The sequence below is a fragment of the Rattus norvegicus genome, chromosome 5 (assembly GCF_021556685.1).
Source record: "Rattus norvegicus strain SHRSP/BbbUtx chromosome 5, alternate assembly SHRSP_T2T, whole genome shotgun sequence".
Classification (NCBI taxonomy): Eukaryota; Metazoa; Chordata; class Mammalia; order Rodentia; family Muridae; genus Rattus; species Rattus norvegicus.
The window spans coordinates 102,108,391-102,180,479 of record NC_141538.1 but is presented as its reverse complement, the minus strand read 5'-3'; the positions used below and the strand labels follow the sequence as shown (position 1 = coordinate 102,180,479).

Genomic DNA, 72,089 nt, shown 5'->3' with positions numbered 1-72,089 from the left:
GCCTGCCTTTTCACATAGCACTACCCCTTGAGTTCAGCTATGTTTCCACAAAAGGCTTTCCTTCTTTTGAAGAGAATGCTATTGGATATGCCGTACCATTTTCCTTCATCCACCCTCGGAAGGCACTTCGATTGCTTCAGAATCTTTGCTACTGTGGATAACCCTGCAGTGTACACGGAGTGCAGCTATCTCTTCTACATACAGACTTAGGTTTTCTTGGATGTACGTCTCCAAGGTAGGATAGCTGGATCATATGGTAGTTCTAATTTCAGTTTATTGATGATTCCCCGTTGCATGTTCTACCCTGATACCCTTACATTCCCATCAACATCAGTTTTCCTTTCTTCCACATGTTCACCAACATTTGCTCTCTTCCATGGTTTTGATAAGAGCCATTCAAACTCGTGTGTGTGATGACTCACCAGACTGTGATTGTAATGTGCAAATTCTGGATTCCTGATGCTGAATAGTTTTTCTTGTATCTTTTGGGCAGCTTGACTCGAGTAATCTCAGTTCAAGTCTTCCCTTTGTTTTCCCCATTGGGCTGTTTTTCTCCTAAGATTGAGCCAAGTTCTGTCAATATTCTGACGTTATTAGTTCTTTATCAAATGTATGGCTTGCAAACCCTTTCTCCCATCTTGGTCTGCCTCTTTGCCATGCTCTGAGCTTACTTGGTGCACAAACTTTATAGTTTGCAACAGTCCCATTAATCTTTTTTTCTTCTTCACATTTTCTGCCAGTAGTTACAGTCTTACCTTCACAAAATCCTGCACATACAGTGTTGTGATTCCCTGTATTTCCAGTGTTGTCACGGTTCCAGCCTTATGTTTATGTCTTTATACATGTTTGTTGAGTTTTACATGTAATGAGAAACAAGAATCCAATTTTATTTACTTTTTTGTGCATACCTTATTGTATCAACACTGCTCATTAAAGAGGCTGTCAAAAATCAGTCAGCTATGAATCTGCAGGTTTATTTCTGAGCTCTGTATCCTGTTGCATTTGTTATTTTGTCTGCTTCAGGATAGTCCTATGTTGTTTTGACTACTGTGGTTTTATAATATATTTTAAAGGCAGACAGCAGTTTTATATGGGTTTTTGGACTCCTTTTAGGCTCTAAATTGAATTTAGGATTGTTTTTTATTGTTTCTGGGGGAAATATCACCGGAATTTCAGTGGCATTGCACTGAATCGGCATATAACTTTGGGTCACACAGATATTTTAACTGTATTAATTTAAGTTCGAAGTGGGATGTTCTTACCCACTTTTGCCTTCTTCAACTCCTTTCAATAATCTTATGATTTTTAGTGTACAAATCTATCAGTTCCTCCATTAACTTTATTCCTAAGTATTTTATAATTTCACTTCACGTGATTGAATTTTATTTCGTTTGTATGTGTAATAGATGTATGTATTTTGAGTGTATGCACTCTGGTACACATGTTGAGGCTGCACACTAATGTCAGTGTCTTCATAGATTGTTCCCATTAAATCTTCTCGAGGAGGAGTTTTACACGTGATCTTGGAGCTCATCAATTTAGCTAGATTAATCGGCCAGCGGCTATCTTGGTCTCTTTCTCTCCAGTGCTGAGATGAACGATGTGTGCTAATGTGTGGCAGCACCCAGCTTCACTTGGGGTCTGAGAATTTAGATTTAAGTCTCACACTTGTATGTCATCCAGTTTGCCCACTGACTCATATCTTCATCTCCTCCGCCCCCATTTAATCATTTTTTTATGCTATTTCAAATGGTGGGACTGCTCCTAATTTGTACATTTATTTTAGGTGCCATGACCTTATGGAATTAATTTGTCAGTTCTAACAGTGTTTAGAAATCTCCAGAGTAATGTTTCTGACCATGTCATCAGCAAGTGCTATTATTGCTCCCTTTTCCATTTAGATGCTCCTTGTTTTTCTTAACTAAATACTCTGACTAAGGCTCATAGACATTTTTGTTTAGCATAAGAGTTCATAAGCTTCAAGCAATGACATTTAATTCTCCTTTTTGTATACCCACATTTTACATGCAACAAAAACTATCTATCTATCTATCTATCTATCTATCTATCTATCCATCCATCCATCCATCCATCCATCTATCTATCTATCCATCCATCCATCTATCTTCATCTTTGGAGCTAGGAAAACCAGTTGAGTATAGTAAAAACAATACGGCAAACAGAATTACTTCAGGTGACCTGAGAAGCTGGTTGCCTCCTGTCCCACCATGATACCCTCTGTGATAGGAAGCAGGCACAATGGCACATCAATGCTTGGTTCTCTACATATATTGCTAAGCTACTCAAAGAGGTCATGATGCTGCTGTCAAAGTTGAAGCCGCAAAGCTAAGCAAACTTCAGCTTATCAGAAAGCAGCAACAGAGGAGCTCTTTATTTCTTACTACCTCTGGGGTAGCAAGTTCTCCTCTAGGATACAAGGTCCTGAGGGGTCACGGTAACCACCTAACCAAATGTAGCTATGAAAAGGGGGTCCATGACCGAAGAACTAACTTTCAAAGTTTATTTTATCTTAATTATTTTAAATTGATTCAGATTTTGGGAAATATTGAAGTACTTTTGGCAGGACTTATGTATGTGAATCTACTTTTTCTTTCAAGTGCAAGTTTTGACAAATCTAAATATAAAGTGAGTACTTCTTGTGAAAGTGCACTGTCCCAGTGTGTAAAATCCACGTTGGCTTTTAGAGACTTAGTAGGAAGTAAAATAAATGTAAAATATTCCATTAACATAGATTCGGTGAGGGGCTGGGGATTTAGCTCAGTGGTAGAGCGCTTACCTAGGAAGCGCAAGGCCCTGGGTTCGGTCCCCAGCTCCGAAAAAAAAGAACCAAAAAAAAAAAAATTAGATTCGGTGACTAGGTCTTGAAATGATAATATTTTGGTATACATCAGATTAAATAAAATGTGCTGTTATTATAATTAATTTCCTTCTCTGCCTTTCAGAAGTGTGACTACTTGCACGTTTAAAATTACAGACATGGCTCGCATGTTATTTCTGTTGGACAGTGTGGATTGGGAGGCTTTTTGAAAACCTTGGCCATGTCACTGAATCATTAGAATACTCCAAGACAACAGCCCCTTTCCCCAGCCCCCTTCATAGGAAGGATAATGGGATGAATTAAAAAAAAGTTTTAGCCTTTGAGGAATTATGGGGCTAGCGAGGTGAAGCCAGGAGTATAGGCCAGGTTGGGAAGGCTCTTATCCTTCCCTTCTCCTCTCTGCCATGCAACACCATACAGCTTTCGCTCAAAGAGGTGGAGAGCTGTCATGCTTTGTCTCTCCAGTCTTCATAACACTGTTTCTGTAACTCAATTTATAATCAAAGGCAGAGTGCACAAAAATACCTTCTCGTCAAATGCCAGCTAGAGGAGTACTTCAGTTTGTAAAAAAAATGAACAAGAAACCCACTTACACGAACAAACGGAGTTGTAACAATGAATGCTAAAACATAAATATGAGAGAGGAATTAGTTCTCCCAAAGTTCTCTGAGTATGGTTAGCAGAAGCAAGGGTTATTTAACAGGACTAACTAACCTTAGGACATCTCAGAATTGCATTCACCCCATTAACAGCATTCCCCATCCCCCCAGCATATTGTTGATGTTATTAATTTTGAATCAGCCAGTTCCCTCTCTTCTCCTTCTTTTCCCGTCTTCTCCACGTGGCGGGGCACAGGGTCACCAAGCCTTTCTTCATCCCTGGATAATCGATAGCAAAGCATGCTCAGAGTAGATGCAGGTGAACCATTCTCACAGGCATGCTGTCCTGTGAGGGAAAGACGCACAGAGAGTGAGACAAACATTTAGCAGATCATTGCTTCCACAAGATAGGTGCCAGCTGCGTGTCTTGAAAAGCACAGCCATCTGCTCGTTCCCGGGTCAACCTTTTCCTCTTATAGGTTCAAGCACGTGGGATTGGCGGAGCTCAGAGCTTCACTAGTGCCTAGGACAAAAACAAAGAGAAGAAGAAAAATGTGTGTGGAGCACAGCATGCCCACTTTTCCCAGGGGAATCCTGAAACCACCTCCTTGGATGTATTTCCTGTGTCATCACACAGGAGACAGGGGAGAAGGTGTCCCTGCCAAAACCACATGATGGGTATTCTGTGGCCCAGCTTTCCGGCTCTCCCCAAGTTCTGCCTTCCCCGTTCTGACCTTCCAGTCTGCAGAGAACAGACCTGCCAGAGAGCCTTGCTATTTTTACTTCTCTGCGAGGGGATCTCAGGTTACAAATTATATACGGATGAGGTAAGTTCCAGGTACGCGGACTCATGTTTCCAATTTAGCTTGGCACTGATTTCGAACATTAAACAGTCCCGCCCCAGCTCTTCCTGTTTCCACTCTCCTCCCTTCTTTGGCATCTCACTTCATCCTGCTTCTTAGGGTCACTTTCTTTTACCGGCTGCATCCCTCAGCTTTCAGGCTGCTTGAGGGCAGGTGGGGGGTACCAGAGGGAGTTCAGTTCTGGACAGATACAATTGATTCCTACTTCCCATTACTGAACTGTAGCAACAGTACACGCACCTTCTTCTGGTATGGCGGATGTTTGTGGTAAAGTTTAGAAGTCTCCCATTGCTTTCATCCGTGCAGTCACGGTTAAGCCCCGAGACAACTTGAAGAGGTTGGGATTGGTGTAATTATCTACGAGTTGCAGATTTAAAAAAAAACAAAAAACCAGACTCAGAGAAGTTGTGTTTTGACTAGAGTACATAGACGAGATGAAGTGCAGAAATCAAGAGGATGAATAAAACACTTCTGGCCGGTTGTCCTCCTTCAAAACACTGGTTCTCTAGAAAAAGAATACCTCTCCTTTCCTCCTCTCTAAATTTCCCCTTCCTTCCATTATTCGTCAGTCTCAGCTCGGTTGGACTTTAGCTGAAATGTCTCCTCAAAGTTACTGCAAGGGCAAACACATTGGGTCTTCTCTGCATTCCTTCTTATGAATGTGAAATGTTCATGTGAATTTAATTAGAATGGAAGTTTGAGGAGTGGGAGCCACTAAATTTAGGCTAAAATAAACAGGGGTTATTGAAAGTCTGAACTCAAATGCCTGCTAATTTTGTTTCTAAAAGCTAAAGGTATCCATTAAACGGTATACCCATCCTTAGGGAGTTTATAGTATAAGATGTACAGAAAAATTTTAAAAATGAAACATTATTCCCAACCAGAATCGTGCAATCAAGGAGAAAACTTGAATTTCTCCTAGGAAAAGAAATAGTTTTAACTTAAACACACAGCTTTGATTTTTTTTGTCACATTGTGCATATTTGTTACAGACGTAGACATTTGCATATATCCATGAACCCAGAGTAGTGTTGAACTATTCCCTCAGCTTCTCAGGGTGCCTGTTAAGACCCCTTGACTGTATTATTGGAGCCCTCTTAAAGGTGGTTATAGTTTCTTGTTCATGACTTCTTCCTTCTCTTACATGCGCAGTATACACAGTACATGATATAATAAAGCGGGCATGGGATGATGCATGTCCTGGGCATGTTTTTTTTAGTGTGTGTTTGTGTCCCTGTTTCAACATTTGTAATTTGGACATGACAAGTAAGGCTACATTAAAAGTCTGGGGTCAGCATGACAAGAGATAATCTCGAAAAACTGCACAGAATGACTTTAGTAGATAATGTTTAGTAATGCAGCCTAGGAAAGCTGCAAAACCTGTGACTTGGAACAGAGACCTGCCTCCAACATATACTGATGTGATGGTGACCCTAATGGCATGAGAGCAGCCAGTAATTTCTTAATTGTGTGAGAGCAGAGGGAGAGGGGAAATGGAGAGCATGAGCAGGTATGGGGGAGAGAAACAATAGAGAAGCCCTGGAGGCCAGCAGAATGAGTAGAAATATACAACCTTCGTAGAGTCCACCTCCAGTAGAAAGGCAGGACATCAAGTGGGGTTATCGTTCCAGAGTCAAAAATTCTGACCCAGAATTATTCCTGTCTAAAAGAACTGCAGGGACAAAAATGGAGAAGAGACTGAGGGAAAGACGATCCAATGACAGGACCAAATTGGGATCCATCTGAAGGGGAGGCTCCAAGGCCAGACACTGTTACTGATGCTATGGTGTGCTTGCAGACAGGAGCCTAGCGTGTCAGTTCTCTGAGAGGCCCAAGAAGCATCTGACTGAAACAAACATAGATACTTACACCTAATCATTGGACTGAAGTCAAAGACCCCTATGATTGAGTTAGGGAAAGGCTGGAAGAAGCTGAGGAGGAGGACGGCCCCATAGGAAGACCGGCAGTCTCAACTAACCTGACCCCTGAGATCTCTCAGACACTGAGCCACCAACCAGGCAGCATACACCAGCTGTTCTGCCCAACACATACAGCAGAGGACTGCCTGGTCTGCCCTCAGAGAGAGAAGATGTACTAATGCTGCATAGACTTGAGGCCTAAGGGAGCCCTGGCTTTTGGGGGAGGGGCAGAGAGAGGGGAAGAGGAATGGGATGAGGAACTATGGAAGGGGGGCCTGGTAGAGGGGCAAAGGCTGGAATGTATAAAAATAAAGGTAATATTTTAAAAAGTCGGATCTAAGGCCCGTTCCCTGAGACAGAACCCATACCTGCCTGACACTGTTAAAGTCACCAAGAACCTGAGACTAGATAGGTCATGTGTCTAGATGAAACCTACTAGTACAATTCTGCTAAAGGGACATAGCAGTAAAATAACACCTAAAGACATGTTGTAATTCTTGCTGATCAATGCCTTGATTCATCCCCATCAGAGAAGCTTCTTTTTGCAGCAGATTGTAAGAATCAAAAAGAGATCCTCGACTGGATGGTGTGTGGATGGTGAGAGACTTTAGAATACTGATCCCCAAATGGGATGTCATTATCTAACGTCTTTCCTCAAAGTTGAGGGATCTATGCAGAAAAGGAAACAGAAAAACTGAAAGAACCTGAGGTGGTGGATAACTCCAAGGAAATAGCATCTTCAGGACACAAGAAGTCTGATATAGAAAAGCATTCAGGGATAGTGATAGCCTGTACAAGACCTGCACAGGCTCAAGTCAGCCAAAATTCCAGCCCTGAGAAGGGGAAGTGGACACAAAGTCCCAACCCTAATAAGCCATTGGCAACTGGTACCTGCAGGAGAAGGGCACTTTTCTCATGGAATCTCACTAGGCTTATCAACCACACTCTAGGTCAGGCCTATGCTTAGAAGTAGTTGGCCACAGAATGGACTCCAAGTTCAAGTGTGCCTTTTGTTTCATTTAGGTATTTTCTCTCTTGTTGCTTGCTTGCTTGCTTGCTTGCTTGCTTGCTTCCTTCCTTTCTTTCTTTCTTTCTTTCTTTCTTTCTTTCTTTCTTTCTTTCTTGTCATTGTTTGTTGTTGTTGTTGTTTGTTTCACTTGACATTATTTTAGAGAGAAAGAGAGAGAGAGAGAGAGAGAGAGAGAGAGAGAGAGAGAGAGAGAGAGAGAGAGAGAGAATGGAGAATGAAATTGGGAAGATCTGGGATAAGTTGGGAGAGAAAAATAATATAATCAAAAAATATATAATCGTAGAATTGAATCAACCCCCACCAAATAAAAGACACGCTGGGGAGATGTCTCAGCAAGTGAGCCCCTACAGTACAGAGCGAGGGCCTGATTGTAAGCCTTCACAATGCCGTTGAAAGCCAGATGCAGTAATTCACATCTGTAGTTTGAGTATTTCTGCAGTGAGATGGGAGGCAGAGACAGGGCAGTTCCCAGAAGCATGTGGGCAAGCGACTCTGGTGTATGCAACAGGGAACAATAAACAGATCCCCTCACATAAGGTGGTAGGAGAGGATCCACACACAAAACTGCTCTTGGATTTGCACATGAGGGCTGTGAAGGGTGACACCTGTACTCACATAAAGACAAAGATGCAAAGGCTAACGTATATGCTTAATTTTTATATAAGGGTATTTAAGTAGCATGTGCATGTGTGTGTGTGTGTGTGTGTGTGTGTGTGTGTGTGCGCGTGCGTGCGCGCGCGCACGCACATAAAACCAGCACATCAAATTATATATTGCATAACTAATTCTCAGCCATCTTGATTCTCTTCAATTTCCCTTAACAGTCACTGAGCGAATTGTTGTTTCGCATGGACAAAGCAGTGAGTTCACATAGACGAGAGCGCCCTAGTGGTATTTGTCATCTCTGGTCTGCTTTCTAGCACAGATCAGGCAGTATTTGGGAGAGGGGAGTAGGTTCTGTATTGGAGAACAGCAGAGAATGTGATGAGACGCCATGAGATTAGCAAGGTAAATAGAGCCAATTCAGAAGACAGGCTTCAGAAGCTACTGGATTCCACCAGTCTATGTCGTGTCTCTCCTTTCCTCTGAATCACTTGCAGTCCTGGGAGGGAATTTTAGGTGTGATAACCTCAGCTTGTCCTCTCATTGTGCTGGGTCTTGGCATATCATTGTGGATGATAGCCTCTTCCAGACTGACTCACTGATTCCTTGGAAAAAGAAGGAATGGGAGGGGTGCCTGCTAATCCTTTCTTTCATTATTGTTTTTCCGTATGATAGAAAATCAAAACATGTCTTCTAATCTGAGCATTGTAGTACTGAGATCATCCTATTATCTTTTATTTTTGTGCATTTTTCTTAATGCGTTGAGGTATAGTTTATATAGAATAAATAGTCCCATTTTAAACAACAGTTTGATGATTCTGGCAATTGTATATAGCTGTACAACCAATGTCACTGTCAAGTTCTCCTGTGTTACCCTGTTACCCGACCTCTCTACAGCTGGTCACCTGGGTAAGATACTATCTATCTTTAGTCATCCTGAGTTCCGCTGATGCCCTGTAGTGTGGTGATTTGGAGAATCGTCCCTGTTCATTGCTTTTTATAGCTGGATACATTGCAGAGCTGATGACCATACAGTTTCTTTACATAGCAGACTATATAAAGATGCCTGTGTGCTTTAAGGGCTGCTGTTACTAATGCTGCTGCCCCCACAAGCCTTCAAGCACGAGTCATTTTGAAATACATGTTTGTTTAATTTAAACCAGTATCTACAAAAAAGGGTAACGGGGTAAGCATCTATTCACTGTCATAAATGCCTGGTTGTTTTCTCAATTGCCACTGTCAGTGGAACCAGCAAGGTAGGCCAGTGCCACTTGCTCTGCAGTTCCCTCATTTTCCTAACATTTACCAATGTTCCATAGCTCCTCATCTGTTTACCGATGCTCGCCCATCTCCTTTGATGAATGTTGATTAAATGTTTTGCTCACCAATCCCTTCTTAGATTTGCATTCTGACCAAGTTAAGTATACTGTATTCTAGACACAAAGGTTCTACCTCACACAAACTTCACGTTTCCTGCCAGTCTGTGTCCATGTTGCTCTGCTCCATTAATGTGGATGCATTTATTAGTTTTTTTCCTTTTGCTTCTGCATTTGCACTCTTTCTGATTGGCTTAGGATAACAGTTATTTTACTTACAAAAATGCCCTTCCTAAGTTTGACGCTTGAGGTCTCATTTTCAACCCGTTATATTTTCTATGATGTGCTTTATTTTTGTTTCTGTTTTGTATATATTCAGTTTAATTTTTTCTTATGAGAAAGAAATGTAGTTACTGTAGCACTATGTTTTTAAAAATATTCCTTTTTGGTTGAATGATCTTGGGAGATCTTTTATTTAAAAAAAAGTAGTTGATGGTATGTTTGATCTTAGTCCAGAGTCTTACACATTGGTCTGTGAGTCTGTATATGTGTAGTGGAGCTTTTTAATATGCCCTAAGTAAGTAAGTATCCCAACTTGTCTCTCTTTTTCAAAAATATTTTTCCTGTACTATTTTATTTTAATTTCTGAATACAATTCAAGACCAACTTATCAACTCTGTTCATAAAATTTAGGGTAATTGGTGTGTTTAGTCTATTAAAATGTAATGTGACTATGAATGTGCCTCCATTTGAGTCTGCCTTTTTATTGTTCAGTTTTTATTAATCCATTTTATTATCTTCCCATAGTCCCTTTTTCCAGATCTTTGGAGATTATTTGAATTCTTTTTTGGCATTTAATTTATTGTTTTTGGCTGTTTTGAGTGTTTGGATGTTAGTGTTCTGGTTGTGATATCTTAGTTTAGCCATTCACGGTATTTCCATTGGGAAAATAATCATCACAAAACAAAACTTTTAAAGGCAGGATTAAAATATAAATGATAGAGCATAGATTACAGGAATATATTTATAAAATGTGTGTCTGGCAAGTAAATTATAAGATTATATTAAAAAATAAAGCATCGAAACTCCTACAATTGTAGGAAAAGACAAATGATCTAATATGGAGCTGGCAAATTCTTTGCACAGACAGTTCCCAAAGTGCATATGTGAATGGCCAAAAGACACATGGAAATATATTGAATATCACTGTATTAGTCAGGGTTTTTTAGAGGAACAGACTATAATAACACATCTTAAAAGAGGGTTTATTAGGTTGGCTTATGTGATACTGTCTGTGAAGTCCAACAATGACTGTCTCACACCAGAGAGAACAAGAACAAGCTCACTTCCTAAGCCAAATGCTTCGAGAGTCCCAATATGGAGCTAAGGGTATTGAAAATTCCTGTAGAGTTGATAATTTTCAATCCAGATTGGAAACCTAAAACTGAATACTATTATCCATGAAGGAATGCAGCCATGCCAGCAACAGATTAGATGACCTTGCCAACAAAAGTGAAAGCAAGCAGGCAAAAGCAAAGCTTCCTTCTTTCATCTTCTATCCAGACTGTCACTGGTAAGGTGCACATTAGGATGGATCTTCCCACATCAAATAATCTGGTTAAGAAAACCCCTCATAGGAGTACCCAGTAGCTTGTCTTTTTAGTTGGTTCCAGGTCCAGACAATTTGACCACCAATATTAATCATCAAGGAAAGAGAAAAGAAAAATCAACATCACAGTAAAATACCATTGTTTATCCAATAAAGCTATGCTAAAGAGATTGGGGAGGCTAAAGCATGGCAAGGGTATAGGGTAAGGGTATAACACACAATTGATGAGACTGTAAAGAGGTCCGACCACCTTAGAAAAAGCAATGACTACTTATTATAAACTAAAGAAACAACTAACTGCTATTCTACAATACCACAATCAAGTCTTCTCGAGATAAGTAAAAATATATGTCTATAGATATATAAACATTTTTGGAATAGCATTTTTCATAATGACCAGAAATGGGCATAGCTCAGTAGACCATGAAGAGAGTGGCTAAACAGACGGAGGTTATCAGCCTTCAGGATGCTGTTCATCAATGAAAAGGAATGAGTCATACACATCAGGGATGAATCTCAGAATCATGCCAAGCTAAAGCATCATTGTAAGATTCCACACATGATGTTCTAGAACAGCCAATACACACTTGTGCTAGGAAAAAAAACCAATTGCGGTTGCCAATGGAAGGGGATACAAGGTGAGAAGAGACTGGGGAACGGCGCAATGAACCTTCAATGAAGGTGATCTCTGTCCGGGTGGGGATTTCAACTCTGCAGGTATCTATTGGCACTTGAAGGTCTTATTGTGGTTTATGGTTCCAGAAGGATAGCATTCATAAATGTCAGGAAGACTTGGCATGGTGGCTGGTCCAGTCTGTGGCTTGCTTTCACATAAAGGATTTCCAAGGAATTTTTTGGGAAAAGAGATTATTATTTCATTTATGGATTGAAAGATAAGATGATGTTAAATTGGTATTAAGAAGCCGGCTGATCACATTTCCATTCATGCACAGGAAGCAGAGGAGGGAACAAGGACTAGAATGAGACTAAATTTTGTAAGCCCTCCGCAGTGACTTATTTTCCTCCAGCAAGCTACCTCTGAAGGCTCCATATCTCCCAAACAGCACCACACACTGGGAAATGAGATTCAACTATGGGAGCCCATGGAGGACACTTCTCATTCAAACTGCCACAAAAGTTATATGCAAATGCTTTCCTCTAAAATATAAAGTATTGTTAACATCGTTTAATTTAATTAGTATTTTATATTAAGAAATACTTGTTAATCTTTGGTTTCTGTTGATATCATCTTGGATAATTTTAATGCATTTGAAGCGACTACAGAACATTAGTGGCTGGGGCAATAGGCATGCATTTTGTGAGCTTAAAATGACTCTAAGCTTCAGACTGAAGATGCCTTTAAAAAAAAATCTTAGACACAAGCTTTTCTTAGGAAAAACCAGGGAGTGTAAGGAGAATCATGTAAATCATCCTTCAAGCATTGTTTGTATCATGTCTTTTAACATCCCTTTGAAGACAACAATTCACACAGAGGAATTCAGAATTAAGAGGGAAGAAATTACTTGATGGTAGTGTGTGGGTCACTAACTATTGGGGTGACATGAAGAACTATGTCCAGGGTGGGGCCATGGTTTCACATGAGAAAATTTCCAAGGAATTTTGTGGGATGGAAGAGATTATTATTCATGGATTAAAAGAATGATTTTAAATTTATACTAAAATAACATGAACGAAAGAGAAGTGAGTAGAGGTATAGAAAAAAATTCTGGCCTGGCCAGTAGTATATAAGGATTGAAGTGAGGCATGAATCAAAAAAGAATTGGTTACATGATCATTGTTCTCTTGAATTTGTTTGAAATTTTCTATAACAAAATGTTTCCAATAAGACAAAAATCATGCATTAAGTTTATCACTTTTATATATGGAAAAATGCAAGTTCTGAGATGGTGTGTTGTTGGTTCTGTGATGACATAGCTACTTATTGGCCAAATAGAGCCAGGATCCAGGCCAATGTTTTCTTGTTGATGTGGTTATCAGTTGCTTATTTGGTAATTCCTCAAACATTTATTTAATACTAGGTTCTGCAAAGTTATGGATAAAAGAGAGTTTCTATTGTCTCAAATCCCCTATTTTATTGTGTCAGTGAGAGATTGCAAGGATGAGAGCATGCTACATTATAATGGGGTTCTATGCGACCTTTATTAGAGAATAGGAAAAGAATCCCTTACCATGATTGAGGCTAGTGCATAGAGCATTCCAGGAAGGAGGTAGTGAGAATGGTGAGCAAAGGGCACTGATATGTAGGAAGATTTATGTTACCCCTAGGGCTGAGAGATAGCTCAGCACTGGCCGCATGAGGAATGGAGTTCAAATCCTCAGCACCCATGTAAAAGACATGTGTGGCCTTAAAAGCCCATAACTCTGGAGTTTGGGCGTAGAGACAGCTCCTGGAAGCTCACTTGCCACCTGACCCATCCAAAGCCATGGGCTAGATCTCAGGAGAGAGTATGGAGGCTCTACAAAACATTCGTTGGGATTTAACACTTTGAAGATTACCCAATTACAAAACCCATCTTGCATACTCAGTAAGGCACAAGTCATTAGGTCCTAGTTCTGACAGAATGAATCAGAGGTGACATATGTTTGAGAGACACCACATGGAAGCTACAGAAAAACTCTGAGCAGAAGAATGATTTACATGTCAGAAGGCTACCCCGCAGAGGGATAAGATCAATATACAAAGTTGAGCCAGGTAGATCCATCAACAAGGCTGCTTGTGGAGCTATAGGATGTATAGTGAGTTCCAAGACCATCCATCACAGCAACTACAGGACTGATGAAAAATGATGTGACTGGACTGAGATCCACATGCTCCTGTTAGTCTGACTGGAAAGGATAAGAAGGTGGTCCTTTCCCAGTGCCTGACTAGAGTGGGTGCGGTGATATCACTGTTCTCATGCAGGTAGGTTTACAGAGAGTCAGAATGAGAATGGTCATGAGGGCAAACATGAGCTCACTTAGGTTTTGTGTAGCATGGGTTCTTTCTGGAACTCTACGGAGATGTGTGCAGAAGGCAGGTCCGGAGCTCAAGAGCACGAAATTAGCTAGAGATAGAGAAAGTGGAAGCAACTCAGGATTGTAATCAATCTCTTAGGTAGACTGTATAATTTTAACATTAGAATTCCGAGTCCAGAGAAGTGGAAGCATTGAAGATACAGTTAGAAGGGGGACCAGGAGGGAGGGAACAAGAGAAGGGAATTTGGGAGAAGGTGAACATAATCACAGCTGAGGTAAAAAATGGCATTCTACTGACTGGAGAAAACACCAACTACGGTTGGCATTTGCTGGGATGGTGCCAGTGGGGCACTGGAGGAGAACCTTAGCTTTGGATTGAAAGTGGAATGGGATCAAGGGAGATGGGAGGAATGTAGGTAACACTGGAAGCTTTTTCTGGGAACAAAGCACTCATTTATTTTTAGGAAAGGATAAAACAGGTGCACATGCTCGCGCACACAGAGAGAGAGAGAGAGAGAGAGAGAGGGAGGGAGGGAGGGAGGGAGAGAGAGAGGGAGAGGGAGAGGGAGAGAGAGAGAGAGAGAGAGGCATCTACTACATAATTAAGCACCCTGGCCTGGGGAAAGCAATGCTTTGTGACAGGTATGAAGTTCCTCTCATCTGTATTTGCAATAACGAATGTGAATTTCACATTCCTTTTGTTGAAAATGCATGGACCAGTCTTTCCTTGTTAATTTATGGCATAGATTAAATAATTTAGAGTAAAGTCTATATAAGAGAATTTAGGTGCAACAGCCGTGTGCTTAAAGTAATAAATATTAATTTTATTCTCTGAGTACCCACGTAACCATGGTGAGGGTCCATGTTCACGACAGAGGCCTTCCTGTGGGCTTATGGGCATCAGGAGAAATAGCCTTGTGACTATGTACAAAATTTTAAGCTCACAAAATACGGTTAACTTATCAGACCTTTCTTCCAAAGCTTTCAAAATCAAAACTTTAAGAGGTTATTGACAGACTACTAAATGTGAATTTTAAGACAAGCTGTCAAGAAAACCATATGGTAATACTAATTTTTTTCCGTGATTAATTTTTTCTCCAACAACTCATGGGGTTTTGAGAACAGGTTTTAGAATGCTTATATGATTATTTTAAAGTCCTGTTTTATATTTTATCTGTTTATACCATAACTCAAGTACTCCTCTTTGAACTCTACACATGGTTCCATATTGCATTCTATTGCCGTCTGAGAGAGCATCTATTACACTTCTTCAAGCCCTTGTAACTTAGCTGACTTGAGGCAGGGTTTTTAAAAAGAGCTTGTTCTTAACTTCTATTCTGAAACTTGCTGACACCACCGCCCTACCCCCTTTCTCTCCCATTTTCATCTGTGAATTTGAGAACATTTTTAGGCTGACAAGAATCATGGGAAATAAATGAAATGCAGATGAGTTTTATAGCTGTGCCACAGCCAAAATTTATATTTTTCTGCGTAAAGAAAATGTTTTAGGTAAGGGCCGGAAGGAAATGCCTCCGGATGGAATGTAGGAACCTTCGGAGGGGGAATGAAGGACTGACCTGCCATGGTGGCTACAGCCCCTGCAATGTGTTCCCACCTCTGGAACTTAACTTCCCTACACCCATGACTCCTGTGTATGTTGAAGTCCTAACTACCAAGGTGATGACATGGTGGGGGCTTTGACACTGGCAGCTTGGCTTTGCCATCTTGAACAGGGTTAGTACACTCATGGAAGGAACCCCATTGAGTAATCTTGCAAGGGCCCAACAATAAGGTGCAGAGATGAACAAGGAAGTGGTCTTTCACCGGACACTCTATCTTTTCTCTCCTCACTATTGAATGTCCCAGACTTCAGGACTATGAGAAATACATTTCTAATGTCTGAAAGCTTGAGAATCTGCACTTTACTGTAGCAAACCAACTCCAGTGGACTGTGATGCTTAAACTTTGGCAAGAGAACTTGTTTGCCTTAGTCTGACACAGAATGCTAAATCCATGGCTTGCCTGTGGAAATCCTGGAAAGCAAAGGCTATGTTTCCATATGGTCACTTCTATTTCAGACCATATACTGAGATTCCAAGATCCCAGGATTTCAAAACAATGTCTTAATCATACTTCCTGGGCATGTGTGGATCTTATCTCTGAATGCACCTTTATGAGTGTGCACTCCAGGACTAGAGATAAATGAAGGGTTGGCAGAAGCATGGCTTTTTACCGGGGACTACTATGAGTGGCATGTCAATGTCTTGAACTAGGTTTGAGCACATAATCACATAAATCCCATTGCTAAGCCTGGCAGAGCTGAAGGGAGAAGGGTAGGACCAGAGCTATATGCCCCATGTTCCACTATGGAACTCTGAGGAATCTGAGGGTTCTTTATAGATACTGAAACTCAAGGGTCATCCTGAATGTGTTTCCTCAAGGAATATGAAATATATTTTATGAAACAGATCTTAGCTTTATTTTCAAAGCTTCATCATTTTGTAAAGGGCTTCAGTTTACATTTCTGTCCAGGGCTGTGTGTCAGATATGACACCATGCAGTGTCCTATTTATGTAGGCACAATTCTACATTTAATTTCAAGAGATGAAAGCCCATGTAACCCACCGCATTGGAGACTGGGATTCAAACTCCATTTCTTTGCTGCGCTAACCTGCTTTGAATTCTAGGCTAGCAACCTTGGAAATCTGATCAATTCTGATCGTCCCTTCCCTAATGGCCTAACTTCTACCTCTTTCCTGAGCTTTTGCTGACTGTTATTTAATTGTACCTGTAATATTTGTTATATATTATATAATTTTGTTGTATATGAATTTATAATATATGTTCAAGACGTCGTGAGACCTTCCTAACTAAGCAATAATGCTGCCTTGATTTTTTTTTAGTGCCATACATGGGTCAGTTATGTCTCCAAGTCTGCTGTGAATATTAATTATGGCACTTCATGATACTAGACTTTTACTATTCGTGCATAAGGAAACCGAGTCTCAGGGGAGTTCACTTATCTATGCGAGGAGTTAGGATTTGGAGCCCAGACGCGTGTGGATCAGATTCCTCCCTCCATCCCTTGGGCTCACTGGCTCACATGCTGCTTGAGGCAGTAGGCCGCTGTGCTGGGGACTGGTGGGCTATGCACTGTCCACCTTGGGCCATTCCCACTGGAAATGCAAGCCTTGTCCTTGGACTAATCATCCCACTCTAGTTATAGTTTAGGGTTGGTCTTACTCTCCTTTGGCTCAGAGATGAGCTCTGCATTGTTTTGTGACTTAGGTTAAGATAACATTTTCTGGTTGAAAACAGAAAGTTATCCATCTCAGCTGGAAATTTATCACCAAGTACAATCGTTTCCTACAGTTTTCGTTTTGTTTTGTTTTTTTTGATGGACAACTAGACACAGTAAATAAAGCACAACATATTCCTAAAACTGTAACTCTTATCCCAAGAACACCTGAATGAAGATTTTATAAAAAATATTTTTAAAATGCATTACGACTTTTTAACAATCTTTACAGAGTCCATCACTGTTGTGAAATTCAGCATCCCGTCTGAAAGCAATTGAGCTGAGTTTTTGACTGACTGATCTCTGATGAACTCTCAATTGAGCTGATTTTAGATTGAGTGATCTTTGATGACCTCTCAGAATTAGTCCTCTGCCTAACCTAGCCTTGATGACCAGGAAATTGTGCCCATTAAAGAAATGCCAGGGAATGTTAACTGCAATGGCAAGTTAATTTTCCCCCTGCTTTTCTTTTCTCTTTTATAGAACTGCAAAGCTTTATTCATCCTTAGGGCTGGAGTGAGGTTCACTGGTGCCTCCCTCTACCATGCTGTCATCACAGGCTTCTGTTAGTTTTCCCCCAATTGTGATAGCTCGCCCAGTCTCTTTTGTCCTCCATTGCTACCCTCCGTTTTTGCCTGGGTAGGCCATGCCAAGCATTAGAGCAGAGTACCACAGCACCTGGTGATTTTGACCAGCACCCAAAGCACCATTTTGTCTGTGACTTTTGCACCAGAAGTCACACGTTAACTTTTTTTTACCCAGGATCTTTATAGGAAGACAGAGCCAGTGGGCTGGGCTGGTTTTACTTTACTATTATGTACTGATCATGGCAAGTGAAAAGGTAAATAGGGAGCCTGGACCAGGACTGAAAACTCGAGCCTAGATGATGCAAATTGGAATTATATTCATTGCATCAATGGCTTGTCTTCTAATTTAATCAGTAAGCATGTAGACCGGCTCTTCTGACTGGCTGAGTCAGCTTTTGTACATGATATCACATAATTCTCATGACAACTTCAGTTACCTCTTTCAGGTTCAGTGACTGAAAGAAAAACCCAAGACTGTGTGTTCTTAAAAAAGTTGAAGCAGAATTCAAGGGCAAATTCTATCTTTGGGACTTTTTTCTTATACTGTGTGAGACTGTCTCTGTGATGACGGTTCTTGGTTGTCAACTTGATATCTGGAATGAGCTACAATCCAGAAATGGAGGGCACACCTGCAAGTGATTGCTTGCTTGGTTTTAAGTGAATTTACTTCTAGTCCAGATCTTTGAGGTAAGAACACACACACCTTTAATTCTGATATTGAGGTAGGAAGACACACCTTGACTCTAGACCACAGCTTCTACTGGAAGTCCATGTAAGGACATAAGAGAATGAACGTTTTGTTCATTACTTGCTTGCTCTCACTTGGTAGCACATCCACTCTTTCACTGGCATTGAAGCCTACTTCTTCAGGATTCCAAAATCTCCTGAAGACCAGGTGATACATCAAACCTTGTGGACTGAACAACAACTGGATAATTGGACTTTCTGTTCTAAGATAGCCATTGTTGGACTAGTTGGACTGCAGGCTGTATATCATTCCACTAAATCCACTTTATAGCTAGAGTTTCATTCTATAAGCTTTGTTACTCTAGAGAACTCTAACAATACACCATCTCAAAATGAAAAGTGGGACTAGGGGTATATAGCTCAGCTGTAGAGGATGTGCCCAGAATGCACAAGGTTTAATTTCTAGTATCAAAAAATCATTATAATTATGAAATGTCTTAAAAGACACTGGTAATTACAGTGATTTTTTGTATATTTACTTAAAACAAGATTTTTAGAAAAACCAATAATCAAAATCAAATATTTTGATTTGATTTTGAATATCAAAACTAAATAGTTGTCCAGAAAATAGTATTGAGTTGAGACTTCAAACATCCACTAACAAGTATTCTCAGCAGGAAAGATTATAACAACATCAATTAACATATTCCTGGTGCATTTATTTCAAGGAGTACATACTATTTTAACAATTATTATTGTAACAACCAACTTTTGTTATTAAAATGTTTTCATAGAACCACATCTGTATATCTAGTCAAACATCTTGGTCAATTTTCCTTAAAGTAGCATTAAGCCATTTTCAAATTTTATCCTTTATATTTAAAAAATATTTTTATTGAACCAAAGTCCTAGGAAATTTGGCAGTGAAAAAGAACTCAAGAAGCTAACCACCAAAAAACCAAACAACCCAGTCAAAAAATGAGGTATAGAACTAAACCAAGAATTCACAACAGAGGAATCTCAAATGGTTGAGAAGCACCTAAAGAAATGTTTAAAGTCCCTAGTGATCAGAGAAATGCAAATCAAAAGAACCCTAAGATTCTACCTTACACCAGTCAGAATGACTAAGATCAAAACCTCAGGTGACAACATATGTTGTCGAGAATGACTAAGATCAAAACCTCAGGTGACAACATATGTTGGCGAGGCTGTGGAGAAAGAGGAATACTCCTCCATTGCTGGTGGGATTGCAAACTGGTACAAACACTCTGGAAATCAATTTGGAGATTCCCTCAGAAAATTGGAAATAGACCTACCTAAAGACCCAGCAATACCACTCTTGGGAATATACCCCAAAGATATCCCACCATGCTACAGGGCACATGTTCCACTATGTTCATAGCAGTCTTGTTTATGAGAGCCAGAAGCTGGAAACAATCCAGATGTCCCAGGACAGAAGAATGGATACAGAAAATGTGGTTCATTTACACAATGGAATACTACTTAGCTATTAAGAACGAGGATATCTTGAGTTTTGCAGGCAAATGGATGAAACTAGAAAATATCATCCTGAGTGAGGTAATGCAGACCCCAAAAGGACATGCACAGTATGTTCTCACTAATAAGTGGATGTTAGCCAAAAAAAAAATGTACAGAATACCCAAGATACAGTCCAGAGAACTCAAAAAGGTCAACAAGCTGCAAGCTGAAGGGCCCAAGTGAGAATGCCTCAGTCCCACTTGGGAGGGAGAAGAAAGCAACCACAAGTGGGGAGGAAGGAGGGGAGGGAGGGACAGGGAAAGGAAAGGGGATAGGGATGGGCAGGGAGAGAAACATGATCGGGTATTGGGTGAGGGAAAAGGACTGAAGCCCTGAGTGACAGTGGAAACAGGCAACCTCAGGAGGAAGGAGGTTGGGCATATTCTCTAGGAATGTACCAGAGACCTGGAAAGTGAGAGACCCTCAGGACTTAAAGGGGAGACCCTAGATGAAATGCCCTACAGTGGGGAGAGGGAACTTATCGAACCCACCTCCAACAGAAAGACTGGGAATCAAGTTGGAGATGGGGTTGCTATTCCACAGTCAAAGCTCTGATCCATAATTCTTCCTGTCTGAAAGAAAAGCAGGGATGGAAATGGAGAAAAGCCTGAGGAAAGAAGGTCCAGAGACAGGCCCCAAGTTGAATCCAGTTCAAGGGGAGGCCACAAGACCTGACACCATTACTGAGGCCGTGGGGCTTTCACAAAAAGGGACCTACTATGACTGCCCTCCAAAAGACCCAAGAAATGGCTGAAAGAGTCAGAAGCAGATACATGCACCTAACCAATGAACAGAAGCTGCTGACCCCTGTGGTTGAATTAGGGAAAAGCTGGAGGAAGCTGAGGAATAGGATAACCCTGTAGGAGGACCAGCAGTCTCAATTAACCTGGACCCTCAAGATCTCTTAGACACTGAATCACCAACCAGGCAGCATACACCAGCTGAGATGAGGCCTCCAACACATATACAGCAGAGGACTCCTCAGTCTGGGTTCAGTCAGAGAAGTTGCACCTAACCCTCAAGAGAGAGGAGGCCCCAGGGAGTTTAGAGGTCTGGTGGGGTGGCTGGGGTGGTTGGGGTGATTGGGGTGGTTGGCTGGTTGGGGTGGCGACATCCTTGTGGAAACTGGGGGTGTATGGAGTGGAACAGGAGGGGAATAAAATCTGATATGTAAAAATAAATACATTAAAACACATGTTAAGTCATTGGGTGCTCTTTCTGTTATTATACATGGCATTTTATTTTTATTTTTTGCAGTTTTTATCTGTACCCAATTTAGCATTATAGGTCTAAATTTCATCAATAATTTTCTTCCTTATGAAAAAGTTTTAAAGTATAGAAATGTGTATGTATAGATAGATTCTTTATAAAAATCTAGACAATCTCATTTTAAAGGTTCTGAAAGAATGACAAAGAGAAAAAGGCTGAAAATTACAATAACCAGAGGTTACTATATGGAACAGGCATTAAATCTATTATAAAACTACCATAGCTACAATGCTATAGTCCTCGAATATGATATAGATAAATCAATAATGAAATAATAAAAGCTATAAAGGCAGATACATAAAATAATTTACTGTATAGTAAATGTGGCATTGGGCACTCTGGTCTAACTGATAAATGGTACTGAGACAACTAGGTAGCCAGGTCACATAAAGGAAATTTATATGGTCCTTAATCCTATGAAAAAAAGTCCAATTTTACACACAACAGAAGTGCATATTAAAACCCTAATAAAATATTATTTTTCACCCATCAACTTACAATAGAGACACGAATGAGGAGTTTTAAAAATAAGATATATATTTAGATATATCTTAGAAAGAGTGTGTGAGATCCTCTGGAGCTGGACTTACAGGCAGTTGTGAGTCACCCGGGTGGACGGGAACTGATCTCAGGTCCTCTGCAAGAGCAGCAAGTCTCCTCAAAGACTGAGCTGTCTCTCCAGCTCCTTGAACAAGGGTTTTAAGAACCAGTTTTTCCAAGTATTGATGGAAGTAATAATGTGAATGGGTACTACTTCTACACAGAATTTATTAAAAATTTTCCAATTCACCCACTTATCTGAGTGATTATATTTTCCCAGAAATTTCATACAACTGATGCAGAGGAGTGAGATTGCTATTTACTTCCTTATGCGCCCTTTTAAACCTTCTGAATTTTATATGTAGTCATAGGCCTAAAATTCAACTTAAAAAAATGGTAGTGCCCACAACTTGTTTTTCCCTATTCATTTAATTTTCGGTCAGAAACAAATTTATATGAACATAAAATTTCAGTTCTGCACTTTATTTCTTTTTTCTATAGTCTAATGATTTTAGATCAGGCTTTCAAATTTCCAAAAAATCTTTTTCAAGTGTCGTTTAGGTTGTTGCCATTTTCATGTACTCTGAGTTACGATTACATCTGCCTCTCGATTTACATTGGGAGCTAATCCATGAGGAAACTGCAAGACATTCCCATGTGGTAGATACAGACCTACATCACCGACAAAGCAAGATTGAAAATTACAGAATGGCCTCAGCGTCAGACTAGCCGTCACGTGACAATGCCCCTGCAAGATAGCATGGCTTACTAGGACATATAACAACATGCTCTTTCTTTCCAGAAGCCTTCCCATAACTCCTTTCCTTTATGATCTGTGAGCAAAGAGATGCTTTGGAGTAGATGAAGATGGCGATAAGATACCAGATACCAAATATGTACAACCTACAGGCTCCTGGCAGCATTGAACATGTTTAAGCAAACCAGATCCTGCAGAGAGGCCCAAGCAGGAGATTAATATTAAGCCTAATCTTTAACCTCTTAGGTGAGAGAGGATCTTGTTTTCAGTTGGAATAAAAAAAAGTGATTTGAGAGGTTGCCTTTATTTTTGTGTTGTTTTGATAGTATACTTTTCTTAGGATTTCTATTGCTGGAAGAGAGACCATGATCACAGTAACTTTTATAAAGAAAAGATTTAATTGGGGCTGGCTTACGGTTCAGAGGTTTAGTCCATTATTGTCATGGCAGGAAGCATGGCGGCATGCCGGCAGACATGGTACTGGAGCAGAAGCTGAGAGTTCTACAAATGGATCCTGAGGCAGCAGGAAGAGGACCCCAGCGACACACTTTCCTGAATAACTCCACACCTACTCCAACAAGGCCATAAGTCATAATATAGTTACTCCCTAGTGACCAGGCATTCAAACACATGAGTCTATGGGGGCCATTCCTATTTAAACCACCACCAGGCTCATCAAAAGCAGCTCAGGGGAGGGTTTATTTACCTTCCTTGAGGAGACCATGGAGGGAGGCTGCTCACTACCTTGTTTAGCTCCTTTTCTTATATAACTCAGGCTAACCTGATCAGGGATAGTGCTACTCTCCGTGCCCTGCGCTCTCCCGTATCAATCAGAGATCAAGAAAATGTCCCCAGGACATCCTCACAGGCCATTCTGATGGAAATAATTTCACAGCTGAGATTCTCTCTCTTAGGTTTGTCTAGGTCCATGTTGACTGTGACTAACTATGATTGCTGCTATAAATAGTAGAAACATTAACAGAGTTTGATAAAACAACATTTCTTTAAGGTCTTCTTTAACTTCGAATAACTCAAAGTAAGGGTGTTAGAATTATTTATGTCCCTGGAAAATTAAGAAAATAGAGCAGCTTAAAGAATTAACTGTTTCATTCAACAAGCGCTTACTGAATGTCTGCTTGTCACTAGGCTTCAGGCTATGTCAGCATTCACTCCAGGAGGACATGTCCCTGCATATCAAAGTGCACTGGCATCTGTTTAATCCTTGTGTTTTCTCACTGCATTGCCAGGTAGGTGGACTGAATGAATATGGGTGTTTATGAGGACTTTCACACAGAGCCCTGGGACATTCAAAGACTTCAGCTTTGGAGAAGAGCTTAAGGAAAGTTTTGTTTGGTTTGGTTTGTTTCTTGTTTTTAACCAGCAAATGGTGAAGTTTATTCTTACAGCTCCCTCTGTATCCTGTGCCATTAAGATGCCAATTGATTGCTAATTGCTCTGTATTATACATAAGCCTGCTACAAACGTGTTTAATGGCATGCTCTTTGTTGTAATTTAGGAGCAGCGACTGCTGTCTGTCTCTTTGTTCTTCAGAACTTTTTTTTTTCTTCCCTGAGCCTACAAAGTGTTTGGCTGGCATGCAAGGGCCTGAGGAAGCTTAAGCAGAAACCAGGTCCCATGAGGCATAATCCTGCCACACCCTAAAGTGGATAGAAGGCTGTGTTTTACCTATGTGGAAGGCATGTCAACCAGATTTGTGAGAAGTGCCACCATACTGCAAGCTAGATCTGCCAGAGGAGAACGCCACAAACCTGGAAACGGCCATGGAAATCATCTTTTCCCTGCATCCAGGCTGGTTGTGAGCACTTAGTATAGAGACTGAAGTGAAGCTGACAGGGCATCAAGGGCAGCCTTGCCTGCTGCTTAGTGGGGCTTCTGCATTTTGACCTTCAAGAATTTTTTCTATATCTGTATCTGATAATTGAGTCTAAAGCAAAAGTTTAAAGATGTTATTAAAAAGTAATAATTATGATGCCTAGCAGCTTGAATGCTGAGAGAGATAGAAAGGTAGAAAACGTTCAGCGTTAAAGGAAAGGAAGCTTCAGGGCTTGCTATGGCTCCTTGTAGAGAATGAAGGAGGTTGACTTAACTGAGCCACACGGAAGCAAAGGGTCAGCTCATTTCATGACTGGTGATCTTAGTTTCAATACATTAGTTACCTCTTCAGATCTTTTCTGTTTCTCGTCATTTGATTGTGGCAGTGTCTTGTGTAGCACAGGCCTTGACTATTCCCTTTAGCTGACAATGACCTCCAAGTCCTGATCCTATTGAAGCTAGCTAGCTGGGATTCTAGACACGCACCACCATGAGCTCCTCAGATCCTCACAGTTTTCTTTTATTTAATTTCTTCAAGATTTTGTTTTGAAGACATGCCCTATCTACATTGTGTTTTAGAGAACTGTGAGAACTGGTCAGTCCCCTATCATGTCTTGTCACCATAAAGCCCCTGGTAATGTCATCCTAAAGCCAAGTCCTTGCTTCGCTCCTGGTTAAAGTCTATTCCTTATTTCCTAGATTTAAGGGATGAAGCACCTTCTTTATCAAAAGTAGATCTATTCCTATCTGTTGTAGATGCTCCTGGTTCCCCATGGGACTGCCTTTCCCCGACTAGTGCATATATAGTCCATCTTCTTGGAGTATTCACTGTTAACTTGTAGCTTCCCCTTCCCTGGAGAATTACTATTGCTAAAGGAGAGCCTTTGTATCTTGTGAGATACATTACCAGCCTATAGGCAATGACTGAGGAAACATAAAAGTCAGCCTTTTGTCACAGAGCCAAATCTGAAGAGAAATTCATGGTCCATGGCTCCTTGTCAGTACAGGCTACAGTTAGATTTAACTGGGACCACATTGTGTTTCACTTTCTTCTGCCTTACCTTGGTGCCTTCATTCCTCTTCCCTTGGGAACATAAACACAAGAATGCCTGTGTCAGGCCCTGCACCAGGGGAACCTGACAATCACCCTCATTATGAATGTTTATGGCAGGTGGGTAAGACTCTGGGAGTGGTAATGTGATTGGAGAGGGCTTAGCACATAATTTACCCTAATAAGTGTTTGCTAAATGAATGGATTTTCCAGGCTTGCTGTTTGGATTAAAGGTACCACAGCTATTATCAGAAAATCTATTTCCCAAGAAGGCCCAGCTCACTGACTCACTCCTAGACTTAAAATGGAATGACTAGGAAAATTTCATAAGGCTTATTGCTGAACAGAAAGAAATTGATGATTGTTAATGATGTTAATTAATCAACAGGGATTATTCCATGCCAACTTTTCCCAGCATGTCACTGAGTCCTCTGTCTGTGGTAAGTCTGGTGAGAAATCAATGGCAACAGACAACAACAAAACCCAAAGAACCTTTTATCTTTTAAGTCAAATGTTTTCTCAACACAGTGAAAGGAGTTAGTGTAACAAAACCATTGGAGAAATTATAAGACACCATATAATCCCATGGGAAAACATATTTCATAGGTGACAGATTCTGAAGAGGCTCAGAGAAGTAAATGTGGGTGTTCACCAGTTCAGCAGGTCTGGGGATAGGGGCAGGAGAAAGAAGTCATTCCAAGCTGGTGAAGCAGTAGGAACAAAGGTGTGGAGATAATTTTGAGGCTGCCAATGCTTGCCAGCACATAGAAACCTAGAAATGTTCCCTTCATCTTTGTGTTGTCACGAGCATTTGCATTTCTGCTTAATTACTCATGCATTTGTTCAACCAGTTCCCTACTCTTTCTTGAACACCTGCTCTATCCAGGAGCTTCCATAGCTTGGGAATAAAGATCCCTATCCTGGCTTTCAAGGAACTGGCAGGTCAGCCATAGGCCATTGTAATATACAGTGGCCCTAGTTCTGTAGGAATAATAGGGTGCTGAGAGAACTCGGGAGAGGCAGGAGATCCATACCTGGAAGGAAAAGGCTTCTTTGGTAAGTTACATCTATTTTGTACCCTGATGGGTAGATAGAATTCAGCCAGCTATCAGGGTGCAAGGCAAAAAGCTCTGGAGTTGCATGGGACATTGACAGAATGGCAAGGTAAATGGTATGTTTGGAGGGCAGACTAAAATCTACATACTAAGCTCACATAGCAAGGGTCAGGTGAGGCATCAGCTTGAGGAGTTTGAAGAATAAGACATGGACCTAGATGCTAACAGATGCACCGCAGCTTCATCGTCTCAGTAATTGATGGGGAGAGAGAGGAAAGATGGGGTAATGGAGGTAGGTATTTTGTTAGGTTGCAGAAAGAAGAAGCATGACCAGTGGAAACATGGGGACCTCCAAACAGGAATCAAGAGTTTCCAGATTTCTATAGGTTCTCATAAAGGTAAGGAACTTAGGAGGAAAAATATAATTGTGGGGAAGACTAGGACTCCGTTTGCGACCTGATGAGTTGGAAAGTCTCAAGACTACTCAAAGGGAGCTCTTACATGGGTGGATCTGGAAGTTAGAAAGCGTTGACATGCTGATAATAGATTTGGAGTTTCTACTATGAAACACAGCTCCTTATGCTACCATGCTTAGTCATCGATGCTCTTCCCACCACATCACACCATTGTGCTAGGTCATCAATATCCTCCTCATCTTACTCGGAAGTTTTGCTTTGTTAAGGGAAAATAGGATCTTCTCAGAAGTTATACAAAAAGTTTTGCAAATGTGTATTTTCCTGGTGCTGTGAGTCACAGGTTTTTGTGAAGTTTAGAGAGGTCTCCTCTCTAAAGTAGAAAAACAGAGAGACTAAAGCTGAATGTCTCTTCTATCTCACTTTCTCTTTGTGTGTTTACTCAGGAATTAGTTTTCATAGTTTGGTCCATAAGGTGTTTACCTCCCCATTCCTTGGTACTAGTTTTGTAACAGGTCGTTACCTAGTTATGATTTAAATTCTTTTTATTGGGATTTCTCAACTTCCCAACACATACAGCTCTATGTTTGCCCTAAACTGATAATCACTTTGTTGATTTTTCAATTTAGTTATATAAATCTCTGACTCAATTTAAATCTCCTATTCTTTACTAAGTTAAAACCTTCTCAGGTTCTGGAAGTTGGATATAAAGAAGTAGAGTATGGCCCATTCTCTCTATCTTTCCTGTTTCGGGCAGTTGTGCTGTACGGCAGCATTAGGAGGGTGAGTGTGAATGGAAAAAATTGCATGGAAAAAAATGGAAAAAATGGAACTGCAGCTGTTCAAGGTATCAAGCTCTCCTTTATCAGATACTTTTCCTGGCTTCATCTCCAGGCGTAGTAATCAGCCCCTGGTTAGCTACTGTGGATCTGTAGGTGATATTTGAAGCCCATGTATCTATCTCATTGGGGACTGTAGTATTCACCTGTCACTTCTGGTAGATAACCCTCTGTATCCTCCTTAGAACAGCCCCTCATTACTGTTCATTCTGTATTGGAGACCTGAGCTAAGTCTATGGGAAACCTGGAATCATTCCTCTTTTCTCAGCATATATGAAAACTAGAAATGAGGCAACCTTCCTAATTTGTGACACACCTATTTACTTTGTCTCAGAATCCTATGTCTAAGATACTTTATGCATCTTCCTGGGATGTGGTGCCTCCAGGTGTAACAAAGTCTCATCACAGTTTCTTCTTCCTAAATTTGCTTTCAGATTTGAGGGGTGAATCCTTAGAGGTGTACCTGGCTAGGGTGGGGAGGGGACATGAGCCAACCTCCTTCCCATCAAGTACATGAGAGGGTAAATACTAACCATCTCAGATCTCCTTTCTTTATCCCTTCTGACAGATGGTCTATAATTCTTCTGAAATGTCCTTTTGTGAGCAAACCTTGTGTCAGGGATGGTCACATCATAGTTTCCAGCTTTGAGTGGTCTCATCTTGCTGACTGGCAGGAAGGGGTCTCAGCATCTATCACTCTTTCATTTTACTATCTCTTATTTGGTATACAAGATACAATTTCTTATCCACATATCCTTCCTGACTAACTTCACTTCAGTGAATTTACAAGGTCAAATCAGATAGCCTCAGACTGGATTCTAATGTCATTAAAAATCAGACATTTTAAATCTTAGTAGCATCCAATGAATAATGTAGCCACTTCCTAAGCCTTGTTCTATCACACTTTCATGCCATAACATATTTACCTGTTATATCCTCTCTTTATTTTAATCAAATCTCTTTTATTTGTCCTTTACATCAACCTCATGTCGCATCTTTTCTGTAGTCTCCAAAAAGAATCTCCTAATCTCCTCTGTGTGCAACACAGAAGTATTTAATCCCTGGGTTCTGAGAAATTGTGAAAGCCCTCCTGTTTAATCCACGGTCATTATAAGTCTAGCAAAGCACTTTGAATACAGCAAATGTTCTACTGAAATGGTAGGTAGGTGGAGTTAGATCATGGCAAGAGCTTAAAATAAACACTAACATAGTTGGGATCTATTTAAGATTTGGAAAAAGAGGCATACAGATCTCTCAAGGTCATTCAGGTTTGCAATTCATAAGATGCTTCCAGTGTGCTGTTTCAAAAACATATTGACTCCAGCAAAGCACACTGCTGGAACAGAGATGCCCAGATGGGGACTACCTGATGCCAGGCTACCCTTGAGTGTCAGAGGAACACGCTAAAACATGAGCTCTGGCCCTAAAAGGCCATATTAGGACACAGATCTAAAGGAGATCAAGTATGGGTGTTCCCAGAAATAAGCACAACCTGTGTAGTGCTCTAACAGGCAGCTGAGGTGGTGTGGCCATGTATGGGGCCAGTTTTAGCTGTATATGGTGAAGCAAAAAACAAGGTAACCTGAGCCAAATCCTGCTGGGCCAATGGGGTCCGTATGGACACAAACAGGCACTTGAGCGTCCTATATTGCATAGCCATGTGGCCAGGGCCACCAGGCATCTAAGCATCTGTGCTTCAGCAAAGCAGAACTCTGAACAAACTTCATCTTCAAAGGTGGCTGCAGACAGAGGGCTTCAAAAGGGTTCAGCAATCTCTGGGTAACACTCAAATCTGGCTACACTAAAAAGTCCTTGCGCGCACGAACAGAGGCTTTGCTGTTCTTTAAAGAGCTCATTTGTCATGCCTGGACCTTATCAACAATGCAATGCCAATAGACACATGTCGTTCCAAAAATTTTTTGAAAGATCATCTTGACATATCTAAATTTAATTTGATTTGCTAATTTTCAAGAGCCATGTCAAATAATGCCAGTGGCATGGGCCTTAATCTCCCTTCAATCCACCTCCTTCTTCAAACAAGGCAGAAACATGCCTATTCAGATGATCTAACACTCACGTCAACCATTTATACCTACAAGGTCACCTGCCCAGGCAGATTATACATCTTCACCAAGCCCGGGGTCCTATATACTCTCCTCCCCATGCTCTGCAGCCTGTGCTGGACCATGCAGCTGTTTTGGGTCACTCTCTGACCTACCAGCTACACTGTAGGTAGAACAGCTGTGGTCACAACCTAGTCCAAGAGTTGCTGCCAAGACAGGGATGGAGATAGCCTAGGGAAAAGCTTTTGAGAGGAGGTTAGGAATGTGGGTGGAGCCATGGATAATGGGCACAGCTGATGTCACTTTTTCAAGAAGGCAGGAACCCCTCTCCTCCACAGAGAGATGAGCGAAGGCAGCTGCATGCTGGTGAGGCAGCAGCGAACATAAGCTGGTAGAGCTTGGCTTCAGGAGGAGCAGCTGCTGTGGTCTGGAGGGCAGCACCAGGTCACTGGGCCCTGATCCAGTGCCCATACATCATTGTAAGAGGCGAATATTGGTCATAAGGAGTTGGCAAAGTTTTCCAGGTCATTGTATTTGTGAACTAATGCGTTATCGTGTGTGTGTATGTGTGTGTGTGTGTGTGTGTGTGTGTGTGTGTGTGTGTATGTCTTGGGGGACACAGTCTAACCTTTTTCCAGTATGCGTGAAAATATAGAACTTTTTTTCTTTTGTAATTTCTGGCCAGTAGGAAAAGCTGAGTATTGATGGCACTGAATGACACATCTAATGCCCTTGTTTTTGCTTTGAGAGCCTATGCTCGTACTGTCTGTGAATAGCCAGTACCCTGAGTACCCACAGAGTCTCATCTGGACCACTTCATCCCATGCCCGATACAGACCCTTTTTTTCTGACTAGTCCAAGGAGCACAGCGGGACCATGAACCCTCACTCTTTTGGAATACATTTGATGTTTGAGAATCAATGCAATGAGGCTACAGCTAGATTCAATTCTGGCCATTAAATGCCAACTGAAGATACAGGGAATGTGTGTTTAACATGGGAGTTTGTGTTTAGTAAATAATTAAAGAAAGGACTCCACTGATCATTAGGTTTTACTACATTGAGTATTCAGGCTTTTCATTACATTTTAAAAATATTTTAGATATATTAATAATATAAACAATACATTTCAGTGTCACAGTTCTACACATTTATAAGGTGTACTTTGAACATACACTGCCTGCCTGGCCCTCCTCTTTCTCTTGTCTTTACCCTCTCATATATGACCAATGTTCTTCAGTAGTTCTTCTGACTCTCGACCAGGCCTTCATTAGGAGCTTCTGTCCACACAGCCTGCTATCACTAATAGTGCCACTGTGGCTGGGCCTGTGGCTCCAGGAAGACCAGGTTTCCTGATAAAATGAACAGATACTGAGTGCCTTTATCTTTGACGAACATCATGAAACTTTGAAACCCTATGCCTTTTCCTTCTTTCTGTCTTGGACGTCAGCAGACATGTTTGCTGTCCTTGGCTCAGCAATGGGATTGGCCATTCTTTGAATGACTCCTTCTTGGCCATCTTCTCAGCAACAGCTGCCTTCTCGGCTTGACTTCAATCTCCATAAATGCTATAGATAAATCCATAAGCTGCATGCACCTGTGCCTGGCAGCTGGAGATTATAATCTCTCACCATGTGATGTACTTCCCTTCTTGAGAAGGGAGTAGGCAACAGAGCTTTAAAATTAATATTTGAATTGAAAAAGTTACTCCCACCAAAGTTCTTCTCCCAGCATGATATTTGGATATCACCATCTAAAATAAGTTTTCACACTAAATTATGAAGGACTACCAAGTGGTCAGTCAAATATGTGGCTCTCAAAGCAATGATTTTGAAGAAGGGGGCTTATTTACTTTGATTTCCATTTTCTGAAATTTCTGTGCTGGCAGGTCCATAATATTCTGAGGGCATTTTTATTCTTTCCTTCTTATGGATGAAACCAACTTTTCCAAAGACTGAGGTTATAAGAAGTCTCTGTAGAAACTCCACTTTTCTTTGAGGGTTAAATTTAGGAATTGGGTCTCCTACAGTACCCCTAGCTATGGAAGCTGACTCCTCCCCTCCACATACTCTGCAGGATCCCTGTAATTAGCTTTGTCCAGACTCATTACAGTTAGCAGATAACATAGGAAATATGAATTGAAATGTCTCGTTTTGTGCAAGATTCATAAGCAAAGAGTTCTGGCATTTCTAACATCATGGGCTCTCCACTGAAATTCAGGTTTTACTGTCACAGGTTTATGTACCAGCTCCCTAGAGTTTGCTTGCATTGAGTCTTTTTGTTTCCTTTCTGTTACTGTGATAAACACCATCACCAAAAGCAATGTATGAAAGAAAGGATTTATTTTATCTTATGCTTCCACAGCATAGTCAACCACTGCACAACGCCCTGGAAGAAACTCAAGGCAGGCACACCTGGGGTCAGAATCCAAAGCAGACAGATCGTAAGTAAATGCCTCTTACTGGCTTGCTCCTCATGATTTGGCTAGCTTGCTTTCTTATACAATTTGGAAACCACCTTTTCATGGGTGGCCCTGCCCACAGTGGGCTGGACCCTCCCACATGAGCCACTAAGCAAGAAAAATTTTCATAGGCTTGCTTACAAGCAAATACTATGGAGGCACTTTCTCAATGGTTCCCTCTTCCTGGACTGACGGAGTCTTGGAAGGTGTCATGGCAGGCAGAGAAAGAATCCACAAAAGGGTGAGAATGAAAACTGAGTTGAGGTCGACTTCATTAACCTGGATCAGACTTTGGGAAGTCTGTGATGCCAGGTGGCTTAGTTTCTAATATAATTTGGGAAAATACATTTCTGGTATAACACAATCCCCAGTACACAAGGAGGCAAAAATTACATCAAAACTCAACTTAGAGTGCATGGCATTTTTTCCACAAAGATGGGTTCTGGAGTTAGGCCACCTGTATTAGCTTAAGGGCCTAAGGGAGGATGTGGCAGCCTAGTCTTGGCCATACAGATGGTGGAAATTTCATTTGGGTTATTAGTCACCACTTGATATTAGTTGTAGGAGCTTGTGGGAACCTTTGGCTATATAAATAATTTAAGAGTCATTTCTAATCGTGATTGTGAGAGCCTGGGGGAGACCCTGGCTATACAGGCAATGACAATGCCATTGAGATTGCTATCCACCTCCAGCCCTGGCCCGACAGATAATACAGATCAGCAGGCTATTAGTCACCTCCTATCTCCATCCTTTTAGAAAAATATGTTGACCTTCCCTTTGAAGGGAAAATCTTGGGTGTTTAACATTTGTGCTTTCCCTGGAAATCCGTGGGCCAAAAGGCTTTCCTGTTCCCAACACTAGATGACCCCAGATTGTGTCAAACTGACAAAAATCTTACCAGCACAAAATCTTACTCTAGCGCACATTGCTTGGTCTCAGTAGCCTTCTGGTTTCTTGGCACAAGCCTCTATGATCTTGTCACTCTTCCATCTATCATAACTGTAAAAACAGTACTATGTGGATGTCACTGACAACTTCTGCTGACAGCTCAATATGTACCCTGCCCCTTTGGACCACACATGCTGCCTCAGCCAATGTGTGCCATCTGGGCTGACCCTAAGTGTCTGTTTTTCAGGCAGGGAACCCCTCAAGTGGCATTTTAATTTCAAATAAATGCATTTTCACAAGATGGAGCCCTTGATGAATAGGGTCTTGCCCTCGGGGCCCCTTTCCTGTTGGACTAATGCAGAAAGAGTCTTCACTTGTGCTAATTGCTTTAACAGATACAGTTGCTTTACTAGCATCCATTGTCTTTCACTCTACCACTCCCCAATTTCCCTGCCAGACAGCACTGTTTTCATATCTCCTTGGTCCACTGTTGCCCTGTTTCTCTGTAGGCTTGGTGAGAGTAGTCAACAGTAGCCTTGCCATGGTCTGAATAATAGTTATTCTGCATTAAGATTTTGTTAGCCAAAACTAATCAGTCCATTATGTTTGCATTCAGCATCATCAAGGACACTGGCAGAACACAGCGCTAGTCTCTGTCAGGATATAACTAACATGAGTACCTTCCAGCCCTGAATCTGTGTTCACTGAAATTTCAGGGGCCAGACTTGTACTCTTTGTATCCCTTTCAACAGTCAGCTCTTCCGGACTTCCACCAGAATGACCTATTAAGCTGTGCTTACATCCTTCTAGAATTTTTCTAGCCTGAAGTTCTAAACTCTGCAATGTATTTTCCATAAACCAGTTCCGGTGGCCAGTACTCATTTTCTACATCAGTTACTTTTCTCACTACTGTGCCAAAATAAAATACCTAATAACAGCAATTTAGGGTTTATTTTGGCTTACAGTTTGAGGGGTCATCCCTTATGGTGGGATGCCATGGCAACCAGAGCACATCTTTATATAGTATGTGCATATGGGTGGGTTTTCTTTATATACAGTTTTGGCATCTTAAAATCCTCACAGTGGGAAAGCCTGTTCTAGGACAGAGGCTAGTTGATTCTTCAAGGTGACTGGGGGTTCAGAAACTCCTTTGATATGCACATGAACCATTCTAGAGCCATATCTCCTTCATGGAGCCCTGGTTTTCTTGGAGGCAATGATCCCAGGGCCAAGGGCCAACCAGCCAGGAAGCACTAGGATAGTTTAAAGCCAGTAAAGATTATGCAAAAGCACTCATCCTAAAGTGTTGACAGCCTCGGTCTTCTTTTCCATGGAAACTCCAGTGGAGGCTCTGTTGGAGACTTTCCCCCATGCTAGTCTTTTGCCTCCTGCCCATTCTGTGTCTTCCCCATGTGGTGCTACGTGGTCTGCTATGTTCTTTCTAACAGCTGTGAGAACAGGGAGATTAGTTTTTTTTTTTTCTCTGAGCCTATCCTCTGTCCTCTCCATGTCTGCACCTGACAGCACATCCCACCCAAGAGCGCAGAGCAGTTTCCCACAGAACTGAACTTATAATTTGTGCGTGTCTTTGTGGCAGCGGAGATGGCTGTTTGGCAGGCAGCATGTGAGTTGAGCCTGAGAAGTTAAGAGTCAGTGTACCCTTTGCTCCTCACTGCTGGGCAGAACACAAACTCGGGACATGCAGCTGGGGGAAACTCTAAACTTCAGACTCCCAATTTGTGAATTTGTGAGGCTTTAGAATAACCACTGTGACGGCTGGTACTTAGTGGCAGCTGATATCATCTGCCAGTTTTGCATATATTCCTCTTCATTTGTGAGCCCTCCCCACAGATGTTGTATCCCTTGTGATCACACCTGCAAACCTAAAACCAGCTTTTTTTTTTTTTAATGGGATAGCAGATGTTTAGAAACTGGAACAGTTATACAATTGGACAGGAAAAAGAAGGAACAAAATCTGTTCCTCCTACTACTTTATCTGCACAAATGCCAAAAAAGCAACTCCCCCCGCCCTTTTTTTTTTAACCAGGGAACAAAAGATGAGGAACCCTAGCCTATTCATATACAGAAACGGAAATATGGAGGGAGACTCTGACATTGCATTTCTATAAGTAATGATGGTTTGAATTCCAGCCCTGAGAGAGTCAAATCACCTTCAGTGTATGGTTGCACGATAGTCCCGCCTCCCTAGCAGGAAGTAAAGAAAAGGTTTCTAGTCAAATGAAGGCAGCACATTTGCTGATGCAAAAATGTATCACTGTGATAGGAAAGCTAATTAAGCAATAAGACACAACATGATGTGAGTTACTATGTAATAACTCACGCCTTTCATGCATCGAGACACAAACCTGAAGGCCAAGCAGCCCTCCAGCATCGGAGCTTGAATTATGCTACAATAACTCAAGCCCTGGAGTTTTCCACTGAAGTGGGGTTGGGGGTGGAAGTGGGAGTTGGGGGTGAAACAGGAATGAAAACCAAGGACAAACATTGATGCTTCGAAAGTAAAAGAGAAGGAAAAGGAAGTCTATTCGTATCCACTGCTCTTCAAATATCATGGCAAGCTTTTGGAAGAGAAAGACACTAGTGAACTTTAATCGCTGTTTATAGCTTTGACTTCCACTCTGGAGCTGGCTGAAGACCAAGCTTTGCCAGAAGTCTGGGTGTTAGGAAGTCCAGCAGCTCAGTGGGGTCTCTGTGACATGAAGGGAAAATTGTTCACTTATTTATGACTTTGGGCATTTCATGTACTGCCTCTCATTCTGGGAAAATGTGCATGCTGCTCTGGTGAGAAACAGTGGTCCAGTAACAGGTCTCCCATCCGTGAAAACGTCGTTTCTTTTGCTGTATCACTCACTACGTGAAGATGAGCAGTACATTTCAGAATTGATCCAACAAAGAAGGCCCGATTCCTCAAACTTGATTCTGACCCGAAGAAGCGAAGACTGTATCATCAGTATAGAACGCACAGCTTAAGTTAAATAGAATGAGCCCATTTAACATCCTACTCCAAAAGAGGGAGAGAAATTAGGTCCTCTGAGAGATTGCCTTGCTTGCTGGTCTTCTCTTTCATGGGCGTATTGATTTAATGAATGATGATGTACCTAACAAGTCCCAATTAGTGGATATGGTCCTGTTAATCTCACAGCTGGATAGCTTGACAGCCAATCAGATTGTTCTTTGTTAAAATCCAATTTAGCAAAAGCGAATCTATGAAGGTGGCAGCAGGACTTCCCTCTATCCCAATGTGGGCATGTGGGACTGATTGAGATTGACAACAATGTGCCCTCCAGCCCCATTCCTCTCAAGCTGCAGGCAGAGCAGCCTCTTTGCTTCCCTCTCTCTCCCCCCTCAGAACCTTCATCCACAGCCTGCATGGAGAAGAGCAGTTCAGCGAATCTGCCACTTCAGACTGTCAAGTTTGCTGGTAAAATTCCAAAATTCATAGTCAGACCATGCCTCCCTGCATACGACAAACATATGGTATTAACGAATTTTACCCACGCTGTACGAAGGGAACCACTCCAGAATGTGTTTGTTATTCCTCGAGTTACTCTGTTGCCTTCCACTGTGGCACTGATATTACTCCTCTTTGGTCCTATCTGAAATGCATATTTTAACATTAATTTCTCTTCCTAAATGGAGCATAGAATTCTTACATTTGTGATAGAATTCTTACTTGACTATGATGAGTTGCTGTTGCTGTCTTCAGTGGACAGGTGGGAACCTCATCCTTTCCTCCAATCAGCTTATAAGTATGCATTCTGTCCTTGACTAACAAGGGTTCCAGAGGGACAATGTGTTGATCAACAAAGATAGTCTGCAATGAAGCACTTCAAGCTGTCTGTCAGGACCGAGTGATAAATGACTTGGGTTTTAAGTCCTATTGTTGACTGTGATGTTTCGGTGTAAAAACAGCTGTCTACAACATGTGAAAGGGTACGTTGGGCTGTTAGGGTAAAACTAAGCAAGTAGGTAGCTGGCCAGCTTTGACTCAAAGGTGGTTGTTTTATAACCTGCAGTGTTAGGAGTCTAATGAAGACAAGTTTGATTTTGTCCCCTCTTTGGGGTCTCCAGAGCAGACTAGCAGTAAGCTCAGGACCTAAGGAGATCATCAGAGCAGGGAGCAGATCAAGAACTTAGGGTTGACTTAGGGTTGCTTTCAGCTACTGTCATTAACATCACTTTAAGAAAGTGATTTGCCATCTCCGAGCTGTACTTTCCCGTGTTTGCAAGGGCAATGGCACTGACAAGGGCAGAGTATGGTAGCCACTCACGTGTTTGTGCTTTTCTCTCTCCACTGAGCTCAGAGCTAGACATATTTCCCAGCTTTCCTTGCTGGGGTGTGTTTCCATGTGATTAAGATCTCTTCAGTAGACAGCATGGGAAGGACTGGCTCAGATCTACTGCCATGAAATCAGCAGGCCGATTTTTCCGTAGTCATATGGCGGCGAGGCCTTCAGCCCAGGAACGAGGCTAAAACAAAGCACAGGGTTTGGAGAAGCAGCGGGAAGAAGCTCTCAGTCCTGGACTGTTGTGTGGAGCTGTTGTTCCCTGATGAGCTGAAACCCTGGCAGGGCTGTGTTATAGCAGAGAGACATATGTTGTCCCTGGAGATGTTCATGCCAGTGTTTTCTTATTTCATTGGCTTAGTCCAAACTAAACAGTACACTGTCTAACCCACAAGCTTCTTATGGGGATATACAATAATTCATGTGAGGTGCTTGGCATTTAATGGGTACTCCATAAAAGAGAGCTTTTTATTTGTTTCATTATTCAGAAGGACTATGGCAAAATTGGCCTTTCCCTATCCATTTGCTCAACTGTGGTAGGAACGATCTTCACAAAACAAAAAATCGATTATGTCAGTCTACATTTATTTTCCATACATCACCATTATACTTAGTATTATAAGTGCGTGTGCGTGTGTGTGTGTGTGTGTGTGTGTGTGTGTGTGTGTGTGTGCTTGCAAAGTATATGTGTTTGGAGCACACATATGCCACGGCGTATGTGTAGAGTTGGAAGAACAGTTCTGTAGAGTCAGTTCTCTCTTCCTACCTTTGCAAGACTTATGGGAATTGAACTGATGTGGTCAGGCTTGCTTAGCAAGCGGCTTTACTTGCTTAACCATCTTGTCAGCCCAGTCATCCTCCATTTCAAACTGATTAGCAAGCCGGTTCTTAGCTCTTTAGCTACAAACTGGAGTTCTTCCCTTAACCTTGAAGGCCCTTGTGATCAGATCATCCCTGCCTCTCTTGCTTTTTCCACCAATACACGCATTCTTGCTGTAATCCAGACATGCTCTCATCAGTGGAAAACCCCAGCATAGTTTATTAAAAAAACCTATAAACTAATAAAGACAACTTAAGAGACAATTAGGGACATGAAGAAGCAAATTATGGAAATAAAATAGTTAACAATTTATAGAAAAGTTATTCAACCTGATTTTAAATAAATGAAAATTAAAATAAAAATGTTTAGTTTTACAGATGATGCTAGAAATGATTTTAAAAGTGGCCATTCATTCACTGTGAACTACTAAGTTGTATAAATCTTCTGTTAAATACATTTGACTAAGTCATTTACTTAGTTACGCTGAAGCTTTGTTGAATGATGGTTTGCTGGGTCCTCTTCAGCCCCAGGGACTTACCTGACTGGGGGCTGTAAGGGAATAAAGAAAAGACAAATAGAAAATTTAGGACTCTGGTGGACTGGGCTCTCAGATGGAGAAACCACAGAATTCAGGAACTCGGTGTGTTTATTCCACAGAGTGGAGCAGAGAGGCAGGGTCACTGCATACAGCTGAACAAGGAGTCAGCGTGTATGGTACACAGCTGGATCGGGAGGCAGGTTAGCAGATCGCAGCAGGAGCAGGCTCTATAGGGGAGAAGTCTGCCAGCCATAAACACCAAGGGGAGAAAGCTATGATGGACATTTGCCTAGCTGTGTATTTTTCTTACTTTTAAGGATTCCTTATTAATTGATTTTGGTTTGGATATATTGCCATTTTTTCCATTGGATTATTTTTTTCTAAATAACTTTCATGACTGCCAGGAGCCCTGTTGATTTCGTCATTATTCTCTGTGGCTCTTTAGTCAGTTTCTGATTAGTTTGTACAGTTTTCAATTGACTCTTGGGTTTCCTATGCAGAAAACATAGGCCTCTATCATGGTTCTTTTTATTGTTTCAAGCCGCATCTCTGCTGTCTTTCCTCCATGTGACATACTCTCTGGGTTTGCATGTGTGTAAACATACACACGCATGTGTGTCAGCATGGAGGCTGGAGGCTAATATCAGGTGTCTGGTTTTGCTCCCCACCTTTGGAGACAGTTTTCTCACTGTATCTGGAGCTCCATGCTTAGGTTATAATGGCTGCCCAGTGAACCTTAGAGATTCTCTCCTCTCAGCCTTCCACACTAGCTCTGGCAGTGCAGATGGCACAGCCACAGCCAGTGTTTACATGGATGCTGGGGGTCCAAACTCAGGTCTCCATGCCTGTAAGCATTTCACTCACTAAGAGCCATATATCCAGCCCCTCTATCTCCTCCTCCTCCTCCTCCTCCTCCTCCTCCTCCTCCTCCTCCTCTTCCTCCTCCTTCTCCCCTCCTCCCCTCTTCCTCCTCCTTCTCCTCTTCTTCTTCCTCCTCATTCTCCTCTCCCCCTTCTTCTCCTTCCCTTCTCTTCTCCCCCCTCCTTCCCCCCTCCTCCATGCCCCTCCCTCCTTCCTCCTCCTCAGGTTGTCTAAATCAGTGTCTCTGATTCACCGTTACGGAATGCTTTTATCTATCTTTGGAAAACTCTTCTATCCTTAGCCAATCGTTCGTTACAGTTGATAAACATATTCGTGTGGCTACTTGTTGACTTTTGACATTTTTGTTTGTGTGCACTGAGTAAAAGACATAGTTAAGCAAAGCACTGAAGACAGATGTTTAAACTTGACTGGCTTTCCACTAACTGAGGGACTTCCTTTCTGGATCAGATAAATCTCTAATTCTGAAAAAGGGTCTCAAGTTTCTTTGTGCTTCTCGCCATGCAACAAGTACTTTCACAACACATGTAACACCTTGCCCATTGCTTTTGAAAGCCCAAGTCAGGAGTCAGTCAGCAAATTATGGCTGACAGGCTAATCTGATCCAATGCTTTTCTCTGTAAATAAAGTTTCACAGGAACACAAGGACACCTGTTTGCTTACATATCACCAGTGCTAGCCTTTATATTACAGAGGTGGCTATGCCACATAAGGGCCTAAATATTTATTATGTGATCCTTCTAAGAAAAACTGGCAATCTTATATGAACATTAATCTAAATAATAAACCACACCATATATTTTAGCATTTTTCTGACAAGTAGTACACATCCTTTCATTATGGGTTTTTCACAATGAAGACAGAGTGCGAAAGACATGCAGGACATACCATCATGAAGTGCTATGACCTTCAGACTTAAATAAATGTAGTCATCTCAAAAGCAACAATGACATCAAGTAAAAACAATTCACACAAGGCATTATATACACTAATGGTAAGTTGATGGTTTTGATTTTAAATAACAACTGCATTTCATAATGCTATAATAAAAAAATCCCTAAAATTTTGACAAATAGCTCTCTGTAATTTATATATATTAATTCTAGCTCACCACTATTTGAAGACTGATTTTTTGAGAATTCCTTTCATAACCACAGTGTAGCTTAATCATTCCCACTTTTCATGCTCACCTTTAGTTTCTTCCTGTTTCTTTCCATAGCTTTCTCAAATTAATGAGTTCTTACATTTTTAAAAATGTATAACTCAGTGAGTTCAATTAGTTCGGTTCATATCACAGGGGAATAAGAACGACCACTGATCGTCCTATCAAGGATTCTTGTTACTGAAGCAACCCGATTCTTATAGGTTCTCAACTAGTAGTGGAGCCTTGTGAATGCTTTACTCATCTATCCTGGACTATATGGACAGGCTTGATCTTGTGCAGGTCTTATAGAGGCAACCATAGGTATTGAGGGTTTGTTAACATTCCTGTCATATCAAAGAGACACTATTTCATAGCAGTCCTCTTAGTCCTGTGGCTCTTAATACTTTCTCTACCTACCCTTCTGTGATAGTGGGAGGGGGTGTTCTACGCATTGGCATTCTGTAACCATGTCTTTGTATTTAATCTATTGAAGTTTTCTATAATAACCTCTGCTACTAAAAGAGGCTTCTTTGATGAAGGTTGAGATCTATGGGTATAAAAATAGTCTTCAGAGGGCAATTGGACAATATATAAATTTAGTAAAATGGTGGTAGTAGGACGTCTCCAGTATCAGATCCTTGTCTAGGTTTATAGTGGCAGGCATAAGTTTCCTCTTACTGAATGGACCTTAAATCCAATCAGACAGTGGTTGGTTATCCCAAAGACATTCGTGCCACTACTGAGCACTATTGAGCATATTTTTGTCAGGCCAGCTCTTATTAAAGTTCACAGGGTTACAGATAACTTTACTCCCCTGCCAACCTACCTAACACCTCCTGACACTATAAAAGCTAACCTTCAGGGAGGAGGTTTCCAGGTCATTACAGCATGATTTCTCCACCTCATAGGACTTGTCTGCAATGTTTTCAGCTGGAGGGTTTGGCCTTCAAGGTCTTTCAAGGCAACCAAGAGCAATGCTAATTGCCCGTATTGTTTTGGGGGTCTACCTCACTAGCAACTCATAGGGAGATAGCCCATACCTGGCCCTGGACCTGTTTGATAGTGTGTCTTCTAGGAGGAATATTATTTCCCAGTATGGGGTAAACCTAATTAATCATAATCTATGTCTTCTATGGGGAACATTATTTCCCAGTGTGGGGTAAACCCAATTAAATTTCATTCCATATATGTATGTATAGATATCATACATATATCTATATAAATTAAAATAATATTTGTATGATTTCTTTGAGAATTTTATATAATATATTATGATCATATTCACTTCCCCCCCAAACTTCCAGATCTATCTGGTATCCTTATTCATTCAATTTCCTTTCTCTCTCTCTCTCTCTCTCTCTCTCTCTCTCTCTTGCTTTCTCTCCCTCCTTCACTCTCTTCCTTCTTCCTTCTCTCCAACCTCAAGGAGTCCAGGTTGTATTGACCAACTCCTCTGGGATATGGGGACTACACTGGAGAGTGGTCAATATACCAAAGGTCACACCAGTAAAGAAAACTGACTTCACTTTTCCTCTCAGCTATTGCCAAAAACTCCTCAGTTAAGGGTGAGGCTGTGTACTCTCCTCCATCCCCTGTGTGCTGGAAGTTTGTCTGGCTTGAGCTTACATAGAGCTTGTGCTTTTTGTTACAACTTATAGGAGTTTACTTTTGCATCTTCTCTGTTGTTTAAGAAAACACTGTAAAGTCATCTACTACCTCTGGTTCCTATAAACAGTTCCCTTCCCCTTTTACTCAGATTCCTTCCTTGAGGGAAGGAGTGTGAGGTAGACATCCCATTTAGGGTTGAGCACTCACAGTCTTCTTTTTTTTTCCTTGCCTGTTGCCCTCCCATACCCATCTAAATCCCACCCCATTGCCATTTTTCTCTTACCATCTTCATACCACCTGTGTTCTACTCTTCTGCCCCACTTAAGCCTTTTCACACACTACAGAGACCTTTCCCCAGTTTCTGATTTATTAGACGTGAGTGATCCAGTGTTGGCATAATTTCCATGTTTCCAGGTGGTGCTAATGCTGTGGTTTGGGTATGCAAAATCTGAGACCCAACGGTATTAAGATAAAGGTGATCTGCCTTTGAACAATCGTCCAAGTCACATTAAGATGTTGTTATATTTATAGTTTGCTAGGTTTTTTTTATTGTTACTGCTATAAATTTTATCATTGCTCGTTGCTTATCTTTTAGGTTGATGATTCACTTTTCTTTGTTTGATCGAGTCATGTTTATATTAGAAAATTTCCCAATACGAAACCATTTTTGTATTCCTAGTATTGCATGTGATCATAATGGGTTATATTCTCTGTCACTGTACTTAATTTCCTTCTTTATTCAGGATTTTACTTCAACGTTCATAATCAAAAAGAATATTCATATTATTATGTTATACTTTGCTTTTCTTACGATATTTTTGGAGGTAAGATTATGTCAGCATTCCAAAATTAGGTTTAAGGCCTTCCATCTGTTTCTGTGAGCTAAAGTGGAGTTTACTCTGTATGGAAATTACCTGTTCCTTGAAAATGTGACAGACCGAATTGGGAGACACATTTAGTTTAAAAACATTTTAAGGGAAGTACTTTGAGGTATTTTGATTTTCTTCTAAGGAATTGTACTTTATATACACTGTAGCTTTGGGTTTTAGTCGGAGTAAATTGTATTTTCTCACTATTTTATCATGATTTTTCAATGGTTTTAAGCCTTCTACATCTGCTCTTCTAGTCATCTTAATTTGGTGTAGTGATATTCTTTCTCTTTTCAATACTGAATTTGCTTATATTTTATCACTTCAAAAAATTCAATCTTATTTTTATTAATCTAAGCCACTATATATGTTTTCTAATTTGTTTCCACTTTAAAAAATCCTCCCCCCCCCCAAATAATTTTGGTATCTAAATTGACACTTTAGTTTGATATTTATAGCTTTGGTCATTAAAATTATATTCTATAAACACAATTAAAGATATATATGGTATGCAACATATAAATTCTCCCAAATTATTTCTAAATCATTTCACATTTTATTATTATTTAGGATCTTAAGAATGTATTTATACCTTTTGATCTAGAAGGTGGAAATTCTTTGTTATATACATAATGCTTGTAAATAGCACAGAAAAAAATCAAACAAAATCAAATCCCCTATCTTATTCAAAACATACTCTTCAATTTAGTAAAAAGAATTCATCACAGGTAATCATGGGAAGATTGAGCATGTTTCTTCATTGTTTCACTTCTGGTTTTAACTCTTAATGTAATCCCTTGACATCAGTGTTAAGTCATACCCACATGGGTTCATACCCATTTGCCTGTCTATAACCAAAACTTGGACCTAGCTCAAGCAGTTAGGAAAATCTCAATGAGTTATTGAGAATCAACTGGTTATATGGAAGTTTTAGAAATAGCATATTTTACATATATGATGTTATACAAACTATCTTGTGCAATCTCTAAATTAATAAATTTATAATATATAATTTAATTATATGGAAAGTCAGTTATTGAAAATGTACTACTAATATGTAGGCATGTGAAAGGGTACAAGAATGTGTATATTTTAAAACCACAATGTATCTTTGGTTTAGTTTAAATAGTTTGACTTAAACATACCTGAACATTTAAAAAATTAATAGTAGTGGGATAAAGTAATAAGGATAATCACCTTCACTATATAATCACTTCTAAATATTATTATCACTATTTTAGTTCTTCAGGAGTATATGATTATGTCTATAAAATTTTTGTCCCTTTTTGGTATAATATTTATTGTATCTTTTAAAATAGGCCATCATTTAGAAAATTGTTAGATATCCTTTAAAAGGTAAGTATTTAAGGAACTATGGAATTTAATAAGCATCTACAGTATTGTGAAATGTTCATCTTTAATAAAAGAGAATATCTTGTGAGAATTAACATGGACACACTTTGACAATATGGTGATAAATGAACCAAAACCAAGTCAGAAAGACAAATACTTCATGATGCTACTTTTAGCCTGTTTTGTTTGTTTTGTTTAGTTCTGTTTTTCTTTCCTCCATTTAGGAAAAAAAAAAGATTTGGAAAGATGGGCATCAATGTGAGGCATAGGCACACATTAGGTCAGTGGCCTAATATTTGCCCTACTGTGTGAGAGGGTAATAGTACAAGACTGAAACTGAGCATTCCACATTAGCTGCTTTGAGGTAGCTCAGCAGCAGTGTGTTACCCACCTCATGGCAACGATCTGGCTGATCTCAGAGGACTAGGGTTTTCTAATATAATGTCTACTGTCTCTGCAGAGGAGTTAGAAGTCATTCCACCTTGATGAGGGAGCAAACCTCCTTTCCCAACTCTTCCAGATCCCACAAGATTCATCCCTCAAGACCAGAAAAATTTTAATGAAGATATATTTTAGGAGCAGCTACTGGGCAGGCTAATGACTGAAAGATATCCTCTGTTTACCCTTCAGGTGCCTATTTAGCCCACTCAGGTCTCAGATAATCTTATCTGACTTAGTAATGGAAAAAAAGTAGGCTAGGCAAAATGTCTAGCAGTAGTGTAAACTCAGTGATAATGATTATGGTTTTTTAGGAAGAGTCTTAGTTACTGTGTATGGCTTTGATAAAACACTGTGACCAAGGAAACTTATAAAAGGAAACATTTAACAGGGTTTAGGGTTTCACAGGGTTAGAGATCATGATGGCAGATCAAAGGCACGGTGGCAGGGACACATTGATCTGTAAGTTGGAGGAAGAGAACACACTGGTAATGGTGTGGGTCTTTTAAACCCCAAAGTCCACTCCCGCCTTCTAATGCTTCTCAAACAGTTCTACCTACTGACAGCCAAGTATCCAAATGGATGAACCAATGGAGGTCATTATCATTCAAACCGACACAGTAAGGATCCAGTAGAATTTATTAAGCATATAGGTCAGTCTTGTAAGGCCAAAGACACAGAAGGCATGACCTCTGAGCTCAAATAACTCAAAAGGAATTTGAGGAGACAGAGAAGTGGGCAGTTCACAGTTAACACCATAGTATTAAGATAAATTCACCATTTAGCTGTTCCCAGTGGACAGTTCAAGTATGCTTAGCAGATTCACGACAATCACCATCTGGTTCTGGAACATCCTCCTTGCTTTATTAAAAAAAACAAAAAACAAAAAACAAAAAACAAAAAACAAAAAAAACAAAAAAAAAACAAAACCAAAAACTAAAACCTTTGGGCCCTCCTAGAGTTCAGTCCTTCCGCCGCCTGGGGAAATGGCAAATCTGCGTTCTATTCTTATAGATTTAAGGAGGTTGGATATCTTTTCCACACAGACAATTGACAATTGTGTTTGGAGACGAAAACTAGAGGTTGAATCCTCTTAACTAGGTGGCGAAAGGAGCGAGACAGTTTGCCTTTTTGAAATTCAGGTGCTTTATCTCCCTGAGGTCTCTGAAGGCAGGGACAAGGGCAGATGAACCTTTAAGGTTGCTCTGAGCCCTAAGACTATGATTATGTAGTGTTGTGCTCCCTTTGAATGTCATGAATCAATGCTTTGCAATAAACTGACTAAAGGTTTGTGTGTAACCCTAGTAACTAAACTCCAGTATGCCGCTACTGGCCAATTTTTGTGACAGTTACTTAGTACCTGCATACATTCTCAAATAGTAGTGGGGAGAGTGAAACTCTGATGTGACCAGAAATGTTCTAGAAAAACATTTTTTGCGCTGTTAGGATTTATACTAATCATCCAATGATGCCAATAAAAGGTGAAGTTTGTCTTTTATTTTTTTCCATAGACTTTTCTGTCGATAGAAATAACCTGTAGAGATTCTCAACGTCTGAACACTGCTTTGATCTTTCCTAAAGGACAATGACTATTGATATGGCCAGAAAGAACTATGTGAAACAAAAGGAGGCCGTGACGTGCCCTTGTAAGAGTCAGCCCAGTCCAAATGCGCATGGAAACATCTAAACAATGAAAGGACTTCTCAGCACAGACGTGGAAAACCACCATCTCATCCCTGCCATTTTTAAGTGCTGACTTCCTGGCCAGTGTGAGGGCAGCGGTGGCACACACTGTACCAGCTGTCCCTGCGTAAACATTCGGCTTTCCAGCTATCACTTTTCGCACATCCATAATAATGTGGCTTGGAAAGGCGGCAGAAGGAAACCCTCGCAAGCTTACTGTGTCTCGGATGTGCGTGGAGCAGCAGGGATCCTTTAGGCTAGCTTTGGCTTGCTGCTGACCTACAGCTGACCCTTTGAATTATACACATTTTTACGTTTTCCTAAATATGAGAAACATCAGTTAAACATGAAAGACCTTCTCCGGAGTCCCGCTGCTGGCTATTTTAAAGAAAAATAGTTGCTTACAAATAAAAGAGGTTATTCTTAGCCAGCATGAAGTTCATCCGTCTTCTGGACTTTTCATTTCTCTTTCTCTGCCTTCTCTAGGTTTTATTCCTTTTTTTCCTGCCATCTGTATATCATCAAAGCAAGTCAGTTACGTCACAATAGAGAACCCTACCACCATCCTGAGAGAACTTCCCCCAACCCGGGTCAAAATCCTATCGTGCATCATCATGTTCAAGGACCCTGGAATTTGGGTCTCTCTTCTGAGATGCTTAAGACCTATATAGTTTCAAGTTATTTGGAGTTTTTCATGAAAATAACCTAGCATGAAGCCCCCGGGTCATTAGTTCTGCCTGACAGCATGCTGTAAAGAGCAGAAACTCTCATTTGAAAAGAAAATTCATGGAGAGAAAGCCGTTGTAAAGTTCCGAGTGTTCATTAAAGTATTCGTGGCTAGGCAAAGAGACCCTCAATTTAAACTAAGCTGAGTAATTTTGGAAAATGGAGCTGCAGCACCAGGCTCCAGGTATGGGCTGTCCTTACTCACTAGCAGCTGTGTGGGATTTGCAGTTTCTCCGTGTTTTATGTGATGATGGCGCAGGCCGGCTCAGCCTCCAGCACTGATTGCTATTCGGGGACCAGGTTCTGGATTTGCTCCAATCATGTGGAATCTATTTTGGACCCATCATGTCATACTTGAACTCTAAAATATGTCTATCGGTGAAAGGTTCTGTTTATCTTTCTCTACTCAGACTCACAGAAAATGGAGTTCAGTCCACACACCAGCGGGTTTTTGTTCCACTCTGAAACCTCCCGGAACCCCTGCAACGGTAACAGAAACAGCTACCCCAGATCCTGTCATGGCGGCTGGGTTTTCCTCAGTGCCTATCACGTGCCTGCTCTTCTATTCTCCCTTCTTTGCAAATATCCCACTGGGGCAATGGGGGCTGCAGTTTACACAGACTTGCTTCTGCTTCTCAGGTAGCAAGCAGCTAGCTCAGGCTTTTGCAGGACCCAGCTGAGCCCGCCTCCTCAGTGGAGGGGTTTCTGTACAAAGCCTGCCTGATCTGCCAGGGGCAACACTTCACGGTCAGGAAGGCAAGCAAGCGAGATGCGAAGAAAGACAACTAGGTTTGGGCCTCAGTGTGAAGAAACAATCCAATGCTAAAAGCAGATAGTGAAGACTGGCCCAGGAGGCCACCCCACACCCTAGCAGAGGACTGATTCTCTATTTCACTGGGAAGAGGGGCGTGTGTCTTCTTTTTGACTACTGTACCCACAAAGAGGGAAGCTCTATGCATTTAGTTTCTTGAAGTTGTGGAGAAGGCTTTCTGGTCGGCTGCTTCTATTGCATTAATCTGTCTCTGTCTCTGTGTCTCTCTGTATCTCTGCTTCTGTTTCTGTCTCTTTTCCTTCCCCTCACATCCCACCCCCCACTCCCTCACACACACCACTAAAAAGTCAAGACTTCAGTGCAGACTTACTGGCTGCTCCAATTTGTGATTTGAGTCTGACAATATATTCCCTTTCTGACCTGGGTCTTTTCTTCTTGGAGCAAAACAGAAAAGGAGAGGGAGTCTTAAAATAACTGGGGAGGAGCCATTGCTTTGGCCATGGAAGGGAGGCCTCTGAATCTTTTAACTGTGATGCATTTGAAAGAAGACCCTGCAAGCCACGTGGGCTGACTGACATAAAATGTGTTGGAAATGACTGAGCATCAGCATTAGCTAAGGACTCCTGAGCACATGAGCTTGCGTTTCCATAATGGGGTCAGGCTCTCTCCGGGTCCATGTGTTGAAGAGGTGGCTGTAATTTGTTAGTGACTAGAGCTAAAATGCAAACATTTTCCAGTCACATTCGCAGGAATCCGAAGCTAACCACAGTCTCGGGCACAGCCGTGAGGAAACACGTCCCAGCTGCACTGCTGCACTTGGCGACCCTGCTGGGAAGCCACTCACAAAGCTGCCAGTCTCCCTCGCTGGACCAGTGCCACTGGAAACAGAAGTGCAACTTTATCACTTGACTTCAAGACGTGGTTTCCCAGCAGCATGTGGAGGCAATGCAGGCACAGACCAGCTGTGGGAGAAGCTCCCCTTTCAGGGTATGGAAGTGGATAGTGGTATCCTCTCCATGCCTGAGGGAGAAGGCTCAAAAGCCTGGACAAGGGAATTCTTTGGAGGAGGGGAAAGAGGAGGGGGAGGGGGGGGGAGGGGGAGGGGGAGGGGGAGGAGGAGGAGGGGGAGGAGGAGGGGGAGAAGAAGAAGACGAAGAAGAAGAAGAAGAAGACGAAGAAGAAGAAGAAGAAGAAGAAGAAGAAGAAGAAGAAGAAGAAGAAGAAGAAGAAGAAGAAAAGTAGCAGTTAATTTCTCCATGAAGTGTACAATAGATGTGAACTCAAGGCTTCTTGTGCACCCCTGAGAAATAAGGTTCAAATAACCACTGTACAGCCCAGCACCACCAAGACATCTGCACCACAGCAGTAACCAATCTCAGGATGTTCTGAAGCGTTATTGCAACTGCACACAGAAGCACTCCAGACTATTGTGGTTAATGATGCCAAAAGTAGCTCGGAAGTGAAGTCGGAGGTGTGCTGTGAACAGCGATTTCCACTTGAGCTGTTTAGTTGGGAAGAAATAGCAGCCTTGGGCGGTTATGACAGTATTGTGCTTGGCCCAACTCACAGAGTCTGGAGGCCGAAGACCCTTGGGTACTCAACCTTAGCAGCGATCCAAGAAGGAAGTATCCTAAATGCTGTTAATGAATTATAATAGAAAAATAAGACTACAGCAGCCATTGGGCTATGCGTAAGAACTAATCCCCGTTGGAGACAGATTCCTTCTTTAAAAACCTCATCCAATCTGAGAAACATGACCAGGACATGCTGCCTAGCACAGGTGCTGAAATTCTCACAGACACGCATAGATATTCATTTCTGATTTTTTTATTTGTAAATATAAGAAATGGTCTAATAAAATAACTTACAATCATTGAGGTGACACAGGTGCGCGCGCACACACACACACACTATATGAACAAGTATGCATATTTGTAGAAGGAATGTAGTCCTCTTAATTCTTTGAGTGGGTCTAAGAGGAAAAGCAGAAGAATCGCTACATATTATGATTATTGTAATCCTCTTAATATGAGATGGGGAGAGAGGTGAGTGGATAAAGTCCTTGCTTTGCAAGTGTAAGGTTTGCAGGTTTTGGATTCCCAAAACCTATGGAAATTCTGAGTAAGCTCCACAGCTTGCCTGTAATTCCAGGAGGTAGAGGCAGGGGATCTCAGGGCAAACTTCTAGTCACACTGGTCATATTGGTGAGCTCTGGCTTCAACTGAGAAACTATGCCTCAAGCTATAAAGTGGAGATAAACACAATATAAAATTCCAAAAAATAATTAACAATTATATATACATCAGAAGGAAAGCAGCCGGCTTTGGAGACCTGAGCCTATAATCCACATCTGTAAGAAACTGAGGCAGGAGGATTACAATGAGTTCAGGGCCAGCCTGGGCTTCACAGTCAGTTTAAAGAGAGGCTTGGCTACAAAGTGTGAAACTGTCTCAAAACAAACAAACACTAAAGCAAAGCATGACCATGTACAACATACAATTTTACAGTGATATATTGATGGAGAAAGACCACAAACAGTGAATCCCTGATTCTGGATTCCTGACATACTCAAAGTTTTCATTTTAATAATCTCTGCTAACTTGCCTTCTCTTTTAATGTCCTTCAGATATTTTGTATTATTTAATATCTTCATAATGATCATGTATTATTTCTCTAATGTGACAAGACTAAGTGATAGGTTTTTATATTGAAAAGTTATATATGGGGCCTCCAAGATGGCTCAGAAGGTGAAGGACCGGCTGCTAAACCTGAGTACCTGAGTTCTGGGACCTGATGGAAGAAGAGAACCAACTCCTAATAGTCATCTGACCTCCACATGAGCCACAGCATGAGTGCACGCGCACACACACACACACACACACACACACACACACACACACACGTGTGTGTGTGCACACACACAAATAATACATGTAATAAAACTATATTTAAAAGGATTGATTTCTCCTATCTTCATGAGTTTTTAATCTCATCCTCAAATATTTAAACAGGAGAAAATGAAAACAGTCCTGTGACTTTAAAAGATGAATTATTAGACCAAAGGAATAATGGGGGTAAATAATATATAACAATGTATGCTATAACATTTGGAATGATTAAATTATCATAGACATTCCTGTGAGATTCTAGAAAGCAATAGAAGCATGCCGAACATTGTTTGACCATGAATCAGAGATACAGCCAGCAATAAATAAAAGACACAAGGCTCATGGAGGAAAAGAGGTTTCCAGTGCACAGTGAAAAGAATCCAGCTTCCCGTGTCCTTCCTGTGATCTAGTTTATCACAGAACTTCTCTGTAGACAGGACTTCCAGGGGAACCGCTCCAGAGCATAGTGTCTGTTGCAGTGTCTATGCAAAGATGCCCCAGGAATGGCACTCTGCTGCCAAACTTTGGAATATTTTCCAAATTTTGATAATATTTTATTGAGGTCCAATAAAGTTTGGAGCAATATTTCTACAGAGACCCAGCGCTGTTGAAATGTTCAGTGAGTTGGATCCATTCAGACTTAAGATCATGTATCAGGAAATTATCTTGTGTTTCTGGTGACTGAATTTTTAGAAGTACTTCAAAGATCTATTTATAGTTTACCAATCATCACGGTGAGGTGGGATTAAAGAGCTCTCCTGTACTCAGTGTGTCTTATTGCATGTTATAGATTAAGACAACACAGTGATGGTTATAGAATGTATCCCATATATACATGGGTAATGAAAAATTAGATGATAACACAATGTCAGGAAACTTCATACAGGAAAAGATTTCTCAATCCACTTAATAACTATATGATTTTAAGAAAACTGTGGTATTGAGAGTAATAAAATGGGCAACTCTGTACCTGTTTTCACTTGCTTTTTCTGGCTCTGTTCCCTTATACATTCATAACTGTGATAGTTATTGATAGATGTGTTGTGATATACCATGAGACTTAGAAGGAAATTAAAATGGTACCAGAAAATAGGTGCAGTAACCTATTGTTAGCCTCTGCTGAGTAAAGAAATATGATACCACATTGTTGAAAGCTATGATTGTCTCTGGTACTTTGAGTTTCTTCCTTTGCTGCGATTTCCTGGATTGTAGGACACAATAAACCTACTGTGTTAAAGGTAAGGACTGTGGGATGTTGACCTAATTGAAAATACGGACATCCTAGTGGAAAACGACTGTTATCGACAGAAGCACTTTCAAAACGGGAAGCTCCTAGTTCAATTTGGCTTTCAGATTAGATTGAACTTCCCCCACCTCTGAGGATGGCATAATTCCCATGGTTCTTTGGGAGTCTCATCTGAAATAGAATTGGGGGAAAAGACAACATGATTGACAAGGGCAGGTGATATGAGCTCAGAATCCTGCTGAGGGAACTCACTTAGGATTCCAAATTAAAGTTAGCCTTAGCCCCATGCTGGCTTGTTCTGCCCTGATGCAGACACTGAGTCTGCTCTCGGCTAAAGACATACCATGTACAAATTAACTTGTACAAGGGTCGAGGGTCTCGTTCCATCCTCTGTCTTTCAGAAATAATGAAGTATAGCTGCAGTAATGAGGAAGTTAACTGGGAAATGGCATAAAGCTTTAATAAACACTTCCTAGGCTTTGTCTGTTTCCCCAAATATTTGTCTTGTACAAAACACATTGGATACCTCTCTACTCTCCTTCAAAGCAACGAGTAAGATAGTTTTGGATTGAGAGAAAAATCTTGATAATCTTGGAGCAATATTTTTGTTTTTCTACATTAGGTCATCTAAGTTTAGCGTGGCTATTGTCATTTTAATTCTATGAAACTGAAGGCTCTAAGATGTGAATTCACCAAAATAGCACAGTAAATGTTAAGCTTGTAATTTCTATGAGAGATTTGTATGTAGACAATTCAAGATCCACTTTCCCAATGTTCAATCTCTAAGATAAACCAAGCCTCCTTTGGCAGACCTTTGCACACAGCAAACATCTTATAAACCTTATTGTTTAATAAGTAGAAATACCCATGTGTAATAAAAGAATAAATATAACAATATTCTGTGTATATGAATTCTGAAAAATATGTACTCTACTAAGAAATAAATATATAGAATGAATGACCAAGGTCTTCAGAAAATTGAAATCTTCTATTTTCAGAAGAACTCTTTTAGTAACACCGGACAGAGGTTGACTAGCTTGCAAAATTTCTGTTTGCCAACCTGTCTAATATACCTCTTTCACAAGAGGAGATTGTGTTACAAAGGATAAGGTCATGCTGGGCCACATTTGCATCATCCCTTCCCTTGCTCACCTTTCTCTAACAGAATGCACCTCTTGAATGTGCTCTGCTGTGTTCAGTCTGCTAGCAGAGACAGAAGAACTGAGACTCACTTTTTCTTCTGATACACGCAGTTGGGAGATGCTTGTTGCCGCTTCCAGTCTCACCGACTTGAGCACCTGTTTCAACTATGATTGTACAGCAGAGATAAAGACGAGATCAGATACATCTGGCTCTTCATTGAAGTGCTTCAATTTGTGACTATAGTAACTTTATGTTAGTACAGAAGTAACATTGTACTCGATAGAAACCATACTGTGAATTTGGACTTTTTATGTCTTTCCATGACCCTTCGTGCTACAGTGGTTTCTCTTGATGCCTACAGGTGGCAGCATATAGTGCCTACTATTTAACCATGTGATCGTGAGGGGAAACAATCATCACTGTACAGTACAGTGTGTAGCTAAGTAAGATGTGATGCCTGGTGGGTTAGGTGATAGGAAACTTCTTACTTGGAATATTGCCTATTTCCAAAGGGTAATGGTGATGTGGCCCATCATACAGTGAGGGACATATGCCCAACATACAGTGAGGGACCACTGTCTGAGGGATGAGAGGGAAAGGTGCAAAGCACATACTTTGGGAAAACCTGCATTCTATATATGAAAGAAGAGAAAGAAAGGTCCATTCAAAAATCCATCAGAGGGCTGTACAATGCGGACCCCTCAATGCGGTGTTACTTCGTTTTGGAACTTGCTCCTGCAAAATAGTGTTATTTTTGCGAGGTACAGGGTGGAATGACAGCAACTGCATATGGAAACTAAGAAAAATATTCATGCAAATTGTGAAGCATATGAAACAAACAAATGCTGGTCTCTTCAGAGGGACACAAATGGCTGCTGGGGTCCTTTCTGCTTCTAGCAAACTGCTGACTTGTTGGAGATGATGACTAATAATGACATTGATGACAGCAGATGGTACATAGGGTCTACCTCTCAGGAGCAGGGGCTGAGGGCAGAATGGTTGCTTGTTGAACCTTGGCCTGAGAGCAGCTCTACTAGACTAGGTGCCATCAAAGTGTCAAGACAGGACATGATGAGAGGAGTGTGACAGTGGTTAAATAGCCTCACAGCGAACTGTAGTGCTGAGGTAAAGACACCAAGAGCCCGTGGGTGTGTATCTCATGCCATGTGTACATCTCCATAATACAATGAGTTCTGTGTGAACTTTCTAAGATTTCTTCAGCAAGCTAGGGTGTTTTCACTTTCTGAAATCATGTTTAACATTCTCTCTGCATCAACATGGATAATTCTCAAAAACAAAATGTTGAGTGAAAAAGGCAGATTGCAAAAGGATAAGTACAATATGCTACCACTTATATATATATTTTAAAATACATGAAACATTGGAATACATTTTTGGATGCATATACACATATATGGTGACACTGGGGAAAACGGGTATGGAGGGAGAGGAATAGAAACCCCTTGGGGATGGTCCTTATTTCTGAGGCGATCACCTCTGGGGAAGGAAAACCCAGGAGGCAAGCACATTGTTTCATCTCCACACGGGTTGTCTCCCTCCAAAATAGGGGCAAATGCAATACAACATTTGGACAGTGACTTCTTTGTACTTCTATATCAGGTCTATTAACTAACATCAATACAACTTCATGCGTAAGCCAATGAGTCCTAGCAACTCTGGCTTATTAGAACGTTGTTATTTATAAGAAGATAGGTTCCTACTATCCTAGACATCTACTTTCCTTGAAACAGATTCACAGACAGTTCTGGATGTGTAGTTTATCTGGGCTTATCTATGAAGAAAGCAGCTAGTTATTATGAAGTCAGAAAGTTATTGGATTCATTGTTCAACTTCAGAAAGCTTCATTCTTGAGAGAAAACCAAGCATGAACGTGTTCAGACTCCACAAATGGTTATGCAGAGCTGCACCCTTGTGATTGGAAAGCAACACACGCAGAGCTCAGTATAGAATCCTAACGCGTCTGCTGCTCTATCGCCAGCACTGTCACGGCTTTCCCCATCCTGGATATCTGTTCACATTTGCCTCTGGTGTGCTTGCCATCTCTTTAACACAAGTTTTTGATTTTAGGATTTTTTTGTATTAAATAATCAGATGATAAAATAGACCCCTAAATACATGATTCTCTGACTTCAAAGAAAATCCAAATGTTTTAAATTTTCTATTTGTAGTGTTCTTCTTCCCTTACTAAAAGAAGTCTTAGGCAACAAAGAACAAGTCGATTGGCCACATTTTATTAAGAAATGGGGCAAAAACCCTCTGAGCTGGGTAGAGAGGCCAACAACCTACTTGTTTTTAAACAAATGGTACGGGGAGTGAAATAAGCAGAGGTTCTGAAGTTTGGGGACAAAGTTAGAATTTACCTCTAAAAATGTACGTACATTGAAGATGCAGAGATGATGCAGGGGCTCTCACACTTAACCTTTGGTTTATGCTGTGTACTCCGGCAGTCATTTCAGGGAACTGAAGAAAGTCGGCCAGTATATAGGCCTGGGCCCTTCCTTCCCCCTGTGTCTTCCTTGAATATACACTGGACCTTGGTCCAGCTCTCAAGTGTGCAGGATTATAAGTCTGAAAGCTTCTTACTCAGAGCACATCTCTATTTAATTTAACTTGATATGGTGGAAAACCATGAAACAAGGAGTTGGACAAATGTGACTGTTTTAATTTCTGTTGTTGACTAAGCCTCTGTTATTCATCTTTAAACAGAAAGTTTAATATCTGCATAAAAAGTGGAGATTAAATTTAATTTGAATAACTGTATACCCATTGCCTCGCATATGCTCACAACCCTGTATCCCTCATCTTCTCTGTACCAGGCTTCCAACGTGGCTGGCATCAGGCAGCTGGCATCGATTTCCATATATCCCAAGCTTCAGGACCTAAATCTTCCCCCAAACCAAATCAAAGCAATCAAATATGTCAGCTACAAAGTCTTCTTCTTGTCTTTAGTTTCATTTATAATAATCCACAGTTCATTGATCCTATTTGTATATAAATGGAAACACAGTTTGAACCTTGAGTTTTTCTGCCCTTTGGACCTGATGATTGGCCGTGTTGGCTGTCAACTTTGCTCATTAGCTGGATTAGTGCAAATCCCCAAAGCCACTTGCTCCTAGATCCTGTCCCTTTCTCACCAGACCAGTGTAACTAACCCAGTGGCTCAGATTACTCTCCACTCACCATCCACAACATTAAGCTGAAATCACAATCCAATCCTTAAACATTATAGCAATTGCTCTCCCCATTACTTGGGTGAACACTAGACCCTGCTAAGTAGATGCTGGCTTATCTACTGAGAGGTGGACATGGACAGACAGAAGAAGTAGCTTTGTTACTTATCGAGATGAACAGAGCTGCATTTACCAAAGAAGGAAGAGAGTTTTGGGCAGAATTTAAGGGCTGGTGTGGGTGTTGGAGACATTATTGTATTGAAACTTTGGAGATAAGAATATTGCATATTTCACAAGGTAATAGTCAACCATATTTTCTTTCTAAACAAGCTCTATATAAATCCATTTAGTAAGGTAACCAAAAACCAGACTTAAATGTACCCATTATTGCCTTGTTTATTTGATAAACACCAAATCAAACCCAATTTAATAACCTTCTCCAACTTCCTTGCTATGATTGTTTTTCAGTCCTCCAACCACTTGCCCATGGATTTTTCTGGCTGTCACTGGGGTGGCAATGACTGTAGACACAATTCTTCATTCCCAGGAAACACCAATTTATCAATTTTCCCTGTAGAGTGCTGAGCTGTGACAATGCCTCCGTCATGCTTCTCCCAGTAGTAAGAGCTCTCCTCTTAGAACTGGAACCAATACTTGACAGGAACCAAAAGGAGTTTTTGTCAACCTCTTATGTCTTATGTCAAAGGGTCAGATCTTAAATGACACATTACAGCACAGGGCATGCAATCATTTACATAGTAGCTGCCATGGAGTATAGGGGTTAAGAATGCAAGGCTGTGGATAAGATCCTAACTCTCAGAGTCCTTGGATCAATGAATGTCTTATTTCCTTTCTGTTTGTTCTAACAGAATACCCATGGCTAGTTACTTTATCAAGATGTAATTTCCTCACTCACAGTCGGGGGATCCAAACAACAGGATAGTGGCTTTCTGCTGAGGACCTCTTCAGTTGAGCTCCATGGCATAAGAGCAGTAACTACTGCGTGTAGAAAAGGCAAGGTGTGGACTCATTTCATAATGAGTTCTTTTTAGCAAGAAATAATCAAACCCTGTGATGCTCAACCAATTCCTCAAGTCTAGTGTGAACCCACCCCTTAGTCCACAATGTGATCACCCACTTCTTTAAGCTTCTGCTTCCTCAGTAGAGGAAGCATAGGGGCCAAATCATAAGTCAGGTATCATCATAGTTATAGAAAAGATGATAAATCCCCTTCCTCTCCTCCCACCAAGTTGCCTTTTGTCCCAAGGATAGATTGGCTCATCTGGATGCATCTTTTGTGTCTGAGCCACTGACTGTCTTAAGAAACCACAGTCAGCCTGGTTACAATGGGTCCTGTCTGTGAGCTTATCAACGTATTTTCTTTTCTCACTTCACATCCCTATTCTCCCATTTGTGCTGCCTGAATATTGTACCTCCTAATAAAGAATCACTGCTTAAATTTTTCCATGAGCAAATCTATATGGAAACTTTGCTAGGGAAGATAAGCTGCTTTATGATGGACACCAAGTAGTGAGCAAGATAAAAGTGGTCACCTTCATAAGAAGTCTTTGATACACACACACACACACACACACACACACACGCATGTAACACTGGCAGTCCAGAACATAAAGAAAATATTATAATAAGTTGAACTCTGAGAGGAAATAAGATAGAAGTGCAGGCGAAAATAAGATGAAGTCTTCATGAAGAATTTATAACATCTCTGAGGAAGCCAGGGTAAGAATCAGCCATGACAAAAGCAGAGGGAAAAGAATCAGCTTCCAGGGTTAACAGAGCTGGAAATCAAGAGTGAGCCTTGAGCTGGGCATTCCACACACTAGCTGAAGATGGGGAAGGCTGGATGTCGTGATCAAGGCCAAGCATGACTCCCTTGAAACCGGGAGATGCAGGATTGCAGTGCTGTAGATTTGTGGGGTTGCTTCAAGATGGCTTTTACTATAAATGTCTCTTGGAGTAACTAAAGTGTCTTGAACAGAGATGTTACAATACAACCCAGTAGGCTCTTAATTATAGTTCACGATCCCTCTTAGCTTGTTTGAATACCTTTTATTCATAGTTCATAAAAGAGCCATAAAAGAACAAAAATAAGTGTGAAAATAAATTGGTAGAAGCAGGTTTTGTACACACGAGTTAGCACCAGCATAAATATGCTCAATATGCATGCTTATCACAACTTTCTCCTCACTAAGAGACTATCATCTATTGTAATCATAATTCTCCTTTGTCCAGATGGTCCAGGGATGTTTCTCTTTCTTGGCTTCGCATTCATACATCTTGCTTTCATTATGTTGCAGAAAGTTCACAGTATCTGTGGCTGCAATTCCTTCAAGTGCAGACGCTCTTCTGCCTCTATTAGAGTTTTTCATTAACTACAGTTCCATTGCTATGGCCATCATTAGTGCACTCTTCTATCCACAAATTCACAGAAGTACTGAAATACATTTTGCTAATGTGTGGTGTGAAATATCTCCCATATAATATAATTTACAAAACGCCTGCTGCAACTGCTAGGAGAGTTTCTATAGTCGATCCTGGGTTAAGGTGAAGGTAATACTTCTTCTAGACAGAGAAAGTTCTTCATCCTAAGCCCAGGAAGGCTTTCTTGATGGATGCTATCTGTCTCTGGCCGTCATTGCTCTCAAATTTCCTCTCTGACTACATTAGGATGTAGTCAACTCATGCCCCTTTAAAAATGCATTGTATTAACCAAATCTGGCAAGGTTTTTTTTTAGAGTAATTTCAGAAAGTAGCAGCTCTTATGAAAATTTAAACCAAATATTGATGTCACCCTAGCCCAAAGCTAGATAGACAAAAATCTATGTGACATGTTTTGGAGGATAACAGAAATGCCCACTTACCAAATATTCTACTTTTCTGGCTAGAAATTACACACTAGAAATTCATCATCTTTCCCTGGCTAGAAAATATTGCCAGCCTGTCACTTTCTTAATGTGGACTGGTTTGAGAAGATCATGACAGGAGGTGAAATGGGGCATGGAACCGATTACAACAGAAGATGATGGACACTATCTGGAAAAACATTGTGACCAGGGAAGTCTGTAAACAGGGACTTAGGGAAAACCCCAGGGGCTCATGGGATGTAAAAAGCAGGGCTCAAGGCCCTGAAAGCAAAGATGGTTGTGTGCCAACTTCTGTCTCCAGACTTTTGCCTCAGGCAGGCACTGTTAGCACTTCAAGTCCCATTAGAGGACCTTTACTTTTAAGCAGATGGTGGCTTCATTGATAACAAAGGAAACAACAGTGATAGCAGGAAAGATGGGCCGGCCATCCAAAGAGACAAACACCCAAGGGAGAAATTCCTAATGTTTCTTGGGAATGAATTACTGAAAGAAAGGAAAAAAAATTTAAATGGCAATGATGCAAGGATATAATTTATTCAAGAGAATAAATATTATCAAATGCATGATCGCTTTCCTCTAGTAGACCGCCTCAGCACAGATTATGAGAAAGTAGATTCAGATATGTATTTTATTTGAATGGAAAGGTCTTACATTTGGACATGTTTCGGTGTGAGATGCATCATGTCCAACTAGGTTAATTTTAGTGGCGTTTTGAGAAGGTGTCTGTGAGAATACAATATTTAAGTTGAGCAATAAAACTTTGTCATCGTGATAATAATTTATCTGTTTAAGATGTGTATTTCATCAAAAAACCCATAATATCTGTATTTAGCTAATTTCTACAACCAAACTTATCTTTATAAACTCAGTTTTATACATTTTATTATAAAAGGCTTGCAAGTAATTAAATATCACATGCAGAAATTAACCAGATCCAAAGTGTATCGATCTCTGTGCATCTTGAGCATCTACACAGAGCAATAACCAAAGCTGTAAGACTTCATACTCGTTTTTATACTTTAATTACAAAAAGGTTTTGGTATTTATTAATTAAGAAAATCAATAAAACGATGTCAAAATTAGAACTAGAAGAAACAATTAGGTTTACATTCTTTTTTATAACTTGTATCCATTACTTGTAGTTTTTATATTAAATATTTAAGAAATCTAAATTCTTCAGAAGTTGTCAACAAATTATAAAAACTCATTTGTTACTTTTTGGGGGTTAAATCATAAATGTCTCCCAAAGGCTTATGAGTAAAAACTTTGATCCTCACCTGATAATATTACTAGACAGCCAAATTATTAGGAATTATTACAGGGCCCAAAAGAAGCCTGTTAAGTTATCGGGGATTCATCCTCGATGGATGTGTTAGAACCCAGTCTGTTTTCCTTTGTTGCTTTGTTTCCTGGCTGTTCATCAGGAGCCTGCTCCCTGACATATTACTTTGACTTGCTCCATGCTCTGGAATGGTCGTTCTCATCCTTCCTAATGCTGCAACCCTTTAATACAGTTCCTCATGTTGTGGTGTCCCCAATGCTAAAATTAGTTCATTGATAATTCTTAACTGTAGTTTTACTGAAGCACTCCTCTAATGGATGGAGCTGTGTACGGAAACTCCTGATACACCTGTTTTTATTTATTTATTTATTTATTTATTTATTTATTTATTTATTTATATTTTTATTTTAATCAGCTCAGGTGCTTTGTCACAGCAAAGCCAAGTTCAATAGCATCTTCCTATGCACCTGCAGCACTTAATGTTGTCAAAGTAACAGGGTATAGATCATGTAGGTGGCAAATACCTGGACTCACCTGTGAGAGGGTTTTTAGACTAGGTTAACCTAGGTGAAAAGAATTAAATGTGACACCATTTCGTAGTTTGGAGTTTCATGTTGACTAAAATTAAGAGAGCAAGCTGAGCACGGGCGTTAGTGACTCTCTGCTTCCTGACTGTAGATACAATGTGACCAGCTGCCTCATGCTCCTGTGTCGATTTCCTCCCTGTGATGGACCAGGAGTCAAAGGATACCTTTCCTTTCTTAGGTTGCATTTGTAAGGTATTTTGATAGAGTGAAAAAAGAAACTAATATGGAGTTTACTTCATTAACACAGAGATGTAAATATTACAATAGGTAGACATTTGCATCTGTGTGTGTGTGTGTGTGTGTGTGTGTGTGTGTGTGATTGGCAACTATGTCTGTTTACTTCATGTGTTCTCATTACTAGCCTCTTTCTTAAGATCCACCTGCAAACCTGGCAGTGGTTGAATCAGCCCAAGTTCCAGCATTTTCCCCCTGTCATTAGCACCATATGTTGGCTGCTTTGACTTTGGAGGTTTGACCTGCTTTCTTGCTTTCGCAGAGGGAACTCCTCCATTCTTATTTCATCTGCATCTGGCTTCCATTTCATCCGTGCTTTCTGGGCACTCCCAGTGCTTTATGTTGTTTGTCAAGCATGTCTACACCTCCCTGATCCTGGCTGATCAAACTGTCTCTAAGACTGGTTCTAAGAATTATCCTAGTGTGAGCACTTGAGACTTTGTGTGTGCATGTGTGCATGTGTGTGTACAAGTGTGTGCACATGTACTCCTCTGTGTGTGTGTGTGCGCGTGCATGTGTGCATGCATGTGTGTGTGTGTGTGTGTGTGTGTGTGTGTGTGTGTAGGAAAGAAATTGCCACCGGGAGTGTTCCTCAATTGCTTTCCAATTTATTATTTGAGAAAACATCAAATGAAACTGGAGCTCACCAATTTAGCCAACTGGTTGATCAGCAAGGCCTAGAAATCCTTCTGTCTCTAATGCCCCTCTGTTGGGATTACAAGTTCCCGTAGCCACAAAGGGCTTTTTACATGTGTGAAAGGGATCCAAATTCAAGTTCTCATGCTTGCACCAGCACCTTAGCCACTGGGATATCATCTTTTCAAGCCAGTCGAGCAGGAATCTGGGTGTTAATAAAGTGCTTGGTGTTGCCAGAGGAATTGTGCCCTCCCTCCCTCCCTCTTTCCCTTCTCCCTTTCTTCTTTCCATTCAGATTTGCTGTGTTAACTGGCATATGTATGCAGATGAGTAGAATGTAGTGGCTCAGAACCAAATATAGTTAGTAAACCACAAAATAAACAATTTCAATGCAAAACAGTAAACTCTAGAATGATAATGGGCATGTAGTGAGAAGTCAAATTAGAAATAGTTAGCTCTACCTACATTACCCCAGTCTTTACCCACATTACCCCAGTCATGCCTGTATTACCCCAGCTTTACTTACATTACCCCAGATATACCTACAGTTTTCCTGGGAAAGTCTCAGTTATGACTTTATATCAACTTATATTCAAGTATAAGATCAGTCTCTGTCTAACATTTTCCACTTTTAAGACTAAATAAATAAATAATACATACATACTTGGGTTAGGGATTTCCAGAGATTCAGTCATCAGAATATGAATATAGTAATTTATGATAGATTTGCAAAAGATACTTATTATGTAGGTGTATGTAGTTAGGAAAGCTGAGAAGTCCCAGGAAAGTCAACATGGAAGCTGGAGAACCAGGAGATTGAGTAGCATGATGTAGTCTACATACTAAGAACTTGAGAGGATGATGGTCCTCTGGTTCATCTGAGGATAAAAACTTAAGAAACTGGCAGAAGTCTCAGAGTCTAAGGACAAGAGAACTTAGAGCCCCAATATTTCAGGGCAGGAGAATAAGGCTGCCTCCAATCCAGAAGAAACAAAATGGTAGGCCATCTCTTTCCTCCTACTGTTTGTTTTATCTAGGCCCTCAACTGATGCTCTTTGGGTGAAAGTAGGTTTCTTTTACTTAGTCTGAATCACCTTACAGACACACCAGAATAATGCCCAAGGAGCTCTCATTTCTTCAGTTCAGTCAAGTTGTGACATACATAATTAACTGTCACAATAGTAATGGGAGGAAGGCCACAGGAACTTTTCAAGAAAATGGTCAGAGAGAGATAAAAGAGGAAGAAATAGAAATTATTCGTGGAGGAAATAGTCCTGGTGGCCTAAGCAACGTTGGGTCTGAATAATATGGAGTTCTTGATGGTGAGCCATTTCAGGGAAGGATGAGAGGCAATGACAAAAGAAGCCAGGCACTCACTAGAGTGAACCTTGACTGTCATGCCAAGAACCTTTGATCTTTGCTCAGAAAGTACCCTAATGCTGACGTTACTTAGCAAGAGGGTGACCTGCTTCTCCTTTTCACTTTATTATAAAAGTGTAAGATCATTCCTAACAAATGAGAAAATCTTTAGAAGAAAATGTTTGAGAGACTTGTATGAAGAAAATCATCTTAGCTAATTAACCTAAGCACGGATGGATGGCCAGCGGGTCCCTTTCTCTTTATAATTGTGGTGTCACTGAGTTACTATTGTGCAATAGAATGTGCTTATAGGCAGAACAAAAGCATTATCCCCCAAGGGTCCATTTTAAAATGATTAATATAAACAATTAACGCTATTGATAATGGTCCCAGACCTGTGAGTCAGCAGTAATAAAAGCATATAATTCTCATACTCCTTGCATCTATGCAAAAGCAGAATGTCTCATACAATAGCCACTAGTAGCTACAGCCATGTAAAAGCATGGATAAGATACTTCTTTACATTGGTCAGTGTAGTCAAAAAGTAGTTTGAAAACTGCCAGTCAGCTGTCCATTGTCGTCACAAATCTGTGAGAATCAACATACAGAGACAACCTTCATTTGGGCTCATAAAGTCAGGTCAAGGGCTGATTGGCCCCATTGCTTTTGAGTCTGTTACCAGGCATTACATCATTGGGGACATTGAGTAACAGAGCAAAGCTGTCAAGTCACAGCCAGGAAGAGAAATGAGGGAAACAGGAAGGGGCTGGGGTCCCAATATGCATTTAAAGCAGACCCTCCAATAACTATAAGAAGCACTCCAGGCTTTGTCTCCTAAATGTCCCCTCGCCTGTGAGTAACATCACAGGTTGTAGAAGCTTTAGGCACCGATCTTTAAGGGACCGGCATGCAAAATATAAGATAAACTTGCCAGTTCGTGTGTTTTTCTGTCATATTTATAAACCTGTCCCATTTTTAAACTAAGGTTGAGACATGATTGATACATACTTTTTATACTGCATTTGTGAATGCTGATATTTAGGTAAATTCTAAGGAGATAGGTTGGCATAATACAAATGCTTGAGTTGTGACACAAACACTCTCAATGAAGTGAGAAACTGAGGTCCTTAAACATGTGCAATTAACCACAGTCCTTAAGAATAGTCATTTTCAAAGAAAGAAAGAAAGAAAGAAAGAAAGAAAGAAAGAAAGAAAGTAATTTTTAGCTTTTGAGAATAGTTTCTGAAATACTATTGGAAGATGCAAAATACTTTTCAAATCAAAAAAATTATTTTCCATATCAATGATTTCTAGCTTAGTAAAATATTACTATCTGGAGTTATGCAAATTAGGAATATCTATTAATTCAGACAATGTTTATAAATAATTTCATACATAATGAATGAAACTTAAAAAAACATTTGATTTACCTTTTTAATTTTTAAGGTCATACTCACCAAGAAGATGGAATTGGGTTAATAGCAGTAAAATTAAGAGTTTGGGTTTTCAAATCAAGGGATTAAGTAATAAAATGTTTCAAATGCTTTCAGCTTTTGTTCATAAAAATGAATACTAAAAACATCTTTAACATGTTACCTCTTATAAAATTAATGTTATTTAGTACAATTTGTTTTATATATACTAAATGGTATCCATGTATATCTTATAATATAAGCATGTCAAGTAAAATTATTTTAAAAGGCAGTCTAGAGTTCCCTAATTTAATGAAATAAAAATAGCTCCCTTATTCTTACCCTTCTTTGTATGATTAATTTATCTTTCCCTATCACAAAATCTTCGAGCCATGATTTTGCTGTCTGGGTTAGTGCTAGTGCACCACCCTAATCCTCACTAGAATTTTCATGTTAATTCAGCTTCTGAGAGTGAAGGTTGCAATGGCTTGCAGTTTTGTTCCTGTGGTTATTTCAGGAAGTGTCTGCCATCGGCTCCTGTATTTGAACACTTGGCTCAGTTGGTGCTGTGCTTTGGGGAGGCTGTGGATTTTAGTACTCAGAGCCTTTCTAGAAGGACATCACTGGACCAGGCTTTGTGAGTTTACAGTCTCCCCCTTTCCAGTGTCCTCTCTGCTCTCTCTGTGTGGGTGGAGATGTGCTCTCCCAGCATCTCGCTCAGGCTGCCTTCTGCCATGCTTTCTCTGCTATTGTGCCCTGTCCCTCTGAATCCTTAAGCCAAAACACACTCTTCCACATACTGTTTCTGGTTATAGTGTTTAATCACAATTAGAAAGCAGCTAATAGAGTTTTCCTCTGAGACTAAGTTGCCCAATTCAGAGTTACCTTTGTTTTGATGTCTGCAGCCAACATCACAACCCTGCTTATAAAGAAGACAGAAGTCTGATCTCCCTGCCTCAGTTCAAGAGATCTTGAAATGACTGCCAGCTTTGAAGATTTCTGTGTTATTTCTGATTATTCCACTAAGGCTGCTTTCCAGTTCAGTTTCATCTTTCTACCCTTTACAGGTGAGGGTCCCAACAGTACCCTCCAATAAATCACCTGGATTAGATGTGGTATCTATGGTTAACTAGGTTCTCATAAAATAAAAAAAAAAAAAGAAATAAAATAAAATGAAGTAAAAAGACAAAACAAGACAAAAACAAATATTTTCTTACTCTAAGAGAGAAGAACAGTCACAATCAAACCAAAGCAAAAGCAAACTTCAAGAAAGTAAAAGTTCAATGTTGATGTCTGGGTCCCACCCGTGGATCCAAAGAGTTTGGATGGTCACTCTTCTCTGGTTCTGCCATTCACAGCATATGCAGCCTCTCTTGCGGGCTCAGGGCACTTCTCCATCACAGCCTCTGTTGTCCTTGGCAGTGGCTCCGTGGCACAGCATCTCCAAAATGCCCCTGCTGCAACTGAGCTGCGTTTTCATCGGTTGCCTTTCTTGGATCTCTTTAGGAAATCAGACCCTGCTCCTTGGTGCCAAGACTAACTCCATGCCCCCTTCAATCCTGGGGCTTCAGCTGTAACTGAGGCTGCACCTCCACCAATGGTCTCTTCTGGCCTCTCAGTGCCAAGCCACAGCTACTCTCCGTGACCCCTTCATGCCTTCAAACCATTACCTTGGAAGACTCGATTACATTAGCAATTGTGACTGCTAGCCTGAGGTACATCCAGAGACACCTATGGTCTACAGCTTCTGTGTGCTGACCCTTGGGAAATATACCCAGAAGATTTTACCTCAGTCATGTTGGGTGCTTTTGAATCATACCTTCTTCAGCCCCAGACAACCAATATCTGTTATCCCAGCAAAGCAGAGGTTTCATTTTAAAGGTTCTTAATTAAAAATACCAGGAGCCCTGAGATACTCTTTAACGGACCCTCAAGCTTACTTTTGGAACTGCACAAGCCAGGTCTGCAACATCTATACCCCCTCATCATTATAGTCTAAGTTTTAACAACAGCTTATTGACTTCTCTAGCCTGAACTTCCAAAGTTCCCCCCACTCTTAGGTAGCGATTTCCATCTCTGTTGGGCTTTCTCTTGCTGTGATAAGACACCATGATAAAAAGCAACTAAAGGAGGAAGAGATTTATTTCATTTTACACTCTATCACCGAAAAAAGTCAGAACAAGAACTCATGCAAGGCAGAACCTGGAAAAAGGAGATGATATACAGGCCATGGAGGAGTGGGCTTACTGGCTTACTCCCCATAGTTTGATCAACCTGTTTTCTTACACATTCAGTGACAACTTCCAAAGGAGTCATACCATCCAGAGAATGTTTGCCTTCCCACACTAATCACCAGTTAAGAAAAAGTATTTTAGGCATGCTGGCAGGCCAACTAAGATTTCCTGTTTCAAAATAATTCTAGCTGTGTCAGGTTGACAAAAAACTATCATGACACAATGTCTCAGAGTGTTTAGTGAGTTGGTGCCAAGGGTAGTCACAGCAAGCATATCTTGAAATTTGTCTCAAAGCAGCATCCTAGTAAGTTCTAATACTGAGCTGTGTTCTCTCGTCTCCTAAATTCACCTGTTAAAGCATCACCTCCATGTGATCATATTTGGAGATAGGGGTATTAGGAGATAATTAAGGTTATATGTGATGATACTAGGGTTGGGCCCTAGTCTCAGAGGACTGCTGGCCTAATATGAGAAGCGAGCTTCCCTTACCTCTCTCTTTGTGTCCCTCCATCTTTCCTTCTTCACTAATTTCTTGTGATAACACTACAAGAATATAGTTGTCTGCAAGCTTATATAAAATCCTTTACCAGACTAAACTCTCCATCCTGGAATTTTTTATTTCAGACTTCTAGATTATAGAAATATGAAGAAATAATTGTGTATCATTTAGTCCACCTAGTACATGGCAATTTTATGAAAATTCAAGCAGAGTCAAGAAATTGATCTTTCTTTGGAAACCCTAAAAATAGTAGAGAGGAATTTTAAAAGATCTGGTAATGATGAATTCAAATGGGTAAATTTGAACTTACTTATTTGGTAATGTTAAATTCTGATAAAAGAATGAACGGGTCAAAGCAAATGTTTGAATGGTTCTAGGGAAATAATGACTACAAGGTCTTTGCAATCAGATTATCTTCTCTGAAGGTCATTGATACATTACTGAAAATGAAACAGACATCTGGGTAATTAGCTAGTAACCTGATATAAGGCATGAAGACTGAATAGTTTCTTTCTTTCTTTCTTTCTTTCTTTCTTTCTTTCTTTCTTTCTTTTTTTCATCTTTATTAACTTGGGTATTTCTTATTTACATTTCGATTGTTATTACCTTTCCCGGTTTCTGGGCCAACATCCCCCCTTACCCCTCCCCCTCCCCTTCTATATGGATGTTCCCCTCCCCATCCTCCCCCCATTACCGCCCTCCCCCCAACAATCACATTCACTGGTAGGCTATTCATTGCTACCTATGAGGTTAGAGTCTAGGGTCAGTCCATGTATAGTCTTTGGGTAGTGACTTAGTCCCTGCAAGCTCTGGTGGATTGGCATTGCTGTTCATATGGGGTCTCAATCCCCTTCAAGCTCTTCCAGTCCTTTCTCTGATTACTTGAACAGAGGTCCTGTTCTCAGTTCAGTGGTTTAATGATGGCATTTGCCTATGTATTTGCTGTATTCTGGCTGTGTCTCTCAGGACAGATCAACATCCGGTTCCTGTCGGCCTACACTTCTTTGCTTCATCCATCTTATCTAGTTTGGTGACTGTATATGTATAGGCCACATGTGGGGCAGGCTCTGAATGGGTGTTCCTTCTGCCTCTGTTCTAAACTTTGCCTCCTTATTCCCTCCCAAGGGTATTCTTGTTCCCCTTTTAAAGAAGGAGTGAAGCATTTACATTTTGGTCATGCTTCTTGAGTTTCATGTGTTCTGTGAATCTAGGGTAATTCGAGCATTTGGGCTAATATCCACTAATCAATAAGTGTTTTTCTGTGATTGGGTTACCTCACTCAAGATGATATTTTCCACTTCCCTCCATTTGCCTATGAATTTCATAAAGTCATTGTTTTTGATAGCTGAGTAATATTCCATTGTGTAGATGTACCACATTTTCTGTATCCATTCCTCTGTTGAAGGGCATCTGGGTTCTTTCCAGCTTCTGGCTATTATAAATAAGGCTTCTATGAGCATAGTGAAACATGTGTCTTTGTTATATGTTGGGGCATCTTTTGGGTATATGCCCAAGAGAGGTATAGCTGGGTCCTCAGGTAGTTCAATGTCGAATTTTCTGAGGAACCTCCAGACTGATTTCCAGAATGGTTGTACCAATCTGCCATCCCACCAACAATGGAGGAGTGTTCCTCTTTCTCCACATCCTTGCCTGTAACTGCTGTCACCTGAGATTTTGATCTTAGCCATTCTCACTGGTGTGAGGTGAAATCTCAGGGTTGTTTTGATTTGCATTTCCCTTATGACTAAAGATGTTGAACATTAGTTGAACATCTCAGGAGTGCCCAGCTGTCCGGGTGGTGATCTCTCTCCCCCAAGGGGTTTGGGAGCAGGGAGCTGTGGGCCGGGATCAGCAAGGTTCAGGCTCCAGCTAAAAACTGGAAGTGTCCGGTCCCAGAGGAATTTTGCCTCTGTGTGTCCTGAGTCCACTAGGCAGGTCACTTGGAGCAGAAAAGTTGGTCTTACCTCTGGTCCCAGGACTCAAGTTGCTCCTGGGGGGCTGCGTTTGAGCTCTCCATGAGGGCAGCAACCAGAAGGGCTTGCCCCGCCTTTTCCCGGCCCCCATGCACAGGGGTCCCAGATGGCATTAGGTGTTTTCCTCTGGAGTCAGAAGTATGGGTGGAGTGTAGTCTCTTCTGGCTTCCCAGGCGTGTCTGCCCCTCTGAAGGTTTAGCTCTCCCTCCCATGGGTTATGTGTGCAGAGAGCTGTTGACTGGGTCCCTTCAGATCAGGGTGGTGTCTGGACTGCAGGGGGACTGGATAGTTTCTTGACCTCAATTAGACACTCATACATCTAGAAGCAGATGAAAAGTCTTATTAAGAAGGATGATTATAGGGGCTGGGGATTTAGCTCAGTGGTAGGGCGCTTACCTAGGAAGCGCAAGGCCCTGGGTTCAGTCCCCAGCTCCAAAAAAAAAAAAAAAAAAAAAAAAAAAGAAGGATGATTATAGAGTATGCTTTAACTCAGAGGTCAGTACAATAAGGTCTCTAAGCTTCCTGTATTCCAATGCCTGTGCTGAATAAAGTTTTGCTAGAACACAGAGAGAGAGAGAGAGAGAGAGAGAGAGAGAGAGAGAGAGAAGAGAGAGGAGGAAGAGGAAGAGGAAGAGGAGGAGGAGGAGGAGGAGGAGGAGGAGGAGGAGAGGAGCAAGAGGACAGTCAGATCCAAAAGGTGCCAATCTCAACAGCAAGTCTGGTACTTAAGGTCATGGCCTAGGTTAGACCTCTAAGATTTAGATCCTGAGAACTGAGCAGAGGATCTGGATATGCAATCTGGAAAATTCTTAACTCCAACATACTGAGAGCCCCCTGCAATGTGGATTACTCATCTGTTTAAAAATATATCTTCTATTGCATATTTGAAGAGGAATTTAAGAAGTCCCAATCTGGTAATGCAGCTTGTGTTCTCTCAAGACCTTGACCTATTTTTCCACCACTGGCATGAAAATAATTACTCTCACTTCATAAAAAAGTCCAACATAAAGATGCTAAGCCTAAATGTGGAAAGAAACCACATCGCAAATAAATGCAGACCAAACTAGAATTTAGTTTAGAGACCAATTAAAACTTTTATTTTGACATTAAAATGGACACCTTAGTAATATATTAGGTGGATAAGTTCTACTCTTCTTCCTTTTTGTCATTCAATAATTCCTCCCTAGTCCTGTAGCAGACTGCTTGTCAGGGCCTCTTCTCCTTCTCTATCTTCATTCCCTGGAGACTCTACTCAATCTTGCTGTGGTCCCAGATTTCCTCCATGTACCTATCTCTTTGCCATTTCTCTCTACCCAAGAAGTCCAGTGACCACAGTGGCAGAGATTTGGGTAGGTGACACTATCCTTCCTGTCCTCCTTTATGACCTCTACATTCTTAGCTTAAGCCCAATAACAACCTTTTTATAAATGTCCCTCATTCCTCCTCAATTTCATTCACTGGAGATTCCAACCTACTATAGGATTTCCACTTTGTGCCACACCTCCAATTCTCTGTAAACCCCACCCCTGGGTGTGAACAGGATGCCCTGAACTCTTCTCTGAAGCCTTCATGACTTTTCTCCAGCTTACCTCTATTCCCCTTTGCCACCTACTAACTATTCTGCCACCCACTGACCTATAGAAGTATCCTTACAACTCATAATCATCACACTTTCTTAAGACCCAGAGAGCAAAACAGAAACCAAGGGAGGGAATGCCCATCCAACAAAGACAAGATCAGACATCAACACCTAAAATCACCCCATCATTCCTAATCCCTGAAGCTTCAAAACTAGGGCAAAAACATAACCAATAACAGCCAGGCCAAAATATGTCCACAAGAGCACCATAGACCCTAAAAATATAATATAATGGAAGCATGACATAAGCATTTCAAAGTGACAATTATGAATATGCTCAAAGACCTTACAGAGGATAAAATAAATCCCTTAATGAGTTCTGGGAATTCACAAATAATGGAATGAAAATAATAAAAACAGTTCAACAGATGATAGTAGAAATATAATCACTTAAGGAAACCCAAACTGAGGTAAAACTGGAATGAAAAACTTAGAAAGTGAAAGGCAAAAAAAATAATAATAATAACATTAGGACACTGAAGAAAGAAATTGAAGAAGATATCAGAAGACTTAAAGATCTCTCCCATGCTCATGGATCAGTAGGATTTTTCCAAAAGCAATCCCATCAAAGTTCCAACCCAATTCTTCACAGAAATTGTAAGGACAATTCTCAGCTTTACATGGAAACATAAAAATCTCAGGATAGATAGTATAATTCTGAATGATGTCAGAACTGCTATCATTATCCTCATCCAAATCTCAAATTCTACT

At 40.7% G+C, this 72,089-nt stretch overlaps 1 long non-coding RNA gene across 2 annotated transcripts; it reads left to right on the top strand.

The window, feature by feature from the left end:
* The first annotated feature begins 25,984 nt into the window (after positions 1-25,984).
* LOC148005873 (uncharacterized) lies at positions 25,985-47,114 on the top strand. 2 transcript variants are annotated; one of them, XR_015620281.1, is made up of 3 exons: positions 25,985-26,371; positions 32,049-32,127; positions 46,501-47,114. It is a non-coding gene; the product is annotated as an uncharacterized LOC148005873 (long non-coding RNA). The 2 variants fall into 2 exon arrangements; XR_015620282.1 differs by having other exon boundaries at positions 26,009-26,371; positions 46,571-47,114.
* The last annotated feature ends 24,975 nt before the right edge of the window (positions 47,115-72,089 follow it).